We start from the raw sequence: 72,089 nt of genomic DNA on the forward strand, positions 1-72,089 counted from the left end.
GCTCTGCACTTCAAATTCACGTCAATTTCAAAGTTTATACACTTAATATATTTAATATAATACTTATTTTTTTGTTATAACAAACTGGAACACGAAATGTACTAGCTTATTACCTATACAGAAAGGCGATTTATACACATTCACTCAGCAATTTGACATGCCTGGCGCATCAAGACATTCTCTGTCTGGATAACATGACTGTCGCCCTCAATACGTCTGGGCGCAAATTTAAATAACAATACGCTATTTACATATGAATGCGGCTTCATGCTAATGTCTAGTGCCGCTTCCAGGCGGCCAGGCCTATTCCGTGGTCTGACGCTTTTCTCAAAAGGTAGTCAACAAGGATAATAAAGAGAAAGGGAGCCATAGGCCTTTTATCGCCTTGCAGTTATTCCTGTTGTTACATTGAATGGTTCAGACACGGTTCAGATATGCTTCCGTCAACCATAACTGCACTGCTCACGGAGTTACTATCAAGGGGGTGACACTAAATTCACGGTTGTTCTATTAGCAACGCAAAATCTATGAAAAATTCAGCTGGTTTACTAGCTAGAAAGTGAGGCCAGTTATCGATCCGTTATAGCTCGTTATGAATAATTCATGTTCGACCCCTTGGATCATGTTAATTGAGTTTGGCTAATAACAACGTTGTTAGTTTTGCGAACTTTGCCTGTTCAATGAGAGTATAGCACGCCCCCAATACATCTGGGCACAAACCAGGCGAAAACGATCCAGTTTAATGAAATGGCGGACGGGTATTCCCATCAGGCACCAGTGATATGTTTTTTCAAAGAAAGTCTACTAATTTGATATGAAATGACATTTTGCAGTAGCAAAGTCAAAATTAAGACTTGCTGTCAATAATATGAAGGAAATATGTGACAGAGGCAAGGTGGGAAATACAAGTAGTATTTAAGTTATAATAACCTTTGATACCCGACCTGACCTTCCATCATGGCGCCATGATTCGTTTTATGTATTTCTATTATGCTCTCAAGTAAAATAAAATACCAATCTGCGCTGAGCAGACAATGTTACTTGGCTCCCAGCATGATTTATTGATTTTATACGGAGGTAAAGAAATGCACAGTGTATGTGCATGACGTGCAAGCATACTCCAAATATTTACGGTAAATCTGAATAGTGGTCACATGGTGACATATCATGTGTTCGGGAAATCACGTGGCAACATTTTAAGATTTCAGGCTTGTTTACTAGTTAATTGCCATTTGTACTCTTTATTATTTATCTTTGTTAATTAACATATATTTTAAATGCTGATAAATCGTGGTTGGCTGCCCATGATATCTGTTAGATTCAATGTTTTATGAATATAATTCTACCACGCAGAGGGGTCACGCAGCAGAATTTCACATCACCTGACTTAGCTAGATTTCGAAGCTCTGCTCTTCAAATTCATGTAACTTTCAAAGTTTATACATTTAATATATTTAATATGATACTAATTTTTTGTTATAACCAACTGGTACACGAAATATACTAGCTTATTACCTATACAGAAAGGTGATTATCAGCCTTCACTCAGTAAATTGACATGCCCGGCATATGCAGCCATTCTCCGTCTGGATTACATGACTGTCGCCCTCAATACGTCTGGGCGCAAATTTAAATAACAATACGCTATTTAGGGGTGGTGCAATAATTATGTGTACCCCGGGGTGAATTATAGGGGGGCAAAGATTTTTGGCAGGCCAAAAGGGGGGCAAGCATTTTTGGCAGGTCAAAAGGGGGTCAAGCGATTTTTGGCAGGTCGAAAGGGGGGCAAGCAATTTTTGGCACAGATATTTTGGGCACTGTTTCTATATTACGCCCTAAAAGGCGTAGGAAAACGTTAGGAACACGTTCAAATATGCAAAATTTCCTGCTCGCTGCGCTCGCACTATATGATAAGACAATTTAAGGTTTTAAATTCGGGTTCCCCAAAATCTTGCATGTGTAAGTGGGGGGGGCAAAGATTTTTGGCACATCAAAGGGGGGGCAAAGGTTTTTGGCATGTCGAAAGGGGGGCAAAGATTTTTGGCACGGCCAGAGGGGGGGGCAAGCGATTTTGGCAGACCATTTTGAGAATTCACCCCCGGGGGTACACATAATTATTGCACCACCCCTTACATATCAATGCGGCCTCATGCTAATTAAAGCTGCCCCATCCAGGAGTTCATCTATGTTACTATGTGGCACCAATGTGCAGGCATGAGAATGATCATCCATGAAAAAACCTGTTAAATTTGAAAACGCCTGAAAGCGCGTGAAATGAGGAGTTATGAAGCTAAAAAGGCCAAAAAGGTGCTGAAATCAGAAAGTGCGGAAATTTGGACCACAAAAAAGTAGGAAATCCTGCAAAAGCAGGAAATTTCTCATGCCTGAAAGTGCTTGGACGCAATATTGAGAACATTACCCATGTTACCGGTACTAGATCATAAGGGAAATTGGCATCATCATTTCGATACTGTTTTACTAAGCTTTTTAGAGCGTTTCATTTAAAAGCGCCCTATGAATGTGTGCTAAAAATGCTTCGCTTCCACAGCTTGCCAAAAATCACTTCCCCCTCCCCTTTTCGGCTGGCCAAAAATATTTTGCGCCGCCCCTCCCCCATTTTACCCTCAAACAGGGCTCATAATTATTGCACATACCTTATTAAAGAGATTAAAAAATAATTAGGGCTATTTTAAAATAAACAAAAAACAACAGGGGTTGAAAATGATACCACAAATAGAGTTAAGTTCTGATTTTTTTAAATTGAAAAAAAATCCCAGTATTTTTACATGTGTCAAAATCACTTATCCCTCCCGGGCCTTTCTATCTGGGAAAAATTGTGTAGCGTCATACGAGACACATGGGCATGTACCGTACCGCCCCACCCCAATCGATTTGAAAATTTACAAAATTAGGGAAAATGCCAAAAAACGGCTATCATTATAGGCCAAATTTTTGGAAAATGTGATTATTTTTGACCAAAGAAAATTATTTTGAGAAGGGAGAACTTTTGGAGGATAGAAAAATGTTTTCTCTATATTCACAGGATTTTAAAGTTTTCAAATTAACAAAATGTACGCCATGCTATGCGAAGAAATGTTTTGTAATGGGGGGGTATTTTTTAAAACCCTATTAGCCTAGTACATATATTGTTTAGTTTGAAAAAGCCGAAATTAAATGATGGACATGTATTTTAATACTGTAGAACCCCGTCTACAAGCATATAGAGTGCTTCTGATGAAAGCTACATTAATCCAGGCACCAGTAGCCTATGGAGTTACGGATCCAAGCATATGCAAACAAGTATTATTTTAAGACCAATTTATTGTATTGGTATATATTTACGCTTGCTTCGAATTAATTTAGCTTTCATAAAAAAACATTATATATGTTTGTAGACGGGGTTTTACGGTATATTATTGCATTAAACATATAATGTTGGGTGTCCAAAGTATATAGATGCAATTAGCGAAAGGGAGATCCCCCTCCCCCGAAGTGAGAAACTATGTACCCCTACAGTGTTCAGGTTTTCAAAGTTCAAACAAGCAAGCAGTATACCGTATATAGCGAAAAGGGGGATTTGTTTATAAAAAAAAAGTGTGAGGCAGGCCCCCGATGGAAAAAGTGCAAGGGACTCTGTGCTTCCCCCCCCACCGTATGATCACCCCTACCCTTGAACTTCACGTGTTCGGCAGGACCCCTCAACCCTTCGGGCCACTTTTTTTTTTTTCTACCTTCTCCACCACCCGCTTGCTACGATATATATTACCGGTATTGCATTTATGTTGGGTGTCCAAAGTAGATGCAATTAGCGAAAATAGAGTCGGATGAATGAGCCCCCCCCCTCCCCCCCCCCGAAGTGAGAAACTATACCCCTACAGTGTTCGGGTTTTCAAAGTTCAAACAAGCAAGCAGTAGCGAAAAGGGGGATTTGTTTTTATAAAAAAAGTGGGAGGGAGGCCCTCCCCGATGGAAAAGTGCAAGGGACTCTCTGCTCCCACCCCCCCCCACCACCACCACCATAACACACCCCTATGTACCCTTCCAGGGCCGGATTTACCTTTTGGGGGCCCTGGGCCAGGCCAAATTTTGGAGGCCCCAAACGTACCGTGAGGTGAGGAAGACATGTGCACGCAAGATTTTACTAGGACATTTGCGCGTGAAAAAATTTCAATGTTAGACTATTTTAGCCCATATTGAAGCTGAACATTGCTATATAACTCGCGAAGCACGCAAAATTTTCCAATTTTTGTACCCTATTTTGGCCCAAAACATGGTGTTTTTGGCTAAAATGGAAGATGCACACACAGGGCAATTTTGGGGGCCCCATCTGGCCCTATGGTAAATCCGGCCCTGGCCTTGAACTTCACGTGCCTGCTCGGCAGGACCGCTCAACCCTCCGGGCCACTTTCGCAATCATGGCGCTATGTCCGCAGATTTGCGTAGCGCCATGATTGCGAATGTATTTTATTATTGTAATTCACTTTTGAATGTAATGTCCGACCGTGATGTCGTAAAACTATGGAATGGGAGAAAAGAGAAGAGAGGATAGAGAGAGGAATAAAAGGACTCTAACTAGTCTAAGAATTATGGTAAAACTTCGCCTGATGGTGTGATTTCATAGTTTTATTAAGAAGATAAGCCGGCAGAGAACGTAACATGTCATGTGGTAATGTTATCAATGCGCGATTAATTGCAATATGCGCTCAAACTAGTACGCGGCGTGGCGCGCTATGTCCGCAGATTTGCGTAGCGCCATGATTGCGAATGTATTTTATTATTGTAATTCACTTTTGAATGTAATGTCCGACCGTGATGTCGTAAAACTATGGAATGGAATGGGAGAAAAGAGAAGAGAGGATAGAGAGAGGAATAAAAGGACTCTAACTAGTCTAAGAATTATGGTAAAACTTCGCCTGATGGTGTGATTTCATAGTTTTATTAAGAAGATAAGCCGGCAGTGAACGTAACATAGTGCTAGAGAACGTAACATGGTGGCAGCGGAAAAAGTAAATCTACAGGTACGCCATTTCCAAGAAATAGCCTAAGAAAGACTCAAAGAAATCACCAAGAAAACATCAACGAAGTTTTCGAAGAAAGAAACTGGAAAATTACCAAAGAAAACATCAACGAAGTTTTCGAAGAAAGAAACTGGAAAATTACCAAAGAAAACATCAACAAAGTTTTAGAAGAAAGAAACTGGAAAATTACCAAAGAAAACATCAACAAAGTTTTCGAAGAACGATACTTGAAAATCGACAAAGAAGGTATCAAAGTCGATAAAGAAGCTTAAAGACTAGTTCAGCTTTGAAGAAGAAACCTTCAGTGAGCTAGCCATAAGAAGAAAGAAGAGGACGCAGAACTGATTAACTGTTGTATTGGAAGCCCGGATTGGAAGAAAGAAGAGAGCGTCACAGTACCAGATAGGTTCGCTACAGAAGAAAGAAGAGAAGAAAACAGATAGCTTCGTGACTGTATCATCATCAATTCCGTTCAAATACCAGAATTGTGAGATTTGATGCATTTTCATCGTTGGAATATATTGCTGATTTGTGTTCTTCTGGAAAAAGACGGGTGAATCGTGTTTTCATGACAGTGGCAGTGTTGTCTACATGATCTACGCATCGGTGTGGCAGATTGATGTGGAAAATGGATTACGAGAGGCTGTCTTCAGGTTCTAGCCTGCTTGGATTCCTTGCTAAATGACCAGACATTTGGTATGATATTTTGACTGTTGGCCTTTTTACTTGAAGACAATCAAGAGATGTTTATATTTTCACAGATGAAAATGATAAGTACGGTAATATATTATAAAATTTAAACGAGGATTGTGCGATAGTGAAGCAAGTATTATAAATATTGCAAATGTACGTGCACAAATGAAAGGTACGTACAACGAAATGTGTATGCACATATCAAAATTAAATGTTGTATACATCATGCGTAGTAGAAATGTAGGCCTAAGCTTACATAATGCACGTCAATCTTTGTGGCATTCAAAAATGTTTTGTTGTGTAAAGCATAATTGCGTTTAAAAACAAAGTTAAACAGCAATGAAACATTATATTGTTTTAATTTAGTATTATCATGCACATGGACAAATGTGTGCATTATTTCACATGCAAAAACTCCAGCCAGAGTACAAAAATGTGTGTAAGATTTTTATTGGATTGTTGTAATAAGCGACGAGCGTTTGGGATTGCAGCAGTAGTGCGCAAGTCAATCGAGTCGACATTTCTTTTAAAATTGAAATGAAGGGATAAAGTATTATTATATGGTCTTCAAAAAACTGTTGTGTTTAAAATAAGATTTTATCACAAAATGTGCGTATTGATCAGGATTTCATGATGAATTTAAATTTCTGGACAAGCGTTTGGTATTGCAGCTATAGTGCGCAATTAGTCAAGCGACATTTCATATAAACATGGACATGTATAACTTAATTCATTATGTTTTGGAGAGATGGAAACTTGTGTGAGATTATCATTGGAGAAGAAATTTATCACATAAATTTTATTTGTATTTATGGCAAATGTACGTTTGGAGAATATTTTATAAAATGAATTAAAACGTGCATTAAAAACAAATGTATGCATGAAATTATATTTATGCACACAAGAAGATGTAAATTTAACGCGATTTAAATGTGCATTTTTGAGATGATTGACACAATCATATAGGAGTTCGGGGAGTGTCATGTGGTAATGTTATCAATGCGCGATTAATTGCAATATGCGCTCAAACTAGTACGCGGCGTGGCGCGCTATGTCCGCAGATTTGCGTAGCGCCATGATTGCGAATGTATTTTATTATTGTAATTCACTTTTGAATGTAATGTCCGACCGTGATGTCGTAAAACTATGGAATGGGAGAAAAGAGAAGAGAGGATAGAGAGAGGAATAAAAGGACTCTAACTAGTCTAAGAATTATGGTAAAACTTCGCCTGATGGTGTGATTTCATAGTTTTATTAAGAAGATAAGCCGGCAGTGAACGTAACATGGTGGCAGCGAACGTAACATCCACCCTCTCGGGCTCTCCACCACCCGCTTGCTACGATCCTGTGCATGTGCCCCATTTCTATGATGATTTATTCCATCGGCCAAAAATACCCTAATCTCATCTTTGTTCAGCCCTCATAATGCTAACTATTATTGCAAATGTGAATATGACGGTAGCCCCCTGTAATTGTTGGAGAAGTCATATGACAATATCCACGTGACATGTTGGGAGGCATATGGTGGTTTCCCTTTCTTCCTTTCATTGCATTTTATTATTGCGATTTACATTCAGCTATCGGAGCTCTAGTTCTATGGTACCAAAGTCACCAAGCGAAAATCATGCAATAAACTTCGTTTGCTCTCATGAAACTGTGTACAGAATGCTGTAAACATTGCTTGATTGACATGATTGATGAGTTGTGTAAGTATGCTATTTCAGTGCACTGCCATTGCCATAATGAGTGAATATGTAACTTTAAGCATGTTTTAAAAACTGAGTGCATGGGTAGAGCATGAGAGTGTGAGTAACTTCAACTCAGTAAGCTTATCAAATGAACATGGACATGGCATGGTGAATTATTGAATAGAATCAGAATCAGTATCTTGATTGATATTGACCTCTCAATCACATAGCTAGGTATAATCAATGTAAACAATACATGTAAGTACACAACACAAATTATACATAAAATCACAAGATAATATTTACAGTTTACCATAATCAAATGCTATAGTATAGTTAAGGCCAAGGGGAATTGAAGTAGTAGATTTGCGTCCAGAACTTTTTGAAATCATGTGCGGCCGTTTTTCATTATTCATTATTCATTATTTTTTTTCCTACTGGGAAGCTTCTCGGAAATAGCACATGGTACCCATGACACGCCCCCTTCCTATACATGACAGCACATGTCAAGTTTAATCGTATCAATTACAGCCCGAGGCATTTATTTTGTATCTCATCAATCCTTCAAAAATTACCATCAAATGATATCATGATTGCAATGTAGGTTTACTCCAGACATGTAAGAGTTCATATATCGCTAAACGTTTTGCAAAAAATTACAAATACAGAAAAAAGATTTTTAATAGTAGGCCTACTGTTTTTATTTTCTGAGACTAAATCTCAAAATAGTCCAATCACATCGCGGGAGCGAAATTCCATTCATAAATGGTCAGGTTCATGAATATTTAATGAGCAGCGATAAATGAGGTCATCGTGCTCGTAAAAGACGACGGGGGATCATCAAAATTCGAATGCAGTGATAAGTGATGCTTGGTGGTGCCTGTCGGCTATCAAGACTCCTTTATTTCTAAATTTCTACCGCGTGTTCGTTTGTGATATCGCCGGCGGGTGAATACGTTTTAACACGTTATTCGAAGTGGATATCGCAGCCGGCATGTACAATGTAAACACGTCACACATGGAGCAGATCTTGTACATGTATGTACAATGTACTGCTGTTGTCCCGGGGTGCAGAGGCCACCGGAGGATTCACTGTGACTTTTGATGACTGCAAAAATGCGTTTGAAGCCCGGTACCCCAGGTCAACATAAAAAGTGGTAACCATGTGTGTTCTAAATTTCGCGGAAAAGGGGTATTTTGTTGACTGAAATCGCGGACCCGCGAAATCGCGAAAAAAGGGGGGTATTCTGAGCATTGTCTCCGCGAAATTTAAAAAAAAAAAAAGGGTATTTCACAGGTTCGTTCGATCGATGTCTTCAGCCCGAGTCTTCAGCCTCCATCCTCTGGCATTTCATTGATTCCGCCCTCAATCGTCACAGCGAGAGCGTCAGAAGGCAGCTTTTTACTATTGGCACGGCGGTTTCCGATATAGTTGTCTAGTGGGTGTTGCCGTATGCTCCCGCACGTTTTAAAGAGAGCTGAATGAGCGACGCGAACATCGATGGTGTCAGATGTAACCGTTTTGGCTGCTGTATACACTTTTCCATGTGGTGAATTGAAAACATTGCGGGAAACATTGGCAGTGATTGGAGCGAATTCTACGACCGACCGAAAGTGATATTTTTCCTTGGTTTTTAATTCTGTTCGAATTCTGATGCATGTAAGTTTTATTTTGTATCGTTGTTTCTCTTCCCTGTTGCACTTGAAGTTTGGCGTGCGCCGGTTCGTTCGTGAAGTAAATAAATCAAAGTAAGCTTACCGGGGCATTTGACATGTGTCAAACTAACAAAGCTGCATTTTGTACTTAATATATTAAAATATTTGGAGTCATTGAAAAGGGTGTCTGGAAATCTTCTCATTGAAAACCTTGAAAAAGGGGGTATTTTTTACCCTGATTTTGTCAGTGATTTGGCAAAAAAAGGGGGGAAAATCCCCGGTAAAATCAATGAAAAATCAGTGAAAAGGGTGGTTTTGAAAAAAGGAAGTTAGGAAGAACACACATGGTTACCACTTTTTATGTTGACCTGGGGTACCGGGGTTTGAAGGCCATTTCTTGCTGCAATACGTATTAATTTTTTATATTTTTATGTTTTACACAAATAATGAAAGTTTACTGAAATAATAAGTTTTTCATGCGGGAGGTTTTGGAGCATGCGGGCGGTGGACGCAAATCTACTTCTTTAATTCCCATGGCCTAACATGGTTATTATTACTCGAGAACTCTAGCTTCGAATTTGCACACGATAGTTACGCATTCGAAGCTAGAGTGCTTTGCTATGGTTTTTCGGTCGGACAGCGGGGCAATTTTTTGCACCGGAGGTTATTTATTCTGGTAATGTTGAAATTTGGATGAAAGTTATTTCGATGAGTCAACTGTATCTTTTGAGCAAGATTTGCCTATTTTGGGCAGTCTAAAATTTTGCTGAAGTGTAATTTTAACAACATTTTTGATGCAATCGCCTGTCGTGATCGGCTGTGTTTACTTCTGAACTTCCATTGCTTTACACGGTGTCATGCTTCAGCGAATCCGACTACATTTTGAATGCTACGGTCTCTAGCCTAGAATCTGAAGCTATCGGTGAGCAAATTCTTGGCTAGACTTCTCGAGCAAAGTTAATAGTAATACGAGCACACACTATGATTGTGTCTATAGTTATACTAAAGTATGTATGCTAATTTGTCGGTCGGACATCCGGGCACGAACCAGCTGACAATAGCACTGGAGTGAAAACAACATTCGCATTCACTGAACTTTGGAGTGTATCACAAGCTATCACACTATTGTGCCCGGTTCGACTCTCTGCAAATAAAAATATGTGATAAGTTGTTTTCACTCCAATGCATGAATGGAAGTGACGTGGCCCCGACCGAGAAAATAAGGAATGCAATATATTATTTTTAAAACATACGGTATATTTAAATGTCATGAGACATCCGTGTAGCAAAAGCACCATCATGACCATAACATATTCAAGAACTAGAGAAATACAATCATATTCCTCTGCACTCATAATTAGAAGGAAAATATCATTATCACTGAGCTTATCATTATATCAATGTCAATATCATAAATTTCCTTTTATTATAATAAGTGTAGGCCTAAGCTTTATTGTATAAAATGATAGTAAAATCATGAAATAATATGATGATTTTAATATCAATATCAATCATGGAAGCTTATCTTTATTCGTGCTATTAATATATTTTTTATAATACATGTAGCTAACTCATGAGCTTATTTTTATACAAGTCAATTCAGAAACCTCAATGCAACGTAGCTCGAGTTAGGTGCGGGATTGTAACTTTTTTTTTATTTTTAGATAATTTGGATAATTTGTGTGTTGTAGCTATTTTTGTGGATCATAATATCTCATATTATCTAAAATATCTGATATTTGTATATTAGGGACTTAGCAAATTTTTTGTGCAATTTTTTACTTAGTAATTGATGGATATTAAGATATTATCGGCTATTTAGCTATTATCTAAATTAGCCAAAATATCTGCTAATTTGGATATTAGCTACAATATCCGATATTTCAGATATTTGTATATTAGGAACTTATAAAATTTTAATTGAATTTTTTTACTTAGTAAGTGATGGATATTAGGATATTATCAGCTATTTTAGCTATTATCTAAATTAGCCAAAATATCTGCTAATTTGGATATTAGCTACAATATCCGCTATATCAGATATTTGTATATTAGGAACTTATAAAATTTTAATTGAATTTTTTTTACTTAGTAAGTGATGGATATTAAGATATTATCAGCTATTTAGCTATTATCTAAATTAGGCAAAATATCTGCTAATTTGGATATTAGCTACAATATCCGCTATATCAGATATTTGTATATGGTCATTTTCACGGTAAAGGGTGTAACTTTGGATTTTTAACATTTTGATCCGTAGTTTTCTAATAAAGCCACAGAATTCCATGATTTTTGGCCACATAAGTCATCTAGTTAGCAGCTACCTTGGGTAGCATAATCATCTTCGGGAGTTACTGCGTTCAGTTTTAGCAGGCTTAAATGTACCTAATATTGCCATTTTGAAAAACTGTAAAAACAGTAACATTTTGTAAAACCCTGTGTTTTCTTCAGTTAGTTCATGGATAATTTTTCTTATCCTGAAAGTACGGTCATATGTTCAGTAAACACTGCCTCATCAGATTAAAGTGTGAACAGCCCTGTATTTTTGAGAACCGGACTTGATATTTGTCGTTTCGAGGCTTCATTTTCCGTTAACAATTGTTAACAAACTTTGTGGGTATAGCTTTGGTTCATAATTCTTGGTTATTTCTTCACTTCTTCTTGATTCATAACAGTTGATATCTTAACTTGAAATGGGTAACAAAAATTAGTTGATTTGCAAGCTTTTAAAATTTTTATAAAATCTTGACTTCAAAGAGCCGATTTTCCGTTAACTTTTTTTTGAAGCCTCCGAAACAAACTGTTCAGCAAGCTTGGGCAAATATAAATAAAAGAGCTCATCCAATCTATTTATCAAAATGTAGCAAAGTAGATCCTCAAGTCACTTGTTTTTAAATCATGGAGATATATATCACCGTTTGAAAATGGGACCCAATACAAACTTTCCGTTAACAATTGAAGCCTCCGAAACAAATGAAGCCTCCGAAACAACAGTAAACTTAATTATCATCTATGCATATCTAAATTGGTATGTTCCATATTGATATCTGCATTGTAATTGTTGCATGATATGTGCAGAATGTCATAAATTTAAAAAAAAATTGATATTATGGTTAATGCTTGAAAAATATACTGATATCCAAGAAAGCCCGTTTGGAGGCTTCACATGCAAATAACACCATACTTAACAAATGGGTGAAAAATTATCATGTTATAAATCTGCAATATCTGCCGCATAGAATCATTGATTCAATACACACAAGAAAATAACAGCTTAGATGATCCCAACAGTGTTGTTTTCAAAAACTACTTCTGCCATGTTTAACCATTGTAAACATGAAGCCTCGAAACAAAAAAAATGACTTGCTGTGATAATTTAATTTTTGTCACAACTGAAATTCAATACTTAGAAGCAAAGCATGAAAATTGGTAATTGTGATATTTTTTACCTATTTTTTCATGTCAACTTGTAGTAGTTAGCCAAATATTTTACTTTTATGATCACCTGTGTTGTTAACTGAAGCCTCCAAACACAAATCGCTTGAATTGCCAATTCTAAAAGATAACTCCAATTTCTGTGAAACTTGGCTGGGAGGTTCCTTTCATCAAGTAGTATTTGTACATGAAGTTAGACATTTAAATTATTTTAGGAACCCAATTAAAACTTAAAAAATATGTTTAAGGTTGGGAAATTTCCATTGCAAATGACCCTTGATGTTAAAAATTTTCAAAATTGCAATTACAAACATAGCAAAACATGGTATAAAATTTAACTTATATCTGTTGACTTACTTTGGAATGGGATTTCACATGTATTCCAGCTTTCATGTCATAATTTTCTGAGCTTATGTAAAATACATTTTTTTTAGTTTTTAACCCAAATGTTATGGAAATGTCAATTTTTTTATCAGAAATCAAAAGGTTTAAGCCTTGAAACACTATTTTACTGGAATTTAAGTTGCTTCTATGCATGATTACAGTAAACAGAAACATATTTAAGTGGTTTGAAATTTTGACCCTAAAAATCAAAAGTTACACCCTTTACCGTGAAAATGACCATATATTAGGAACTTATAAAATTATAATTGAAATTTTTTGACTTAGTAAGTGATGGATATTAAGATATTAGCAGCTATTTAGCTATTATCTAAATTAGCCAAAATATCCGGTAATTTGGATATTAGCTACAATATCCGCTATATCAGATATTTGTATATTAGGAACTTATAAAATTTGAATTGAAATTTTTTGACTTAGTAAGTGATGGATATTAAGATATTAGCAGCTATTAAGATATTATCTAAATTAGCCAAAATATCTGCTAATTTGGATATTAGCTAAAATATCCGCTATATCAGATATTTGTATAATAGGAACTTATAAAATTGTTATTGAAATTTTTTGACTTACTAAGTGATGGATATTAAGATATTAGCGGCTATTTAGCTATTATCTAAATTAGCCAAAATATCTGCTAATTTGGATATTAGCTAAAATATCCGCTATATCAGATATTTGCATATTAGGAACTTATAAAATTGTTATTGAAATTTTTTGACTTAGTAAGTGATGGATATTAAGATATTAGCAGCTATTTAGCTATTATCTAAATTAGCCAAAATATCTGCTAATTTGGATATTAGCTACAATATCCGCTATATCCGCTATTTGTATATTAGGAACTTATAAAATTTGAATTGAAATTTTTTGACTTACTAAGTGATGGATATTAAGATATTAGCGGCTATTTAGCTATTATCTAAATTAGCCAAAATATCTGCTAATTTGGATATTAGCTAAAATATCCGCTATATCAGATATTTGTATATTAGGGACTTACAAAAAAAAAATTGAAATTTTTGTACTTAGTAAGTGATGGATATTAAGCTATTAGCGGCTATTTAGCTATTATCTAAATTAGCCAAAATATCTGCTAATTTGGATATTAGCTAAAATATCCGCTATATCAGATATTTGGATATTATATTGAATTTTTTTACTTAGTAAGTGATGGATATTAAGATATTATCAGATATTTAGCTATTATCTAAAATAGCCAAAATATCTGCTAATTAATATTAGCTCAAGAACGACGCATATATCATGCATGTTGTGTTATTTAGTTCATAAAAGATGTGAAATTAATATGCCTGAGAATCATTTAATGAACAGCCTAGAATGATGGATCATGCATGTTGTCTTCTAGTTCATAATAGTATAATCCTAAACGATGGATATAGTTGAAAAAAGACTTTTAAAGAACGACGCATATTGTATGTGAATGTATTAATGTAAACACCTCAAAAGAAATAAGTCCCCCTCTGAACATGTCGTCATAACATCGTAAGGTTTCGTTTTGTACCAACAAAACTAACTTTGAAATAATTATATGACTGTTTACTAAGTGCTGTGTGAAAATGAGAGATTTCCATGACTTCAGGGCTGAATGAGCCTAAATTGAAGACAAAAAGTGCCCTTTCCAAAAGTCACAAAGTAGGCCTATGCTTGTAACGGCAAGGCGTATTGGGACAAGGAACTGACCATCTTATTCTTACAACTCACTGTGCTGAACTCTGCACCAAGGGAATTTGCATGGCTGAATGATCAAGAATCGATACACATTACAGTAAATGTTCACTTGGTGAGGATTTTAAACTGCACTCAAACACATGGGGTTTTCCATTAGTAACAAGCCATGAATCAACTTTTGTGACAAGCATAGGCCTACTTTGTGACTTTTGAAAAGGGCAGTTTTGCCTTCAATTTAGGCTCATTCAGCCCTGAAGTCATGGAAATCTCTCATTTCACACAGCACTTAGTAAACAGTCATATTATTATTTCAAAGTTAGTTTTGTTGGTACAAAATGAAACCTTACGATGTTGTGACGACATATTCAGAGGGGGACTTATTTCTTTTGAGGTGTTTAGTTATATATACATATACATGTACATGTAGTTGTATGATGATTTCTCATGATGTGTTTTAGTTCATAATCCTAAACGATGGATATAGTTGTAAAATACTTTTAAAGAACGACGCATATTATAGTATACATTAAAGTTGCATATGCATCAAGTTTCCTAAATCATGTATACTGCTGTAAAATCATACTGCAGTTACTGTCCGTATTCCTATACACAATACACAGTGCTCTTACCATTGACGCGTGACCTCTACAAATAGCCTACGTTAAAAGTATGGGGATTTGCCTAGTTAACGTCGCTGTGTGAAAAATAACCGGCCAATATTAAAAGTACTCTTCTAAAGTTCTAGAAAATATAGTTTTGTAACATGTCCTAAAATTTTTAGCTAATTTAGATGTTTGGAAATATGGATATGTAAACGACAGATAACACCAAAAATATGAAGAAATTATTTCCAAACCGTGTTAAGTCTGCAAACCACCATGCTTCTCATTTTCAAGAACGCTGGTTAACAATAAGCACGTATTGTCTCATTTAGTAAACAAAGACCACACAGAATTGTTCTCTAGCGCTCGCTTTATAATCGTTCACCCAACTGAAACTATAATCCGGTAGCATTGCTCCATTATGCGTGTAAAGCAGAAACATATGTTGTGTGTATTTAACCAGATTTAATCAGTTGAGCTGTTTTCAATGAGTGTTATCTTGGTTTAATAGCTTTTAATGGGGTTTAAGTCCTACAAAGGTCGAGGTGAATTCTACTGTAGACATGACTGCATCATGTATTGTAAAGAACGGCGCATACACCTGTACACTAGTGAAATTGCATATTGAACAATATTATGAACAGCCTACATCATGCATGTTGTGTTTTAGTTCATAATGCTACACGATGGATATAGTTGGTAAAGAATTATAAAGAACGATGCATACATCATGCATGTTGTGTCAGTTCATAAAAGATGTGAAATTAATATGCCTGAGAACCATTTAATGAACAGCCTAGAATGGATAATGCATGTTGTCTTCTAGTTCATAGTATAATCCTAAACGATGGATATAGTTGGAAAAAGACTTTTAAAAACGGCGCATATTGTATGTGAATGTATTAATGTAGTTATATATACATATAGGCCTACATGTAGTTGTATGATGATTTCTCATGATGTGTTTTAGTTCATAATCCTAAGCGATGGATATAGTTGTAAAAACTTTTAAAGAACGGCGCATATTATAGTATACATTAAAGTTGCATATGCATCAAGTTTCCTAAATCATGTATACTGCTGTAAAATATTGTAAAAACGCGCATACACCTGTACACTAGTGAAATTGCATATTGAACAATATTATGAACAGCCTACATCATGCATGTTGTGTTTTAGTTCATAATGCTACACGATGGATATAGTTGGTAAAGAATTATAAAGAACGACGCATACATCATGCATCATGCATGTTGTGTTAGTTCATAAAAGATGTGAAATTAATATGCCTGAGAACCATTTAATGAACAGCCTAGAATGGATAATGCATGTTGTCTTCTAGTTCATAAAAGTATAACCCTAAACGATAGATATAGTTGGAAAAGAATTTTAAAGAACGACGCATACATCATGCATGTTGTGTTAGTTCATAAAAGATGTGAAATTAATATGCCTGAGAACTATTTAATGAACAGCCTAGAATGGATCATGCATGTTGTCTTCTAGTTCATAATAGTATAATCCTAAACGATGGATATAGTTGGAAAAGACTTTGAAAGAACGATGCATACTATATTGTACATTAAAGTTGCATATGCATCAAGTTTCCTAAAGCATGTATAGTTGGAAAAAGACTTTTAAAGAACGGCGCATATTGTATTTTACATGTCAGTGTATTTATGGTGATGATGATAATATTGTACATTAAAGTTGCAAAAACTATGAGAGAAAGATGTATCATTTGAAGACTCATATTTGTAAACATAAATATGCAAATTATCCTAATTAGCCATAATAATATCCAAAATATCTAAAATATCCAAATGATCCAAAATAGCCCTAATAATATCCAAATTATCTAAAATATCCAAATATCTGAAATATTCAAATTATCCTAATGACCCATAATAATATGAAAAATATCAGAAATATGCAAATTATCCTAATTAGCCTTAATAATATCCAAAATATCTAAAATATCCAAAATAGCCCTAATAATATCCAAATTATCTAAAATATCCAAATATATATCTGAAATATCCAAATTATCCTAATTAGCCATAATAATATCCAAAATATCTCAAATATCCAAAATAGCCCTAATAATATCCAAATTATCTAAAATATCCAAATATCTGAAATATCCAAATTATCCTAATGACCCATAATAATATGAAAAATATCAAAAATATGCAAATTATCCTAATTAGCCATAATAATATCCAAAATATCTCAAATATCCAAAATAGCCCTAATAATATCCAAATTATCTAAAATATCCAAATATCTGAAATATCCAAATTATCCTTTAATGACCCATAATATGAAAAATATCAGAAATATCCAAATTATCCTAATTAGCCATAATAATATCTAAAATATCCAAATTATCCAAAATAGCCCTAATAATATATCCAAATTATCTAAAATATCCAAATAGCTGAAATATCCAAATTATCCTAATGACCCATAATATGAAAAATATCAGAAATATCCAAATTATCCTAATTAGCCATAATAATATCCAAAATATCTCAAATATCCAAAATAGCCCTAATAATATCCAAATTATCTAAAATATCCAAATTATCCTAATGACCCATAATAATATGAAAAATATCAGAAATATCCAAATTATCCTAATTAGCCATAATAATATCCAAAATATCTAAAATATCTAAATTATCCAAAATAGCCCTAATAATATCCAAATTATCTAAAATATCCAAATAGCTGAAATATCCAAATTATCATAATGACCCATAATAATATGAAAAATATCAGAAATATCCAAATTATCCTAATTAGCCATAATAATATCCAAAATATCTAAAATATCCAAATTATCCAAAAAAGCCCTAATAATATCCATAATAATATGAAAAATATCAGAAATATCCAAATTATTCCTAATTAGCCATAATAATATCCAAAATATCTAAAATATCCAAATTATCCAAAATAGCCCTAATAATATCCAAATTATCTAAAATATCCAAATAGCTGAAATATCCAAATTATCCTAATGACCCATAATAATATGAAAAATATCAGAAATATCCAAATTATCCTAATTAGACATAATAATATCCAAAATATCTAAAATATCCAAATTATCCAAAATAGCCCTAATAATATCCAAATTATCTAAAATATCTGAAATATCCAAATTATCCTAATGACCCATAATAATATGAAAAATATCAGAAATATCCAAATTATCCTAATTAGCCATAATAATATCTAAAATATCCAAATTATCCAAAATAGCCCTAATAATATCCAAATTATCTAAAATATCCAAATAGCTGAAATATCCAAATTATCATGACCCATAATATGAAAAATATCAGAAATATCCAAATTATCCTTATTAGCCATAATAATATCCAAAATATCTAAAATATCCAAATTATCCAAAATAGCCCTAATAATATCCAAATTATCTAAAATATCCAAATAGCTGAAATATCCAAATTATCCTAATGACCCATAATAATATGAGAAATATCCAAATTATCCTAATTAGCCATAATAATATCCAAAATATCCAAATTATCCAAAATAGCCCTAATAATATCCATAATAATATGAAAAATATCAGAAATATCCAAATTATCCTAATTAGCCATAATAATATCCAAATTATCCTAAATAGCCCTAATAATATACAAAATATCTAAAATATCAAAATTATCCTAAATAGCCATAATAATATCCAAAATATCTAAAATATCCTAATATCTAAAATATCCAAATTATCCTAATTAGCCACAATAATATCCAAAATATCCAAATTATCCAAAATAGCCCTAATAATAGCCAAATTATCTAAAATATCCAAATATCTGAAATATCCAAATTATCCTCATGACCCATACTAATATGAAAAATATAACAAATATCCAAATTATCCTAATTAGCCATAATAATATCCAAAATATCTAAAATATCTTAATTAGCCATAATATCTAAAATATCCAAATATCTGACATATATAAATATCCATAATATCCTTGATAATATCCAAATTATCTAAAATATCCAAATATCCAAAATATCAGTAGGTGCAACTATTATCCAAATTATCCATAATATCCTTTAATAATATCCAAATATCTTAATAGCTAATAGCTGAAGCTAATTGGATATTTGTCAGGATATTTTAGATAGTTACAATCCCGCACCTTAATGCGTAGCTCAAGCCTCGAGATACTCTACGGCAGGGCTCCGCCAAATAGCGTAGCCTTGCAGCCACATGTGCGCGCCGTGGCTTCCCAGTGGCATTTGGCGCCGTTTAGATTTAAAAATAAATAAATAAACAATGCGATTCCCATGTTATCCTTGTAAAGACAGGCTAAAATAGTACAAAATGTTGCACCAAATGGCGTCATTTGCACCTCAAATTAAAAAAAAATCGATAGCTTCACAGGGGGGAAACCCCCCTCTGACTCCCCCCGCGAATTCGCAGCCATTGAGTGGCGCTTTGTAGTTTTTTTTAAATTTCATGTGGCGCTTCAACAAATCTATTTGAGGAAGCCTGCTCTACGGTATCTAAAATACAGGTTTACATTTTATTATCTTACATTATCTTGCTGCATTTCAGCTAGAGTGCCATAGGTAGAAAACTTGTTTTTTTTAATGAGAACAATATACAAACATATAATCTCTTCATGACTTCAGTGACATGATCTCGATGGCTATTATTTCTGTATGTATACACCATCATCACCATGTCCTGCAGTGAAGTGAGAGAGAATTGAATAGATGCGTGTTCGTCACAACAGAAATTAGAAATTAGCATCTCATGAATGCGCAACCAATTAGATCATATAGAAAACCCACTTTTAAACAGGATTGGCTCGTGTCTGATGCAACTAGCTGCTGAGTGCTGGATCTAGCGGAATTCAAACCCAGCTCAAATAAAGTTCGCAACGCAAACTCAGGCGGCATAGGACACGCATAACACGGACGTCTGAGGCTGGCGAAGATACAGGGCTGACAGCCCCATTCACAATACACGGTTAGCGATTATAAATGGACAATTAACATACTTGCAGTGGGGTACTTTGCAGAACCCCAAGCGGTTTTAGAGTAAGATAATTTTGCTTTGACACCACATAACAAATTTAGAATTGTTTGTGAAGATTTCATGATTATGTGTTAATCCAATGGCGGCGTCAAAAATAGCGATATCGCATCCACCATCATCTGGCAAACTTAAAAAAAACGGGCAATAGCAGACATGTCATTATGGGTTAGGGCTCTCAACTAACGGGTAATTATGTACTCGGGTACCCGATTGAATTTTCGGGCGGGAATCCGGGTACCCGAAAATACGAAAAAAAAAAATCAAAAAAAAAAATATATATTTTTTTCTTCTTTTTCTTTCTAAGTTTTCGGCGACTTTGGAGAACCACTGGACCTATTCTGAAATGCTAAGATCATTAGGATCATTCACAGTTAATTTGAAAAAAAAATTGAAAAAATTACGACAAAATTACAGTTTGTTATTCTTAATATGTAAACCACAAACTTATGTTTACCTCTTCATCTATCACATATTATAAATGCATTGGTTTTCCATGCATTTATAATATGTAATATATGAAGAGGTAAATATTAGTTTTGTGGTTTACATAGCAAGGTTAACAAACTGTAATTTTTCGTTTTTTTTCAAATTTTTTCAAATTACCAGTAAGTGATCCTAGCACTTCAGAATAGGTCCAGTGGTTCTCTAAAGTCGCCGAAAACTTTGAAAAAAAATTATTAAAAAAAAAAAAAAATTCGGACCCGGGTAGGCCAAGAACGGGCGGGAACTCGGGTACCCGGGAATTGGTGAGAGCCTTATTATGGGTATGACATTTTCGTACATGGTGCTGCCCTATTGTGCAGAGCTACATGCACTACGGTACATGGGTTCCCTGTACTAGCTCATATCTGACAGTCATGCCTATGATCATGTGGATTTGATCGAGAAATCTATCTTCTAGCTCCACTATCTGTCTATCACGACGACACAATAGTTACTGTACACGTGCAAAAGATAGAGAGCCCAAGTACAGCACTTTCTGTTGAGGGGAGCGTGGCCTGAGCGGTTAAGGTGTTGGACTGTGAAACCCAGTGTCCCAGGTTCAAAATCTGAATACAATGTAGGTCTGCTTGAGCTTGTACTCTACTTGCTTAGTGCTTCGGAGGTCATGTGTATATAAAACACAGTCACATAAAACCGAGATCTCGAGTTTCATCAAAACTCAAAGCATCTTTCACAGGTATTTTAGTACATCATTGGGTATTACAATCATGCAAAAAGAAGAAACTCAAGAAAAATTGAGGGCGTCGCTGATCGCATCACAAATGATGGTACTCAGTAACATCTCGCGCATGTTGGTTTTTAGACAGATTAATTCTTGCCATTATTAGCACTGATGTACTCTTGTGTAGATTACGACAATGCACTTCTTTTAGGATCTAACCACGCAGACCTTGCCAAACTTCATTGTTTACAAAACTGGGCTGTTAAACTCATTCACAGTGCCAACAAATGTGATCATGCCACATCATACCTGAAACAGTTGCATTCATTAATTGCCTCTCTAGGAAAGCATCCAATTTAAAAATTTTGGTTATTGTTTTTTTAGTGTATAAGTTACATTGCTCCGTCATATCTTGTCAACATGTACGGACGCACACAAATTTTGTGGGATGTGCATTTCTCGACCAGGTTTTATATAGTTGTGCGTCGATCTGATGCAGAGTTTTTGAAGGCTCGCGGGAGCCTTGCTTCAAACTTGATTACTTGACATCGTTTCGTACTGGCTTAATTGTGCTCATCTGCTGTAGTACACGCTATATTCATCCATGGAAGCTCCAATCAGCTGTATGCTGATAGATCATTTTATCATTTTTTACAGCGTCAACTCTCATGCATTTGGCGTGAGTTTTGGACACTTTCTCACACCTATAAAATTTCACATGTTGTCCACATATTTAGTGAAATACCAGACCCATAATGCCCATAAAATACTCGTAAGACCCAGTTTAGCATTAGTTAGATAAATTTGAGGATACTACTCCCCCTCAATCTTGAACATCCTGACAAAAACAATTGGAGTCCACAATTAACTTTTCTTTAGTCAATTTGGGAAAATATTGCCTGTCAGTGGGACGATTACAATTCTCACTCTACGTATTAATTTAAGCAATTCTGCAAAGTTGACAGCCCTGGGATATCAAGCAGTAGTCAAACTTGGTTTGTATGTAAACGGATGATGACAATAATAACTCAAATGCCTCCTTTGGGTTGGTTGGATCACATTGTTTTTGATTGTTGTGTGGGAATTTTCAAGTTTGATATTCAAAACACAGTATTATATAAATAGTATTATAACCCACCTAAGCAAACAGAAATTCAGAATGTATTTGATATAGTGTAAGTAAATATTTATACAACCACCAACTGGACATGTAGTTTCGGTTTAAAGATGTATGTACATTTCAAGGTGAAAGAGTGTCATGAACTGTAAAATCAGTGTATGTGTGCCACAATGTTGGCAAGGTTAAGGGCGCATTACTCCAAATCACTACGCAAAAGGTGCAACTGGAGAAGATTAGGTGTCTTCTGTATCTAATTTTTTGATGCGAATGGAATGATCTGATAAGGCTGATAGCATTTTGATCACTGACTAATTAAGTTTTAAAAATTGATATTACATGTACCGGTACGAGAAAAGTATTCCGCGAGAATACGAGTAAGCTGTTTCCAGGTTTGTTTGACATGGCCAGGTTTTGTTGGCATTCAGTAAAAAGCTGAATGTAAATGTATGAAGATATATCAGATAGCTGAAGCTCAAATGAAAATTTGGTTTTTATGCAGTAATATCAAAGTAAATTAAAAATATTGTCACACTGAGTAATGGCTTAATGAAAAAGTTTATTTTTACATGCTTTTCAATAGGCGGTGTGCACCCTTAAAACACATAGCCTTTTATACTTGCTCCTGAAGTCATTCAACTCTTTCAGTGTACTTTGAAACTAATATTTTTTAATTGTAATGAGCAAGTACATGTATATATCATCTAGACCGTGGCTCTAAAGGTGGCCCAAAGTCCAGATCCGGCCTGCACACTTGGTGGTTGGATTGGACTTTGAGCAGCTCTTTTGGCACACATTTTTAAAATGTCAATCAGCGTGTTTATACTGATGAGCACCTTGCATTACCGCGCTTTCACCTTCACCCACATTTTAATCATTTCACCTTAATCGGGTCGTTTCTACTGCCAAATTGCAGGGTAGCAATTCACTACCTATATTTAGTGGGGAAGGCGTATGTCCAGAAAATAGTTTTTGTGACCGTCAAGGTCAAATTTTGAATGCTCGCACTGTATTGTAGTAGGCTAACTTCCGGTATCACCCGCAAAATCGTCACCTGAACTGTTTCTACTGCAAATATTACCACCAATATATTAACTACTTCAGAAGGTGGTTGACAGATTCACTCGCATCACCGCGCATTCACAAACAATTTTCTCCAAAAATGAGCATTTTGGCCCAAATTTGACCTCATAGTTTTTGCCATTCTAAATATGTGCCCATCCACCACAAACTGGTCGTAAAGTCGGCATTTTCCATTTTGAGATAAATCAAAAACAGTATATGGATTTCTATGTAAAATATATTTGGAATTTGACCTTTGATGAACCATAACTTCACTTTCAAATGTCCGATGAAGCTGGTTCAGGTGTCATTTTAAAGCTGAAAGTGAATTTTTTCAAAATCTGCAATAAACAGAAAGTGACCTAGAGCCGACTTTACTACCACTTTGTGGTGGATGGTCACATACATGTATATGTATTTTTATATACTTTAAATCAACAATTTGGCAGTTATGAGGCCAGAAAGTTTTAATAATTCCAAGACCACCATTCAATGTAAGTGTTCAGACATCCAGACTAAAATATATGCAAAACACACAAAAAGTGTTCCTTACAAATTGCAAACTTCACTGACCCTCAGTGAAATACTGTGCAAGAGTCCTCAGTGTTTTCTACAAGCATTACCCACAAGGCTCTTTGATCTGAAATTGTGAAAGAGCTTATTATTATTACTTTTTGCCTACCCCCCCTGGCCCCCACACATGTGTGGGGCTTATGTTATCATCCAAATGGTTGTTTGTTTCATTCTTTGTTTCTTTCTCTGTTTGGCTGTCCGGCGGAAGCAAATTCATTAATCCACTTTGCAGCTCCAGCACAATAACTTCAGGATCAACTTCATGGTGATAGGATATGGTGGCCTGATGTGCTGTATAGTTTTGTGTCATGTTATTTGCATATTTTATGAATATTAATGAGCTTATTTGTATAATTTGCCTACATTTTCATTAATCCACTCTGCAGCTGAAACACAATAACTGATCAACTTCAAATTTGGTATGTGGATTGGATATGGTGGTCTGATGTCCTGTATAGTTTGTATCATGTTATTTGCAAATTTATGAATTTTAATAAGCTTATTTGCATATTGCATATTATTTGTATAATTTACAAATCTCTGTTATTACATACCTCTGTGTGGGGACCACCTTAATTACGAACTGCGTAATTCTAGTCTGAACCTTGATTTACTATTGTGTTTTTACAGGTCATCAACAGACCTAGGATATGGATGATGTTAGAGTGGCACTACGGGATGGAGCTGCTAACTACTGTTCACTGAGCGCATGGAAGAGAAGATTCCCCTTGTCCATATGGCTCCCGAAGTATAAAGCAAGCTACTTATTATCAGATATTATTGCAGGATTTACAGTAGGACTGACGGTGATACCGCAAGCTTTGGCTTATGCCAGCATCGCTAAACTACATATTCAGGTAAAGCAGGGCTCAACAGGGGCAAAGGGTAATTTTCACAAACAAAATCCAAAAATATTTGAGTACAAACACTGCTAGGTCATGCTTCTCTCTGACCTACCTTAAATCCTATACCATTTATCATCCTCATGTGGCAGTGACGTCAGTGCGCGTATCATTGGGTACAGCTTCAAATCGCTAGTGTTCGTACACACCAACAAGCTTAAATAATAAATATGCCACATAGATGCATACACGATACAGCTGCCTCGGCGCGTTGATGTCACTGCCACATCAGGGTGGAAAATGGTATACTTCCGGTTGCTTCTATTGTCAAAATGTGGCTTTTTAAAAATTAATTTGTTTTGAATTCCCAGTATGGATTGTATTCTGCCTTCATGGGCTGCTTTGTCTACTTCTTCCTGGGTACCTCAAAAGACGTCTCGGTTGGACCAACAGCCATCATGTCTCTTCTTGTTTCCATGTACGGTGAGAAGGATCCTAACGACAAGGAGCTTCACTTACCGGAGTATGCAGTCCTGATGGCATTCATCTGTGGATGTATACAATTTGCTTTGGGGTTTTTTCATTTAGGTAAGTACTTACATTGGTCTTGGAAGCAGAGGAGGGAAAACAGTGGGTTATTCCAGTTGAAATCCATACCCCCTATGGAGTGTAAATTTCAAATGGAGTCACCCATTCCATTCGGGTAACCTTCATTTGAAAGGTCATGTCTTCCATAGGGGGTGTACGGATTGGATTTCAACTGGAATAGCATGTACAGTGAGATTAAAAAGAAGAGCCTTAACTTCAATATTGTCATTCACAGGCCAAAATAGTGAATTATAGATTAATAAATGCGTATCACTTAGCTTGTTGAGAGTAAATTGTACAAAATAATGCACATGTACTGAGATGTACTCGTGCGTCTAATGCACTCGCCCCATGAGCCCCGAACATACAGTACAAGTGCATTATTTTGTACAATATCTCGAGCAACAAGTGATACGCATTTATTAACCTATTTCATACACAAGAAAAAACAAACATGATTTTTGCTATATTTATAACAAAATTGTCACTAAAAATATTGGAAAATACGAGCAAATATAAATGCACAACCCGCAAGATAGAAAAATGAATCAATCCTAGGCGATGCGAACGTGTGCGAAAGCACTGCGCGTAGCACACGAAGTGCGCGCCCGTGCAATTATACAATTTTCATGCACTCCGCGTATTTTTCTAACAGCTTTTCTGATTAGCTATATGTGATTCCAAGAATGTAGGAACTTCCATTAGTACGCTCAACTTTTTTAAACACTGGCAATTGTGTCATTATTGGGTATTTTAAATGTGAAAACAACATCTAAAGATATGAGAGCTTCTCTATTTCAACTGATAGGGCCTAACAAAAATAATGTTTTGTTTAATTGTAACATGCTGAAAAAAATGAGAGTTGGTGAGTAGGGAAAAAAAAATTTGTGGAAAAGTTTTGTATCTGTTCTAAAACAAAAATCATATGTCGTGGAAAAATAAAAGCTACCTGAATGTTTTTCTGGTATTAACATGTAAATATATACATTTATATATTGTACATATTATATGGAAATAAATAGAAACTATAAGTTTTACTATACTTTGTAGATGGTTGATTACACTCCAGAAAACGAAAGATTTCCCCTAGATGTGCCAACTGCTCATTGCTATAAACTGCCCTCACCGTTACCATACACCTTTGCCATTAATCTTAAATAACTCTGTCTTTCCTTGAGAGCTTTACCCTATATAAGTGTACTATTCATTGGTTCACCTCAAGTTCGGTGACGTCAATGTTTTTTGCAATTGCGCTGCCAGCGTGTCAACATGCCACCCTTGTACGTGTGCGTGTACGCTCTATGCAATAAACATTAGGTGCTTGATACTGTGACCAGCGAAATACGCACCTACGACTACGTCACTACCGAATTTGAGGTGAACCAATGTATATCCCTGACTTACACATCCTCACAATTTTTGTCATGCAACTTTCAGGTGCTCTGACAGGGTTTATATCTAGTGCTGTAATAGCAGGTTTTACCTCCGCATCAGCTATCACCATAGCGATGGGTCAAGTTAAACACATCTTGGGTCAGTCTTTCCATGGAGACACATTCCTAGATGATATTATCCTCACCTTTAAGCACATCAAAGAAGTCAAGTAAGTAAATGTAATACTCTACAGGTGTTTTTATGGACTTGGCTGCACTTATAAATGTGTACCCATTGTGCTTTATGTACAACATGACCATAGTGATGTGCTCCATCCACATGCAGCTCAAACCAATCTCATTGGCATAGTGCAAACAGCACTGATCTCATCAAAGTTCAGATAATTATAACTCCATGGGCAAAATTTGGGATTTTTTTCAAAATATTGTTACAAGTCGGAAACACTCAAGGTCAAAATTTGGAAACACTCAAGGTCAAAATTTGAACTTGAGAAACAAAAGATAGAAATGGAAAAAGAAGAAAAAGCATAAAAGCTGCAAATGGAAGCACATTTGAAAGAAAAAAGAAATCAAGGCACAATGCAAGTTTCAACAAGAGAAGACAAACTAGGTGAAAAATACTCATCAGGTTTCTCCTCAAAGTTAGACTTTGATGTCAATCAATCAAATTTATTTGTAGATAATTATTTTCAACACTTTCGAAATGGCCTAAAGACTAGACCGGGGCATAGTTACTTTTGCGGGCATAAAACTATGCCCACGCTTTTAACCAATCAGATGGTGGGAATTTTTAGATGAGGTGTATAATGAACACTGTTTTATTGGACTTGTTGATACTAATTACTTATGTTAAAATCTTGTGTATTTTCCTTTCAGTGGTTGGGATGTGTTATTAGGTGTCTCCAGCATGGTGATTTTATATTTACTGCAGGTAAGAAATGTGCTATTCCAGTTGAAATCCATACACCCCCTGTGGAAGACATGACCTTAATCTCCCACACAGGGAGTGTGAATTTCAAATGGGGTTAGCTGGATGGGTGACTCCATTTGAAATCTGTGTCTTGTCTGCTGTATGCATTTTAACTGGAAAAGCCCAACATAGCGAACCTTAATTTTGACATAGCAAAGATTCAATGTATCAAACCTTGGACATAGAGAACCTTATTTTTGACATACCAAAGTTTCGACATATCAAACCTTGGACATAGAGAACCTTATTTTTGACATACCAAAGTTTTGATGAATCAAACCTTAGACATAGAGGACTTTATTTTTGACAAAGCAAAGTTTTGATGTATCAAATCTTGGACATAGCGAACCTTATTTTTGACATGCCAAAGTTGTGATGTATCAAACCTTGGACATAGCGAACTTTATTTTTGACATGCCACAGTTTTGATGTATCAAACCTTGGACATAGAGGACCTTATTTTTGACATAAGAAAGTTTTGTTGTATCAAACCTTGGACATAGAGGACCTTATTTTTGACATAAAGTTTTGATGTATCAAACCTTGGACATAGCGAACCTTATTTTTGACATGCCAAAGTTGTGATGTATCAAACCTTGGACATAGCGAACTTTATTTTTGACATGCCACAGTTTTGATGTATCAAACCTTGGACATAGAGAACCTTATTTTTGACATACCAAAGTTTTGTTGTATCAAACCTTGGACATAGAGGACCTTATTTTTGACATAAAGTTTTGATGTATCAAACCTTGGACATAGCGAACCTTATTTTTGACATGCCAAAGTTGTGATGTATCAAACCTTGGACATAGCGAACTTTATTTTGACATGCCACAGTTTTGATGTATCAAACCTTGGACATAGAGGACCTTATTTTGACATAAGAAAGTTTTGTTGTATCAAACCTTGGACATAGAGGACCTTATGTTTGACATAAAGTTTTGATGTATCAAACCTTGGACATAGCGAACCTTATTTTTGACATGCCACAGTTGTGATGTATCAAACCTTGGACATAGCGAACTTTATTTTTGACATGCCACAGTTTTGATGTATCAAACCTTGGACATAGAGGACCTTATTTTTGACATAAGAAAGTTTTGTTGTATCAAACCTTGGACATAGAGGACCTTATTTTTGACATAAAGTTTTGATGTATCAAACCTTGGACATAGAGGTCCCTATTTTTGACATAGTAAAGTTTCAACATATCAAACCTTAGACAAAGTGTATATAATTTTTGACACAAAGTTTCAACATATCAAACCTTGGACATAGCGAACCTTATTTTTGACATACCAAAGTTTTGATGTATCACACCATGGACATAGCGAACCTTATTTTTGACACACCAAGGTTTTGATGTATCACACCATGGACATAGCGAACCTTATTTTTGACATACCAAAGTTTCAACATATCAAACATTGGACATAGAGGACCTTATTTTTGACATATCAAACCTTGGACATAGAATAGCAAAGTTTTGACATACATGTATCAAACCTTGGACATATCGTATCTTATTTTTGACATACCAAAGTTGTGACATATCGAACCTTGGACATAGCTAACCTTATTTTTGACATACCAAAGTTTCGATGTATCAAACCTTGGACATAGCGTACCTTATTTTTGACACACCAAGGTTTTGATGTATCACACCATGGACATAGCGTACCTTATTTTGGACATACCAAGGTTTCGACACATCAAACATTGGACATAGAGGACCTTATTTTTGACATAGCAAAGTTTTGACATATCAAATCTTGAACATAGCGAACCTTTGATATAGCAGACTGTTAATTTACCATACGGATATGCCTCCTTCAAGGAAAAGAATCATTAATTAGATATAATTTAGCATGAAACAATTATAGAAATTTGAACCCCTGACCTATTAATCGAGCTTGAATATTTCTTGAATGTCCAGTGTGCTATTTTGTTTCTAAACTGAATGTTTTAATTTTGTTTTAATATAGAAAGTGAAAAATGATGCTGTAAAATGGGAGAAAGATGAGGATTACACACCGACCACATCAAAGCTACTAGCATGGAAATTCTTGTGGTTTGTTGGCACAAGTAAGGAAATTATACTGTGACCCTGATGGGCTATTCCAGTTGAAATCCATACACCCCGTATGGAAGACATGACCTTTATCTCCCATACAGGGGGGTGTAGATTTCAAATGGAGTCACCCATTCAGGGAACCCCATCTAAGCCTTTCCAGGGACCAATAAATCATTATCTTTTTTTGCGCTGTGGGAAATGGCGCAATATAAAAGCCCAGTGTATGTATATCTTATGGTCTAATTTTGAGTTTGTTTCTAAATATACATTGATATACTTTAAAGCGCACCTTGAACTTAATTTAAAGCAGCGTGCTTTCCAAACCATAATTGTACGTAGTGCATGTAATTATGAGGGTTCATCAAGGGTCCAAATAACATGAGAAATTGGCTATTCCAGTTGAATACACACACTCCCTATGGAAGACATGATCTTAATCTTCCACATATATTGGGAGTGTGAATTTCAAATGTTACGTGAATGGTTACACCCCCCTGTGTGGGAGATTAAGGTCATGTTTCCATGGGGGTGTATGGATTTCAATTGGAATAACCCATTTTTGAGCAGACAACACAGAATGGGTGACTCCATTTGAAAATATTACTACCTGCGTAGGAGATGAACCTCAATTAAACAATCATAGTGCAAAATTTGACCTCAAGTTGCACAGTATGAGTTTTTGTACCCAAATTTTCAGAGGTCAATCAATGAATATACAAATGTATTGGGGTCAAAGAAGTGTGCCCTGATAGATGAGCTTGTTGTGGATCCTAGTGAAAAATTGTGCATAATTGGCTTACAACATGCATAATCATAAATTTGGTGAATGTAATCATCTTTCTCTGCTTTCTCATTTAAACCACACATAGGTAAGAATGCAGTAATAGTGATTATGACAGCCATTATAGCTTGGACGTTAGAATACACACATAAGTCAGGCAAAATCGCACTGACCGGTAATGTTACAGAAGGTATACCAATGTTTGAGCCACCAGAGTTTGGAATTCCAGATGTATTCCAAGTAAGTAGAATGCAGTAATAGTGATTATGACAGCCATTATAGCATGGACATTAGAATACACACATAAGTCAGGTAAAATTGCACTGACCGGTAATGTTACAGAAGGAATACCACCGGGGGGAGGGGGCACTTAACACAAATGAACATAATAGGTATGTACCCAGGAAAGACCGCCCTTTTTGAATTTAGAAGCTCCGAACGACCCCCTTTATTTGACTAAAATAGAGCTCCAAAAGACCCTTGATTTTGATCATTTCAGCTCTAAGACCCCAAAATTGCTCATTCCTCATATTTCTGGGGTTTTTTTCAGGCGATTTTCAACCAGAAAGAAAGACCCTTGATTTTGTCTGTTCGCAGCTCCAAAAGTCCCCATTTTACTTGTTTGCAGCTCCAAAAGACCCCCTTTTACCGGTGTGCCGTCAGCTCCCAAAGACCCACCACCTCAAAATTCTGGGGGAACATACTCACCAAAATTTTTTGATGTGCCAATGTTTGAGCCACCAGAGTTTAGACTTCCAGATGTATTCCAAGTAAGTAGATACTATTTAGATGGAAGGTGTGTGATGAAGTACATGAGGTCAGGGTTGACTTGGGGAGTTGTAAGTCAACAGAGCCCTTGGGTGCCCCAAAAAATTAAAAATTTGAAGCCTGCCAACCTTCATATGAAAATTTTGAGCTTTGATATTGAAGATATACATGAAGTTTCATAAAAGACATGAAAATGACACATAGACAGACATTTTTAACGATATTTTTTTTATTGTTTCAGGTGTTGAATGTAGGCATAGTGATCATTCCACTGATAGGATACTTAGAAGCAATATCTATTGGAAAATCATTTGGTATGTAGTAACATTTTTGTATGGTTTCTGAGTCATGAGTTATGACTTGACCCAGAAGCACTCAGGCCCGGGACTCAAGGCATGAGAATGTTCAGGCTTTTGCCAGAATTCAGGCAGTTTTGTTGTCCAAATTTACACATTATTATTTCTTTTGAGCCTTTTAAGGCCAAATTCAAACACTTTTTGAGGCAGTTTTCAAAAAAGCCATTCTCATGGTGGAGCACTGGTGGTGTTTCTAGAAGGTGAAGTGTTTCTAGAATTCTTCTGGTTCGGATGGTCATAAAATGCGACTAATGATTGAAAAAATGTCTATTTCACAGGAAGATTTTATGGGAGAACGAGTTGGCATAATGGTTCTTTCTCATCTTGCACCACTGCACTGAGTCCCAGGTTCAAGCCCTGGTCGTGCCCAAGAACTGTATATTGGTTTATCCCGATCCATGCTCGCTCTTGCGGGGTTTTGCTGGGATCTCCTGTTTCCTCCCCATTTCAAAGTCGGTGATTAGTTCTTTGTTATCAAAAACTTCCTTCACCCAATCGAATTGGGGAGCTGCACAGATAATTGGTGAATCTCAGTTTGGATAGGTTTGCACCAGTTTCGGCTGCAACCGGCCTAGTTGATGCGATCTGATTTTGATGATTCATCAGTGGCAGCAAAATAACAACACTTTGAATCCTCTGGAAAAATGTGCTATATAGATCCAAAATGTATTTATTTATGACCATCTATTAAAGCCAGAACAATTCCAAACTTTGTTTTGTTGTATTTCCTAATTTCTGTTTTCTCACCAGGGAGGCAAAATAACTACAAAGTGGAACCAAATCAAGAATTAATCGCCTTGGGTAAGTCATCTGCAAATATGCAGCAGACATGCCTACTACTGGAAAAGTTGACATTTGTCATGTTTTGCTAATTATGTTATCACCTGTTTTGAAATTCCTGATTCCAAGCTTTGTTACAATACATTGACCTATAAAAAAAGGAATATCTTTGTGATCAACAGATATTTTAAACAGTTCTCTCATCAACGAATATTTGACTTACTTGATATTTCATCCCACATCCATGGGATTTCATCAGAAAGTGAGGCGGAGCGTTAAAACACCTAGTCATGTGACCCACAGGGCAACCCATGGTCACATGCCTTGATGATCGGCTTTGTGCACCGCTATTTTTTGCGGGAGCTGCTTGGAACATGAACATGAAAATTGCCACTTTTTCAGTAGTATTAGTTTTCAGAATTTTGTACTGAAATCATTGAAACAATACTGAAAATACTATTTTTTTATGAAAATATTGATTTTTTTATGGTGGAAAATACTTATTCGAATTCTTAAATTTTTTTTTTTAAACATTGGTGGTTATACTTATATAGTTATATATTAACTTCAAATTGAGTGTATTTCAAATAATTGCATGAGCAAGCATGAGACTCTTAATTGTGACTTTTCAACATTGAATTTGTTGAAAATTTGTTGACATCTGAGTGTATATTTTGGCAACATGTCGACATTGAAAATACCTAACAATGATAGCCCTCAGAGAAGATACTTTACCCTTCCCAGAGTCCTTTGCAACAAAATGCATCAAATAACACTCCCATTACTTTGTACAGGTTATTCAAGAAATAAACATATTTTGCAAGATCTGGATGAGCTCTGTTCATTGAGGTACTAGATAGCAAGTCAGTACAGAAAATTGAAATGGAAGAAATGCATTGTGGGAAGTCTCAGATATCTTTGGACAGCCACAGTAACCACAAGACTTATTTCCTTCTATTACAGGTATCTGCAATGTAGCTGGTTCCTTTGTTTCATCATATCCAGTAACAGGTAGTTTTTCAAGGTAAGGCATGAAACTTGGTGGATGCAGTCAACATTTGCAGTCACATTTTTGGAAGGTCATTTTGGGGTCACCAGGGGTTATCTGAGGTCAAATGAGTAAAAACTGTTGGATAGGCATGAAACCTGGTGGGTACAGTCACTAATTAATTATAGCCAAAACCTTATTCAGACAACACTATTCTTGACATTGGCTTATGTATTTTGATACATTTTGATCAGTTTCGGTCCATTTGGACCCATTTCTAATCCAATTCCACCAGATTCGATTCATGTCGCTAAATAGTAATTCCCTAAATTGATTGATGTATTCTTGTATGCTCTGCAAATGAGATAGCTACCAACCAACCAGATGTACCCATTGAATGTGATCTGTCACATTGCAAAATCGACTCCAAGAACAATTACTTTCACTGTCACCAAAAAGCGCAGAGCCATAGCGCCATTGGTGCTCTTGTTGAATGATAAAATAATCGTAGTTACAAAGAAAAATCGCCAAACAAATAAGGTGTAACCAGAGGTGTATTTTTCAGGTAAAATCAGGACTAAAATGCAGTTGTTTTAATCTTGTGGAAATTTCTGGATTTTGTGATTATTATATGGGGTTATGAAATCCAGAAATTATTATTTCTAACATTTCTGGAATTCTGGTAAGGCAAGGCATTTCACCACAAAAAGGGCAAACTTTTTTTTTTCAAAGGAGGTGATACCACTTCAAACCCCCTGCCTATTGTATCTATTACTATATCATATATGTCTGTGATTTCAGAACTGCCATTAACTCCCAGTGTGGAGTGAAGACTCCAGCAGGTGGTCTGATTACAGGTGGTCTGGTATTACTGTCTCTTCAGTTCCTTACTCCAGCCGTCTATTACATTCCCAACACTACAAATCTGTTACTATATTTTGTGTGTCTGTAATTTCAGAACTGCAATTAACTCCCAGTGTGGAGTGAAGACTCCAGCAGGTGGCCTCATTACAGGTGGTCTGGTATTACTGTCTCTTCAGTTCCTTACTCCAGCCTTCTATTACATTCCTAAAGCATCGCTGGCTGCCGTCATTATTATGGCTGTCATCAAGATGGTTAACTATAGGATATTTATTGCACTATGGAAAGTTCGCAGTAAGTTGTTTGTTTGCTAGTGAAGTTAAAAAAGCGTCACCTTAAGGGGTACTACACCCCTGCCCAATTTTGTGCCTATTTTTGCCTTTTTCTCAAAAATTATAAAGTATCGGTGACAAGTAAGATATTTATATTATTGGGGCAAGGACTACATCTACTGCACTGGAAATTTTTATTTCAGACAACAGTTGTGGAGTTACAGTCAAAAATGAGGGAAAACCAATATCTGATTAATAAATCAATAACTACTTGCCTTCAGTTGCTGAATTTTTAGTGCAGTAGCTGTAGTCCTTGCCCCTATAATATACATATCTTACTTGTTACCTATGCGCTATAATTTTTGAGAAAAATGCAAAAAATAGGCACAAAATTGGCCAGGGGTGTAGTACCCCCTTAAGGCCATAGTATATGATCTTCTTATTGGATTTGGTAAGGACAAGGAAATACCAAGATCTGATGGAAAGATTAAGAGCTACACCAACTTAACGTGGTGGAACAAGTAAAATACATACTAGACGGTACACAGAGTGGGACAAATACAGCAAATGTAGGCATAAGAAGTGGGCAAAGTTTGATAGCCAAAAATTACCAGTGCCAAGGCCCACAGAAGTGTTAAACCTGTAGAAACAACATGGATCAATGGGAATACAAAAGTGCACTAGAACATGCGCATACACATATACGATAAATCAACAACCAATGTAGGCACAAAAACAAGCAAAGTTCGATGGCCCAAAATTGCCAATTCCAGAGCCTACATAAGTGTCAGGAAAACAGTACAAAAGTACACTGGAAGTGATGAAAATCACTGCACGTAGCAGGCAAACAAAACCAAACAGACAAAAAAAAACCTGATGTTTTGAGCAGATAAACTGCTCTTCGTCAGGGACAGACAACAAAATATAAAATATATTGTAGTATTTATTGATAATTGATGTGTTTTGTGTCCTCATCCGTTGGATTCATCATTACCCACTTTCTAAGATCCGATTCTTGTCTCTCTTGACTAAAAAAAGTTCCCTGACTTATTCTTTTCCAGAGTTGTTTTCTACAATAGTAAACATTGTGTTATGAGATTTTGTTCATTGAGAGGTTTCTAGCAATAGGTATTGATGTTTCCTCATATCGTGACAGAGAGAATGGTATAATAAACCTCAAAGCTGTGGCCAGGGTAAAACCTCATTGTCTTTCCTTTATCAATAAAATTATTTTGGGCGAGGCTTCAAACATGATGTTTGAAGTAAAATATTAAACTTTAGGTCAAAAGCAGCAGTTACAAAACTAATAATGGAGGCAAATATAAGGGGCAGAAAAGGTATAAGAAAATATGGTAAATGTTCTGTCAAATTCTGGACATACTTACTGGAGATCTATCGGAGATACAGTCTATAATGACAAATATCAATAGAAAGCATAACAATTTATGAAGGAAATGTGTACTTTTGAGGGACAAAAGATTAAGTAACTCTGGCATGTGATACATCATTTTAAATCTGGTAACAGCTCATAAATTTTGTTTCTGGTTTTGAGGGAACAGGTCACATATATGGCACGATCTGGTTCATGGAGGCTTTTCTTGAAATAGTTTGTATGTTAGAAGGTGCAAATCTAACCATAGGGCATGCTGTTTTACATAAACAGTTCATATTTCACAAAATAAAAGTTTCCACTTAGAGTATTCTAGGATGTAAGAATTTTGATGAGCAATAGCATGCTTTGTTGCCGATAAAAAAAACACTAAAAAAAGCGCAGTGATTTATAGTGCGCTACGCACAGGCACAACGCCTAGACATTGATCCACAAGCCTCAGCACACTTTACAGGTTGTTGCTGACCACTACGGCCCCACATCATTCCACAAACCATTAAACAACAATTCAGGGACTTTGCTGCTTCAAGAGCTGAACGCACACCCTAGACATTCCACAAATAACCTTCGCAACTAGGATCAGCTCGCCGAGTTTCGTACGGGTTACAACAGGACAAATTAGCAGTGAGTTCCTTGTCCAAGGGAATTTCAAGCTAACTCAATTTTTCCACGAGAGCGTACTAGGCACCGCCAGGGTTCGAACCTGCAACCTCTCGCACCATAGTCGAATGCCTTTTCGATTGAGCTAACTTGACTGCTAACTGATAAGTGTTTTTGATGATAGCAACTAGTTTTCAATAATGCCTATTATGGCCTCCTGAGCGGGTCAGATCATATCACAAATATTGTTATGAATTCAACAAATGGCCAAATCTTTATTTGGCTTTTGGTAAATTCATGTTACGAATGTTTTATTTTTGAATTGGAGAACAAGGGATCAATGCTTTACCTATAGAGAGCAGCATATCAGTTTTTTAACGATTATCATCATTGACCGTACTGTGATGCACCATTAGCTAACCCTGTATGCCGCCCTATTTTGATTACGGTACTTATTACGGTGTTATCATCTAATCTTAGTTAAAAAATTGATATGCTTCCATTTAATTATGTCAAGCATGACCTTTTAATCCGACGGATTCGGCCGTCTGCTGAATTCATGACGATATGCTAACAAGTTTGTTTCTTTTGTGTTTTTTCTCAATCTATTTCAGAATTAGACCTACTAGTGCTAATTATAACCTTCATAATGTGTCTGTGTATAGGCGTAGCGTACGGTACTTTAATTGGAATAGGCGTAGATATAATGATATTACTGTATCCCATAGCACGGCCAAGAATAAGACATGTGGATCCGTCGGCAAGGCAGCATTATGACATTACTCCTAAAGCACAGGTAATATAATTACTGTATAATGAGTGTGATGGCTGAAATATGTGGTGTAATCAGGCAAAATCAGTCTGAAGTCAGACATACCGTATTTCGTCAAATAGTCGCCCCCCCCCCCTCAAATAAACGCCCCCACTACTTTTTTCAACCAAGATGTTTCGAAAATGCTGATATTTTCATGCTATCTTGTGTAGCATGTGTTAAGCTTACCAAGTTGCCCACATGGTCGATAATAGCGTCAATAATTGGCGAAAATCTGGATCAGAAACCCGGAAGTGAACCAGAAGTCAGTGTTTTTAGCGTGAGTTTTAAGTTTACCTAATGATTTTAACGGGAATTATCGTTCTAAAATTGACCTTGAACGAATGCCCCCCTTGAGAAAATGTTACGCCCCCGGGGGCGTTTATTTGACGAAATACAGTATTCAATTTTCAGTTTCTTAGGTCCGATTTCTTGAAGCTTGGCTAGTGGTCAGGCTTCCTAAGCCAACAGGCTAGCCCTACCAATGTGGATCCATTTTATTTTATTTATCTTTCTAGGTGATGTACGGTGTGAAATTGTAAGCACTAGTATGACTAATTGGGTTTAAGCCTGATAGCTTAGGAAGCCTGACCACTAGTCGGCCCTTATAGGATTGTTAGCAGCATATGCAAAGCTACATTTTGCAGAAATCCCATTGAATTTGAACAACCAGTTCAAAAGATATGAGCAATTTTAAGAGTTTCCAAAACAATTGGAAGCAAGCTTCAAAATAAGCAGGCACCCAGGAGCCATTTACCCAATGGTCATAACATTTTGGCTCCTGGTCCACACCAAAATCATATGAACCAAGCTCTACATTTTGTTAAAAATAGAGCCTGGTAGTTAAAGCAGGTTTTGTATTATGTGTAATTAGCTCTTTAAAAATGTCTCCTGGTTCACTAGATAATCACAGGACCAGGACTTTGTCCAAATGTGTGGGTCCTGGTCCAGATTTGCTTATTTTGAGGCTTGATTGGAAACAAAAGGAAGTACTTCCTTTGTTTGGCTATATCTCAAAATCAATATTTCCGACCTGCGACTGATTTTGCTTGATCACATCACATATAATCATGTGTGGTTAAAGATGGGTTATGCAATATTTTACACCGAGTAATTTCTATCAATAATTTATTAGGCACATTTAAAGGGCTGCGCAATAATAATTATGAGTCCCCCCATCAAACTTTCTAAACAGCATGCCAAAAAAATTGCCTTTCCCCCTCTCAGCCTACCAAACAATGCTGCCTCCCATTCAGGCTGCCAAAAATTTCTTCCTCCCCTTTCCTCTCTTTCCCCCTGCCTTTTGGCTTGCCAAACGATTCTTGCCCTCACCCTAATTTTACCCTCCCCCATGCTCATAATTATTGTACAGTCCACAAGGGAATTGTTATCTGTTTTTATATCACTCATGCATTTAGTTCATTTCAAGAAAATTTACATTTTGTCAACCCACAACACCCAATTTTGCTGTTTGGCCTATTCCAGTTGAAATCCATACACCCCTTATGGAAGACATGACCTTAATCTCCCACACAGGGGGTATAGATTTCAAATGAAGTAACCCATTCATGACTCTAACCTCATCTGAAATCTACACCCCCTGTGTGGAAGATTAAGGTCATGGCTTCCATAGGGTGTATGGATTTCAACTGGAATAGCACATTCAGCGGCGGAATGATTTTGAAGTGGGGGGTCACTCAGGGTGATGTAAATAATGGCCGTGAAGCGTCGCGTTTGCGCGATGCAGGGGGTGTCTGAGGGGGGATGTGCTTTTGCAATCTGAAGGCCCAATTGAAGCCATTTGGTGGACCATTCTGGCACTATTGTTGTGTACAATTTTAGTTTGAAGATCCGAAAATGGGTTAAATGAAGGCCCAATTTGAAGCCATTCGTGGATAAGTTTTCACTATAATTGTATAAATTATTGCTTTTAGTGTTGGGTGTCCTAATACAGGGGAGTTGGAAAATTTTGCAAAATGAAGGTCCAATTGAAGCCATTTCGTGCATCATTTTTACACTTTCTTTGAGCATGTTAAGGGTCTAGAATAGAGATTTGATTATTTATGTTCACCCAGACATGTTACATACACTTTCAGTACATATCATTAGATTTATAAAGTTTACTTCAAGGACTGTTAAATATCAAAAATGTCAAATTTTAATAATTTGTCATAAAATTTGTATTATATCGCTAATTAAAAAAAAAAAATCAAAATTATTTGATATCAGAAGGACATTCCTCGTATTCAGAATGCAATTCGATAGGTCTGGTGTACTCTCAGCTCCGACAAAAAATATGTGAAAACGTAATATCCCATTCCTCAAGGACCCAAGTTCATTCCAACTTCCTTTATCCAGACTTCATTAATACAGATCTCTCTGTTGAACAAATTTTAATCTTTCCCCAGAGCAGCCAGGGCACACAAATGTTGAAAAAAAACTGGTGCATCTGGCGGTTCAAATCTAATACCTATAGATTTATATCTTCTGCTGTTCTCCAGCGTGCCTCTGTGGCTCAATAGATAAACAAACAGCAAAATATAAAAAGGAAGGGAAAATTTGGAAATTATTTTCCCTTCCTTTTTCAATTTTTTTCCTTCCTTTTTATATTTTGCTGTTTGTTTATCTTTTGACTTGAATGGCTGACCATAGATTTGGGTTTGGCCTTTTATCCTTTTTGACCTGGTTGGCCTTTTATACTTGCACATGTTTGTTTTCCTCACCTAATTGATTTTTCCCTTGTATTTATGTTTTTCTTATTATTATTGTAATTTCTTTTCATTCTATACTTGTCACTTTCTTTTGCTGTCTTTCTCATTTGCAGTGCTAGTTACTAGTGCTACCTGTTTTTACCTTGTAAAAGGGATGTTTTTATGCTCCTGAAACAATAATAAGTATTGTTGGGTGAGGCAGCTAAAAAGAATGATCTTCATTGTCTAAATCAATATATTGTTGAAAAATAACACCTTGATGTTTTGCAAAAGTTCACCTTACAAATCATACTTTAAAAACTTACTTGATTTATTGTTGTTAATGAATTTATGTACCTTTTACAAAGGTGATGTGGTTTCAGCTCTCTTTACAGCATAACTCAAGAACCACAGGACCTACAAAAGTATATCTGTGATATTTGAATCCTTCTACCCGGGGTACTCAGTACAAATGACCATACGGGACGTGCATGCAAACATGGGTAGCATTTTCAGCCTTCTGGTATATCAATGGCCCCTTTTTCAAAGCCTATTTTGGTATATGAATGGGTCCTTTTTTCAAAATTTTCTCAATTTTTTCGGAAAACAGCCCAATTTTTCCTTAATCTAGCTAAAATTTTCCCAAAATTTTGGGAAAATTTGTAAAAACTAAGACAATTTTCGTAAATTCGGCCGAAAATTTTGACTTTTGGTATATCAATGGGTCCAAATTTCTTGAAAAATTGGTATATTTATGGGTCTACTTCCAAAATCTCAGCGGCACGTCCCTACCAAAACCAAACTTGAGTACCCCCCGGGCCTTCTACATGCTCTCAATGCAATTTTTGCCCAAGCTCACTACTATTCGCATGATGATGTGAACGACCAAATCGCAACAGTTGAAAATAGTTACTAATCTTAATCGTAGTGATTTTTTTTGTTGTACATAGCATTCGACGGAAAGTAGTCCACTGCTATCAAACCTTCAGCAAGTGCCATACCATCAAGTAAGCTATCAGCATTTGTGTTCAACATTACGTCGCTTCTGCAAGCTCGCTTTCTTCATTCTTCTATCAACTTCACCATGACACATTCATTGGGCTGTACCATTTAAAATCCACACTACCCCTGTGGAATGTTTTTGAAATATCTTCCACAGGGGAGTATGAATTTCAGGTGGATTAGCACATTAGGCTGCTCCATTTGAATTTCATACATCCTTTAAGAAAGATTCAATATTAATCTTCTACTAAGGGAGAGTGAGTTTCAAATGGAGCTGCTAATGTGTTAATTCCATTTGAAATTCATATTCCCCCTGTGGAACATATTTCCGAAATCTTCCACAGGGGTAGTGTGGATTTTAAATGGAAAAGCCCAATCACAGATCATTTGAGCTATTCCATTTGAAATCTATCATCACAGAGGGAGGACGTTTTTCAAATGAAATTGATTGCCTATAGGGAGTAATTGTTTTGAAACCTAGTATACTCCTGTGACTTTATATAAAAACTGTATTTTCATATGTTGTTATTTCATGCCTGCATGTCCACTCGCCAAATTCGTGAAAATAAAACACAAGATACAGCATGGAATTACCAGTAGGGAGATCTCCTACAACTTGCTTTATAGACGAGCTTAAAGCTATTCATCTTTCTTAAATTCCTTGGTTGCCTGGTAAATACCTTGAAAAAGGGATTATCTATCAGCAGAAATGAAGTAGATTGTTTCTCTGGCTGTATTGTACACTTGACTTATGAACTTCATCTGTAATGCGCTAAATTAACATGGCAACATTGATCAATTGCAAATTCTTCAAATTGAATGTAAAAAATATTAATATAATAAGACTATTCTCTTTCAAATTTGCTGTTTGAGTAAAATTAATCTGTATTAATTTGTACTTTTTATGTTTTAATCTTGATTTCAACTTTAACCTTTAGCATTGTAAATCGTTTAACCCATGTTTTAGTATAAACCTATTGTACCGTATTCATTCCAATAAGCGCCCATGCCCCAATAAGCGCCCACCTAGGGTATTTTCAATTTGCTAATGGATACCATTAATGTTGAAGTGACAGAGAGACATCGATACAGTGAAATAGCTGGAGGTCTACAATCCTGTGTAAACTTGCAATACATTTTCTGCATCAGAAAAACTATTAAAACATCTCAGAGCCCTTTATAACATATGTGTACATCCATATCAAAAGGATGCACTTGTCGGCTGCTACATGTGTCTCATTTCAGATAATAGCTAGGAATAAATACCAGACTCATATCAAGTGTAGGTCACTTCAAATCATCCCCAAGTCAAATTGTACAAGGAATATTCTCTGTATTCAAAAACCATGTGACTTGGGATGATTTGGAGACCTCCACTTATGAAATGAGTCTGGTATTTATTCCTAGCTATTATGTGAAATGAGGCACATGTAGCAGCCGACAAGTGCATCGTTTTGATATGGATGTACACATATGTAAAATTGTCTCTAATAAACGCCCCTTACGAAAAAATTACGGAAACCAGGTATAAAATAAGCGCCCACCCAAAATGACTTTGTTAAGCACCCTGGGCACTTATTGGAATGAATACGGTAACTTTAATGCTTTGCGCCTGGCCATGAAAAGTGTCAAGTTATGAGATACATGTATTTCTCAAAATATCAAAAGCTATCTCAAGAACCACTGAACCAATATAGTGCTTGTTTGTACTCATTTTAATGCATTTTCATTCTGATTCTAAATATGGTCATTCAGATGTACAATTATGAAATTTTTGAATTAAAAAAAACAAATTGGAACTTGGAGTCTTAGGTCGACACCCGCGTGTAGAGAGTTTAGTTATAAATTCGGAATTAAAGCCATATTATAACATTTGCTGAGGAGAACACCCTCAATATTTTTCAAAATTCTGTTTTTTACACAATTGTAATGTACTTTATTATTAACATACCCTGCAAAAATCAACACTTTAGGTGCTGTAGTTTTGTCAAAATCTGAGATTTTGAATAAAGCGCAGGAATCATCGTTTAATTATTACGATGGAAATATTAGTCGAACGCGTACACAATATTCATTACACAATTTGTACGTACATGGCGTGCGGGATGGATACACACATCAAAGGACCGTGCCGTAGTACGACAGAAGGAGTGATGTCTTGGCGACATCGGCGCTGACAGTAAATTCCAATTTTCTTTGCTTTACCTCACTTGTTCGGCTCAACAAAATTAAAAGAAGAAATAAAAGCTAACATTTTATGGACAAGAAATAGTAATCTATATTTTATGGAAATGTTACAATATGGCTTTAATCTCTACAGATGTTGCTCATTAATTTCAGACTTTTTTTCCATATCCAAGAAAGTTGGCACCTCTGGGAATTGATGAATCCAGGACCTCATGTACTAAAGACAATACCCTAACCATTATAGGTCATGCTTCCCATTTGCATGTTACACTTGCTTGCTCTGTAGAATACATGACTCTATTCTTATTAATTATGTTGTTTTCAATTGCACATCATTGGTTGACTACCAATGTACGATGATTATATCTTATACAATATATCACTATTATGCATTCAATTAACTTAGACACAAGCACTCTAGCTCCTTAAAAGGTTTTAATTCTTTTACATCAGGTCATTGGGATGGGCATCATGGCAGGAGCCATATTTATCCAGTTGTAGCCAGTTAAAGGGTGTGGTCTCCAATCTTTTCAAGTTCTGTTCCATTCCATTTTTGTAAAATGCATAACCTACTCCAGAAGTGCCCCTGCACGGTGGGCACATTTTTTGTTCAACAATTAAAGAGCTTATTTCCAAATCATGTTATAGTCCACAAACCCATGTATCTGATTTCCCTGTGTGATATTGCAATGGGTGGTGACAGCTATTATAATTACAGGTATTATAATTTCAGTTGGATGCATCATTACAAAGCAAACGCATAGTAACAAAACTGTGTGAGACCTTTGTTTCTCAACTGAGAACAATAGTCTGCATATTGTTATGGTAAATAATAGCTTGTTGATGTTACAACTCATTGTTGCTAATGTCAAACTTGTCAAAGTAATTGTGATTGTATCACACAAGTAAATGAGACACATAGGGTTGTGGACAGAACACGGTTTGGAAATAAGCTCTTCAATTGTTATTTCAGCAGTTGATCATGTTCAGTGGGAAAATGACCCTAGAATGAACTTTCTGTATCAATTGGGCATCATATACGCTGGCGAAGTTACGTAATTAATCCGATTAACTACTATAGCAATAGGTCAAAACAATTTTGAAAGTATCGCGCTGCCTAATCACCTGTGTATGTCTGCAATCATAGATTGAATACAATACTGGTTTTTTCAAAGATAGTAATCTGACAGGTGCAAGTGATCAACATGATATGGTTCAATGCAGAGGTACCGCATGAACGTATCAGTGCAGCGCGGTATATTCAAAGATTGTTTTAACCTATTGCTATGGTAGTTAATCTGATTATTACGTAACTTCGCCAGCGTATTGATGAATTGACTTACGGTTAAAAGTCAATCAGCTGTAAAATTTGAAGTAGCTTCATGTGCGTGACGCACCACAAATACAGGCTGATATCAAGCAATAAATCCCACCGTTAAGTCTTTATAAATGTGACCCTGAAAGTTGTGCCTCATACATCAATTATACGAAGGAGAAAGGAAAATTTTGTGATACGTTGCACAAGTTTGGGCCACAAAATTTTTTGGACACTGCCTATATGGCTAGCAGCACCCAGAGCATTAAATGATTCTATTTGATTTTTGTTTCTGCAGATCTACAGGGATTCAGTACTAGTGTTTGAAGTAGACCGTAGCATGCGTTTCCCAGCTAGTGAATACATAGTGGAGAGTCTATACCAGTTATCATTAGGAGTACCGCATCCTAAACCAGTTATCTTAGATTTCACACATGTGACTGGCGTGGATTATACAATGATAGAGGTAAATATCATTATTATGCAGCTATCAGTTGCAGTCCCTACCCCCCAGACCCCGGGCTAATGGCCAAACTATTAGGGTGCACACCAGTAAATAGCCCCCATTGACTTTCTGTACAAACAGGGTCCAGGAAAACATCATTTTCTTGGCTCCTGAGCGACTCAGTCCTTTAAAACTTACCCTTTCTGCGAGTCAAAGGTCAAATAACGTCATCCATTGTAGAAATTATATACGAAGTCCAGCATTTTTTTCCAGAAAAATGCCGACTAGATTACCCTATAGCCCATACAGCTTACACCACCTCACGAATAGCTTGGTGTTTCTGAAATGTAACACATTTTGAAAGTTTAGCCAAATCGTCATAAAAAGTCGGATCCTGCTCATTTTTCACAGAAATTCTATTTCCCAGGCCGAAATGAGGATTAAATATGAATCAGGGCCTAATTGTTGGGTTTTAGGCCTTTTCTAATGTATTTAATTAAGTCGTATTGCACGTTTCCTTGTTTGAAACACTGATTTTTTTCTCCCAGGGTGTAGGGGACTTGTATTTACTGGTGTTAACTCATTACAAACATGTAACAGTCCCGGCTAAGTTATGGCAGAGTGGGGCAATATTTTTTTGTACATCCCAGGCAAGTCCCTGCCCCCTAACCAGGCCTGGATAAACTTGGTAACTCGGCGGCCAGGAAATTTGGGTAGCTCGCGGGAAATATATGTTTTTGTATGGTAGGACATCCTGTTTCTCATACCACAAAGACCTATCAAAGGGAGTTGCTGACCAAGTCCCATATTTGCTAAAAATAGCAGCAGAGAAACCAAAACCAGAAACAGAAAAGTATTGTTATACATAACCAATATTTTGAAATGATCCTGGATCATTGTGGATGAAAATTATATTCCCACCTTTGGAACAACTCATTGTCCAAACAAATTGGGTCTATTCTAGTTGAAATCCATATACCCCCAATGGAAGACATGCATGACCTTAATCTCTCATGCAGGGTGTGTAGAATGCAAATGGAGTCACCCATTCATGTAACCCCATTTAAATTTACACTCCCTGTGTGGGAGATTAAGGTCATGTATTCCATAGGGGTGTATGGATTCAACTGGAATAACCCATACAATACATAATATATATACAGTATGCAGAGAATTAAAACGATTCAAAACTTAACTTTTCTTTTCAGAGTTTACATGATGCTTTAGAAGATTTTGGCAAGGCAGGCATAAAGCTAGTCTTTTGCTCAGTAAAAGTAAGTGCAAAATTGCAGTAACTTGTATTAATCGACAGGGGTCGACCTTTACTTTGTGTTTTCTACTGGCCATCCGGGCCAGTGAAAGTACTACATAGTGTTACTGACCCAACAATAAATTTACTGCATGGTCCAGCTATAAATCAGCACCAATTCCCAACCCTATTCACTACCATGAAAAGGCCAGTGTAGCATGTTCGTAAATTCACTGTGTGCTTATTGGCATGTAAGGCGTGGTGGATACGGTAGGCCACTGGTAATAATGTTTACGACAAACGGCAGCTTGGTTTGGTAGTGATATTTATTTCATCGTGCAGATAACATATAAATACAAAGTACATCAAATCATAGAGCGACGTGTTGTGTTTGTTCGCCATAACATTTTGTAATTTGTTTTTCATTTTCAGGATGAAATCAAAGATCAATTTCTAGCATACGACCTCAAGAGTCTTGTTGTATATAGCAGCTATGAAAGTGCCATCCAGGGTCTTGCGGAAGAAAGTAAGTACCGGTTTCCATACATTCTCATTAGTATCACCCTGAATTGGGCTATTCTAGTTGAAATCCATACACATATGGACGGCATAACCTTAATCTCCCACACAGAGGGAGTGTGAATTTCAAATGAAGTCCACCATTCAGGTAACCCTATTTGAAATTCACACTCCTTGTGTGGAAGATTAAGGGTATGGATTTCAACTGGAATAGCGCATTAGACATTAGAAGGTAGTTTAGGGGCAGATGTTCTAGGTGTGCATCATTTTTGCCTGGTATGGTATGCTTATCAGTGGCATACATGTACCGGGCACTTATTTTTAAAGGACAAGTGTAAACTTCTATATTCAGAATATCTTATCGGAACGATTTTACAAGAATTGTGCAAAAATTATACATTTTACGCTAATTTTAATCTTCAGTGATGTCAAATGGGACAAAAAATAAGATGGTAGTTTTTGTTTCCTTCTGTCTGGTTGTTGGGTTGGTCTACATGCCCAGTCTAATATGCTACTTTGTCTGCCTACCTGCACAGAACTCGATTGCTTCTGGCTAAAATCCCATGCCCAATTTGGATGAGACTCGTAACAAAGAGTACTAGAATGTATTATTAACTTTTCACAAGTATTGGGTCAAAGGTCATAGGCCATTCTGACCAGGATTAATTTTAGTTGATTTAGAAGGTGCCATTTTCATTTCAATTGAACTTACAAAATCTGTCCAAAATGTTGCCTTAATTTGGTGATAAATTAAAAAAGTTTCACTGATTACAGAGAATACTATAAGCATAATTGTGCCCAACAGATCTGAAGGCACTGCTACCAAAGCAAATTGTAGTTAGAAGAACTACCCACTCCAGCTTGACAATGCCATGCCCTTACAGTGCCAGTTTATAGAACCATTTTTACTGGCAGTGGCAGGACATTCATCCACACTGTGGAATAGCCTACCAGATGGAGTAGTCGGAGACATATCTGACAGCAGCGCAAAATTCCTTCAAGAGCAGAGAGCATAAAGCATCTTATTTCACATATTTGATGCTTTACTATTTACTGTACCCCTTCATTCTTGTTGTTCCTAAGCTGCTATGAACCACTGCTTGGCCCATGTGGTTGTCTTATATAATGTCTGGGGTGCCTATATGTCACTCCTCATGGGCTATTGTTCACTCTAGCATTTTATATCACATATATGACACGATCTGCTCCATGGGGGCCAAATGGGGTATTTTTGAAAATTGAGTTACTATAATTATTACCTTCTTTTGTATTTTATTGTTTTACTCCATATTTTTGCCTTTATTTCAGTTTCAAATTTGCCGCCTTTGCCCCCCTGGACCAGATCATGTCACATATAAAAAACTTGTTTGTAATGTCTGTTTTTTTTGCTTTTTTTATAGATGCAATTGATGAGGCAGCAGCTCATTTGAACACATAACAGTAAGCTATGTGGATGTATGTATCTATCGTTGATGTGCAATGGAATGATTGCTGCAGTTGAGTGATATTCCAACAGATCTTCCCTCCAGTAATGAGGCAGTGGATTTGGATGTCTTATGTTATGTTGTAGTACAGTCCTACCTCTTTTATCCGGCCTTGATGGGACCAATGATTGGCCTGAAAAGTAAAAGTCTGGATGAGTGAATTATGTATCTGCATTGAATATCTAAAGTGTTGAAATTTGGATTTATTACAAAAAATTGTGACCAGCTCCAACAAAACCCAGAACAAGTTGCCAGACATATTTTTTGAGTTATAGGCCTTTAAAGATGACATTCCCATCAAAGTTTGGAGTTCTTAATTTCATGGTATTTGACTGTGGGACTAAGTTAACCTTTATTAAAAAAAGGTTTATTTAATCAATAAATAATAGTTGTGTAAGGCAGGAAACTAATTGGCCCATTACTATAGAACAGCGATTTGGCAAAAATATCAAGGTATCATTTGCAAAATTATGCATATCTTGAAAAGTATTGATGCTATTAATATAATTGTGGTGTCATTTTAAAGCTTATCGTCTAGTGCTTAAACATTTTTTTATTCAAATCATGAAATTGCAAAAATGCGACTTGTTCCTGGTTTTGTCAGAGCGGGTCACAGTTACTTCATATGGGATGATAACGCTGAAAAGATGGTATTTCAGTGTACGAATAAGTAATAAGAAAGAGGCACCACAGAATTAAAATTGTATTAATTACAGCATTATAAATGATTCTTTTAATGTCAGTTGTATATTTTCTGAGTACAATATTAATGAAATTTTGTGATTGTGAAAAGAATCAAGGTTTTTTATTCTTGAATATTTTCTAGTTTTATATATATATATGTGGCTGAACAACCTACAAGAATAAAATGGTTGGAATATTGTTCTGTGAGAGGTGTATTAGGCCACCAAAATGGTGGATCTATTTAACCATGATTGTATCACTTTTTGATCTGATCATTTCATATCACTATATAATAGTCCATTTGAGAATGATGTCAGTGCATGCCCCAGTGTGTGTAGTATTAAATCATAGATATTGACTTAAACAAATGGCGTGTTTATACACGTGATCGAAAGTGGTACATCTGTCTGTACATGCATGAAGTAACTCAAAGTAGTGATGTCACTCTCTCAAGGAAACCAAATGGACTCTCCACCACTAGAAGTAGAAAGATCATGGTAATTACACTAAGCTCTAGATCCAGTTTAGAAGAGCCCCGCAGGGCTGGTAAGATGGTTTTCAAAGAATCAGTGTTTGTCATAAAATATGATATTTGTCTCCTGTAACAACACAGCTCATAGAGTGTCCTACCAATTACGGTAGTATGTGTTTCTACAGATACAATCATTTTGGTAGTATAATATGCCTTGCTATATTAAACTGTATTAATACTCTCATCACTTGCAGAAAAGAGCGAACATATAGCACACATGCTCATGCGCGGAATTCACTCTCTGCACAAGTGACCAAGTATAAAATTCAGCTTTACAATAGCGAGATTTGGCTTGTATTGTTAGGGCCAGTTTCTCAAAGCTAGGCTATAGAAGGCTGTGTAAGATCATTTCAACATCAATGATAAACAAATACTAAAAGGACATGTAGAGGTGAGTAGCCATAAAGCCACTTTATTTCTGCCCTTTGTCTGATAATGGCATGTTTATATACCCATACCCTCTAATTTTCCAAAAGAGTGTTAACCTCATCATCCATGTTGGTTATCACCCATGCTGGTCCATGCAGTGGTGTTAGTTTCCTCACATGAAATGTGAGTACTCAGTACTTACTGTTGAATGTTCCACTGTAACACAAACAAAAACTGATCCTGGCTGCGATGGTCAATTGTGGTATGTTTAAGGTGTGTGCTCCTAAGCTGCAAGTCCCAGAGTTAAATGGTTTATGGAATGATGTGGGGTCCACAGTCATGACAGTGGTAGTGACCGTATCATCCGTATGCCTTGTGGGTTTTGCATTTTACAATATAAAATGTTGGACTACATACAGTTTGTCCACTCTGAAGTACAAAGTGACAACGCGCGTGTATACAGCACCAGTGTCCGAAATAAGGAAAATATGGAGGTTGTCCCGAGGACAACTAAAGCATGAAAAACATTTTGGTTGTCCCCAAAAATATATATGTCATGTTTTTGAGTGCAAAGAATCCAAATAGTGGTTGTCCAGGGGATAAGTACATAGCTCAATATGGTTGTCCCCAGTGATTTTTGGACAAGAGGACAAGAGGATAAGTGCTTATTTCGAACACTGTACAGCACGTTAACAGTGTGTAGTGCACCGTCTCTGCTGCAGGTATGCGTACCTTCAAAGTCGGCATAATGTGTGCGTCCGCATCTGTACTTTGTACTTCAGAGTAGACTATAGCCTTCCCTGTAGCCGAGCTCTGAGAAACTAGCTGTGAAATCCATCCTTTTTAAACATATTCATTTTATATCTTTTTAATACTTGTTTACTATAACTATTGTGTGTGTGTTTTAAGCATAATATATATTAATGGACACCATTGCAGGTGATAAGAAATGGCCTATAGTTAAAACAAGGGTGGTTGGGCTGTTTCAGTTGAAATCCATACACCTATATGGAATACATGACCATAATTTGCCACACAGAGAGTGTAGATTTCAAATGGGGTCAGTCACCCAGTAACCCCCCATTTGAAATACACACTCCCTGTGTGGAAGATTATGGTCATAACATGGATTTCAACTAAAATAGCCTAATTAAATTGGTATGTACATTAAGATTGAGGATGATACACTCATCATTATATACTGGCTGGTCATCCCAGTGTGGGATTTAATTTTCCACAAATCTGTTCAAATCAGGACAAAATATATTTTTAAAAGTAAGATTAAGACTATTATGTGTATGAAATATGATTTATATAAAAACACAAAATTCCAAAAAGAACCGGGCTCTTTCTATGTGGTTAGTGACAAAATTTCCTATTCAAATTCCTAAGACATATCTCTGGATTACTCATATGGTTATATTGGAAAAATATTATGTGACGTGGTATGTCAACACCAGATGGATTTGGGTATTGAATTTTTAGAGGTCAAAGGTCAATATTGTTAAAATGGAAAATCTGATTGATTTTTCATTACTTGAGACATTCTTGAGACCTTCATTCAAAAGTGGTGTTAAAAATTGACTGTTGGCTCCTAAAAATTCCATGCTCAGATCCACCCGGTTGTGTCATTCATGTCTTAAGATTTAAAATCTACAGGCCCTTGTTAATTTGTAATTTGTATGGGTCTGATTTAAAGTCAAGCTTATCATCATCTGGACATACATTATTTTCTTGTCCATGACTACATTATCATATCTTGACAGAGGCTGAAACAGATGTCACCCCTTTTACCAAGAGAATCGTTTTTGATATCTCCTATTTGCTCAGTACTTATTTAATGATTTATAATAATATGCAAAATACAAAAAATTAAAAAGATCAGATTTTCACAAATTTAAATCAGGTTGTTAATTTAAATCAGAAGTGACTTAAAGGAGGATTTCGTGATCCTAGCATCCTCTTTTTATGACATTTTTCAGTAGATATCCACGAGAAAAGCTTATTTCCAAAATTTCAGTTGATTCGATTTTTGCGTTTGCGAGTTATGCATGATTATGTGTATTACACTGCTCCATAGACAATGCGTTGTAATTTCGTTCTGGTGCACCAGAACGAAATTCAAATTTCACGATATCTTTGCTAAACGAATTAATCTGCAAGAAATATTTGGTACATAAACATTATGTAGCCAGAGGTATCCAGTGGTGTAAAAATCTCAACTTTTTTGGGAAAAGTGGGGGATGAGGCTGTGGATCACGAAATGCCCCTTTAATACAAGATGACAATTTCAATTTTGCAATAAAAATCAAACCAAAAAATTGAAAATGTAGAATTCTGAACGAATCATGTGAAAATTAGTGGTAAATCAAGGCTGTTAAAATCATGATTTAAACCAAACAACTGTATAAACAGAGACACAATGGGACCAAATGCAGCTTGGTAGCTTTGCTACATGTGCGCAGTGACATAGCGTGAGTCATCATATTGGGGGAGGCACCGAGGGGCACCTGGTATGATTAGCCATTTTTCGGCAATTTTCCTGTGGGGTTTTCTAAATTTTCCAAGTCTTGGGGGGCATGTGCCCCACCCTGTGCCCCTATGATGCTATACCACTGCATCATAAATACTAATCAAAGACTGTGTTAATGATATGGCTCCAAAGCCTCTGCAATATCAACAATTGTATGAGGGAATAGTTGATAGAAGTGGAGTGATCTGTCTGCATGGGTTAAGCCCCGCCCGCAATCGGCATGTGGAATTTAAGCGAACCCGGGACCTCCGATTGCAGTTACAAGTGTTTCTCCTGACCGTCTATGCAGATAGGGTGAAGAAAGGGAGTTCACTTTATTAAATGAAATATGACATTCTGCAATTTAATTATCATTGGGTTAGGTCTAATATGTAATGCGATCAAGCAAAATCAGTCGGAACTCGGAAATATTGATTGTGAGATATAGCCAAACAAAGGGAATATTTCCTTTTGTTTCTTGTTGTTTTGGAAACTCTTTAATTGCTCATATCTTTGGAACTGATTGTTCAATTTCAATGGGATTTTCTGCAAAATCCAGCTTTGTAAATGCTTTTTACGTATAGGATAATGGCCAAGGATTAGAACGTGAGTGGCTAAGAATGGCCGTGGGCCGGAGGCCCTAGGCCATTCTTAGCCACTCACGTTCTAATCCGCGGCCATTAACCGACTTTAATATACACTTATGACGTCGCGCTATTGTTTTACCGCTCCATTATTTTCCACGAATGGAGTGTTATTGAAATTTGATGCTCTTTACAAATTGATCAATTGCTCACACTGAATACACTATCAAATACACTAATAGAATGATCGTACTAGGTGCGGGTGAAAAATACACGGACTCAGCTTTATGTAAAATTTCTATAGAATTACCCATCATATCACGATCCAGGTGTTTAGTTTAAATCATCCGTAACCACGTTCTTGAATTATAAAGATCTAAAATGTTTGTTACCCAAATTGAATAAACGTAGATTCGTAAAATCATTAAAGTGATTAGAAGTACAATCAATAGTTCTTTATGCCCACTTCTAATGTGTTAACTATTGACATGATTGAAGTAGTTGCGTTTAGGTCTGTATTTTGCATAATAAAGAAAATTGGCAAACTGGTCATAGGTTAATATGAAATAGTTAAATGCAGATCATTGCAGTTTTGTACTTCAAGAAAGGTAGACCTGCCGCTATCATGAGCAATGATATTCTTCTCTATGAATCGAGTGTTCGATTTTGGACAACCTTGCAATTATGGACACTATTTATTTATCTTGGATACTAGTAATTATAATTTGTGATGGAATCATTCCGAGGATATATATCGTTGATTCGCAGCAAGGACCTAAATCAGGTATGATTCTACTTTAAGCCGAAGTAAGGTACGAAAATTTTAAATGTGTAAACTTTGTTTTATTTGGTTGGCCTTATTGCAACCCATTTTACCTAGGCCTATTATGTCCCTGAACTTCGGCGGCAAAAAAACAACAACAAACTTCGCCGCTTCCTACGCGAAATAAAAGCTCAACTTCCAGTCCCCTCCCGAAATCAACTGGAGCGTCCCTAACATTATAATATTTAATTATCGGATAGGCCTACTGATCGATGTAAGTAAATATTCAAACATGCCAAAATACTATCAGATGAAACATCAGATGTACTAAAGTGAAATAAAAAATTATACCGAAAATAGACCTACTGTGGCTTTTATCATTATTAAACATGCCCAAAGCAAACGATTTAAAAATAAACAGATACATAGGCCTAAATACATGATACATAATGTGTATTATGTAGCAATGTTGCCCAAAATGTAACAAATTAAACGTTGGTCCCAAGCCACTGAAAACGTATAAAAATATAAAGAACAAAAAAAATGATATAAAAACACTAAGCGTAGAAAGAAAGGTCCAAATAATTTAAAGTTACGGGCTTACTAAGTTAAGCCTAAATAAGCATTTTCCACCAAAGTGAGGGTAAAAACACATCTTGCATAATAAGTAGGCCTTTATACAACTTTTAACCTGCCCGTTTTGATCTTGGCTTACTTTTCACAGATTGCATTGTAAATTTATGTTTAAGGGCTCGGATAGCGACGTTTTCACGTGTAGGCCTATATAATATATTTGAGGGACCTGAGAGCAAATCAGACACATCGAATTGGATTTTGAACACGAGGAATGTCCTTCTGATATCAAATAATTCTGATTTTTATTAAATTCGCGATATATACATTACACATTTTATGGCAAATTATTAAAAATTGTAAATTGTAAAAAAGTAAATTGTATAAATCTAACGATATGCACCTAAAGATTATGAAGTTGGGATGAACAGCTGTCCATCATATGAAAATTTTGACCTTCATTATTACAGATTTTTTTCCTCAAAACACTAAAAATGTAGGTCTTTTTGGAAAAAATGTTTATGTTCAATAAGAAAGGTCAAAATTTTCAATTCGGCTTTTCATCCCAGCTAGGCCTACATAGGCCTACAGTTTCATTACATATCATTTATTAGATTTATAAAGTTTACTTCGAGGACTGTTAAATTAAAAAATATGACATTTTAATAATTTGCCATAAAATTTGTATTATATCACGAATTTCACAAAATCAAAATTATTATTTTTTTTTTTATATCAGAAGGACAATCCTCGTATTCAGCATGTAATTCGATATGTCTGATGTGCTCTCATGTCCCATAACAATAATGTGCAAATGTTGCTATCCGCTTCCTTAATTTATTGTATTAATGAAAATCATAGTTTTGTTGTTTTTCGTATCATTGTTTTGCATGAATGAAATGATGATAACAATACTGCACTTTACGCAAATACATGCTTTTCGAAAGTGCAATTGTTATTAACACTACATTCGTAAATGCCAGTACTTTTTCCCTGAAAAGTATTTGCTTTTCAGAAAAAGAAAGGCATTTACGAATGGCGTGTTATTGTAATCATCGCTCCATTCGTGGAAAATAATGGAGCGGTAAAACAATAGCGCGACGTCATAGGTGTGTATTAATATCCAATAAGAAACTGAAAATTTAATACTTCCGAGTTCCGATTGATTTTGCTTGATCGCATCACATATTTCCCTTGTTTTTGCAATCTGATTTATATTATGTTCAAGTATATTTAGGTAAAATTTTGTAAAAAAAATATGAAAGCTTTAAATAAACCTACCAAAGCATTTCTAAATTTTCAGATGTTTATTTTATGTGATTTTACACCTTGCAAAGACCTGTTGCACTGCCTGATTTGGCGCAGTTTACAGCGTAAACCTGAAGTCGGTTTCTGTTTGCTAATTGAATCATGTCATCGTCATATCAACACCTCATTCGCCCAACACTATCAGTGGCGTTGATTTCTTTTTGACATTGAGGAATAGGGTTGGAAAAAATTTCTTGAAGTATAGTGAATCAAGCACCTTTTCGGGACAGAATAAGTTAATGGTACAAATGTGTGCGCAAAACTTTGCCACATTGAAGCTAAATTGATGAAATATGGTGCAAAAGTGGAATAAATTCTTGCAGTGCTGAAAAATTTGCACTTTTGGGGCTAAAATTGCCAAATATGAGGTAAATTTGTTCAGAAACCCACATACAGGCGTCAACATTGGGGGATGATTGTATGGACCATCCCCCCTGGCAAAATATTGGGGGGATCCCCCCCCCCCGTAATCTGCACCTATGAACAATATGGTTAGCACCTTGTGACGCAGGCATGACCTACCTATTTTTATGTGATTGGTCAGCCAGTGCTAAAGGTGTTTGCAAAATAGTGTAGTGCATAAGGCCTAAAAAAATTGTTTGATTGGCGTAACCCCAACGACCCTAAAAATAGGCATGAACCTAGACTTTTTTCTAATTTTTTTTGCAAAAAAAAATTAAAAATTTAACAATAATAAAATTTAATAAAAAAGAAACAAAAATGGTCCAATGCCTTTATCTTATGCAATTTACCGCTTAAAATGTGTGTAAAAAACCCGGGGTAAATAAATAAATAAAAAAAAACCAAAAATTGCCGACCGACCTACCCTAATTTTTTTTATGTTACGCCAATCAAACAATTTTTTATAATGCCCTCGTTGTATTGAATTTGAGCCATTCCATGTCAACTCCAGGGATGTGCACCGCAGCACCTCTTCAATTTTTTTTCTTTTTCTGTGTGGTGGTAGATATTAATGAGAAAGTAAAATCCTGAAAATTTGAGCTTCATACTCCATTTTGTTTTCCCGTGGCATCAATTTGAAATTTAGGGGGTCAGCGTAAAATGTGTCGCAAACGAAAAGACGATGTTTGAAGTCCATAAATGTATAAAGGAACCTAACAACTTTGAAAAGTATGTATCCTGGGGTACTTTTTTGTGTAGAATTCAAATCTGGCATCAGAAAACTTGTGACCCCCCGAAGTTGGTCCTGGATGGACGAAGTTGCATTTTGAGGGCCCTATATCTTTTAAAGTAAAGGAGTCACAAGTTTTCTGATGCCACGGGAAAACTTGTGACCCCCCGAAGTTGGTCCTGGATGGACGAAGTTGCATTTTGAGGGCCCTATATCTTTTAAAGTAAAGGAGTCACAAGTTTTCTGATACCAGATTAGAATTCTACACAAAAAAGTACCCCAGGATACATACTTTTCAAAGTTGTTGGGGGGTTTCCTTTATACATCTATGGAACTCAAACATCGTCTGTCGCAAAAAATTTTACGCTGACCCCCCTAAATTTCAAATTGATGCCACGGGAAAACGAAATAGAGTATGAAGCTCAAATTTGCAGGATTTTACTTTCTCATTAATATCTACCACTACACAGAAAAAGAAAAAAATTGAAGAGGTGCTGCGGTGCACATCCCTGGAGTTGACATGGAATGGCTCATTTGCAAGTTTATAGGTAGCCTGAGTCCCTCGGCCCTGATTTCGAAACTAGTAAACATGGCTGAACAAAATGGCCGTTTCTCAATCGCGTATAAGCAGTTAAAGGACTGGTGGATCAAGTATATAGTTTATATGAGCTAGATGGGTGCATTTGAATAAGGAGATGGTGGTTGGGGGCCTAAGCATGGGGGCTTTTAAAATCCCTGGGCCTCGATGAACTGGCAGTTATACAGGATTCTAAGGAGAGGGTCAAGATTTTTCCCTCTGACACTGCATTTACCTCCACCTTGGCCCCAATTCTAGTCTGATTTCCAAAAGTTAAGTTATTCAACTAGTTGGAAATGAATTCAGTCAACTCACCACAGACATCGACAAAATGACAAGTCTAGATGACAGTAGTATTTATTGACAACGTTTAATAATCGTTATCGTCATCAAAATCATTAAACTAACATTAGTACTAGGGCTTATTGTACATTTTAAGATACTTGAGAAATGTGCCTTACTAAGTTACTTTATGTTTACCCCCCACCCCCGGTTGAAGGTTCTGAAATAATGTTTTATCCGTTTTGATCACTATGTTCAGTTTTGATCACTGGAATATCTTTATTAAGGGGGTACCACACCCCTGGCCAATTTTGAGCCTATTTTTGCATTTTTCTCAAAAATTATAGCGCATTGGTGACAAGTTAGATATGTATATTATAGGGGCAAGGACTACAACTACTGCACTGAAAATTTCATTTCAGCACAGACAACAGTTGTGGAGTTACAGTCAAAAATGAGGGAAAACCAATATTTGATCAATAAATCAATAACTACTTGTCTTGAGTAACTGAAATTCCAGTGTAGTAACTGGATTCCTTGCCCTATAATATGTATAATTTTTGTTACCAGTGTTTTATTAGTTTTTGAGAAAACTGCAAAAATAGTCATAAATTTATCAAGGGGTGTAGTACCCCCTTAATTTGACAGAAATTGTGCGGCATAGTTGACTAAAATCCTAGTACTTAAAGCTTGTGGTGCTGAGATGTTGTCTCGGATCAATGTTGATTCATAACGCTCAGTGCTATACATTATTTTGGAAATTTAATGACAGAAAGACCTGGCGTACGTACATTCCACCCAACCACACACCCACCCACCCCTCATCCCTCCACACATACACCCACCCCACCCCACCCACCCCACACGCTAAAGCATTATTCACATTGTTAACTTCAGTTTTCCCGAGTTGCACAATTTATCATATGGCTATGTTGAATAACAGGAAACCGATTGTAGTACACTTGATGTTTCTGTCAGGAAAAAGAAAAAAAAGAAAGCAGGAAGTCACTAGGAAACTGTAAGCAAAAGTAGACCTTCGAGTCGAGTAATTTACTGCATGTGAAACAGTTTCTACAAACATTTATATTGATGAAACAACACTTGCTTTGATCAATTAACTTGGTATGAATATGTAACAACTAAATTGTATCTTCCCTTTTAAAGGGAACTCTTGTTATACTTACATTTATTTAGGGCAGAAATCGGGCAAACGGAAGAACCGGTCGTAGTCTTGAATTCCTTTAGTGAAATCCTCGTAATGAGATTGGTGAGTGAATCTCACTGAAAAGAAATAGAAATGTTTCCATCTTTAGTCCTGTACAGTAAGCCACAGTACCCTTTTAAATATATTAACCACGACAGCCATCATCATGTCCGTGTAGGTACATTGAGTTGGCCTAACAAAATAATCAGTATATTAGACCCTTTTCAGTGGAATTTCAATTTCCATGAGAACAGCGATGATACTTCAGTGACTAAAACCGCCAAGCACCCATTAAGGTGCGGGATTGTAACTATCTAAAATATCCTGACAAATATCCAATTAGCTTCAGCTATTAGCTATTAAGATATTTGGATATTATTAAAGGATATTATGGATAATTTGGATAATAGTTGCACCTACTGATATTTTGGATATTTGGATATTTTAGATAATTTGGATATTATCAAGGATATTATGGATATTTATATATTTCAGATATTTGGATATTTTAGATATTATGGCTAATTAAGATATTTTAGATATTTTGGATATTATTATGGCTAATTAGGATAATTTGGATATTTGTTATATTTTTCATATTATTATGGGTCATGAGGATAATTTGGATATTTCAGATATTTAGATATTTTAGATAATTTGGCTATTATTAGGGCTATTTTGGAAAATTTGGATATTTTGGATATTATTGTGGCTAATTAGGATAATTTGGATATTTCAGATATTAGGATATTTTAGATATTTTGGATATTATTATGGCTATTTAGGATAATTTTGATATTTTAGATATTTTGTATATTATTAGGGCTATTTAGGATAATTTGGATATTTTGGATATTAGTATGGCTAATTAGGATAATTTGGATATTTCTGATATTTTTCATATTATTATGGATATTTTTAGGGCTATTTTGGATAATTTGGATATTTTTCATATTATTATGGGTCATTAGGATAATTTGGATATTTCAGCTATTTGGATATTTTAGATAATTTGGATATTATTAGGGCTATTTTGGATAATTTGGATATTTTAGATATTATTATGGCTAATTAGGATAATTTGGATATTTCTGATATTTTTCATATTATTATGGGTCATTAGGATAATTTGGATATTTCAGATATTTTTAGATAATTTGGATAGGCCCTATTATTAGGGCTATTTTGGATAATTTGGATATTTTGGATATTATTATGCCTAATTAGGATATTTCTGATATTTTTCATATTATTATGGGTCATTAGGATAATTTGGATATTTCAGCTATTTGGATATTTTAGATAATTTGGATATTATTAGGGCTATTTTGGATAATTTGGATATTACTATGCTTATTAGGATAATTTGGATATTTCTGATATTTTTCATATTGTTATGGATATTATTAGGGCTATTTTGGATAATTTGGATATTTTAGATATTTTGGATATTATTATGGCTAATTAGGATAATTTGGATATTTCTGATATTTTTCATATTATTATGGGTCATTATGATAATTTGGATATTTCAGCTATTTGGATATTTTAGATAATTTGGATATTATTAGGGCTATTTTGGATAATTTAGATATTTTAGATATTTTGGATATTATTGTGGCTAATTAGGATAATTTGGATATTTCTGATATTTTTCATATTATTATGGGTCATTAGGATAATTTGGATATTTTAGATAATTTGGATATTATTAGGGCTATTTTGGATAATTTGGATATTTTAGATATTTTGGATATTATTATGGCTAATTAGGATAATTTGGATATTTCTGATATTTTTCATATTATGGGTCATTAGGATAATTTGGATATTTCAGCTATTTGGATATTTTAGATAATTTGGATATTATTAGGGCTATTTTGGATATTTGAGATATTTTGGATATTATTATGGCTAATTAGGATAATTTGGATATTTCAGATATTTGGATATTTTAGATAATTTGGATATTATTAGGGCTATTTTGGATATTTTAGATATTTTGGATATTATTATGGCTAATTAGGATAATTTGCATATTTCTGATATTTTTCATATTATTATTGGTCATTAGGATAATTTGGATATTTCAGATATTTGGATATTTTAGATAATTTGGATATTATTAGGGCTATTTTGGATATTTGAGATATTTTGGATATTATTAGGCCTATGGCTAATTAGGATAATTTGGATATTTCAGATATTTGGATATTTTAGATAATTTGGATATTATTAGGGCTATTTTGGATATTTGAGATATTTTGGATATTATTATGGCTAATTAGGATAATTTGGATATTTCAGATATTTGGATATTTTAGATAATTTGGATATTATTAGGGCTATTTTGGATATTTTGGATATTATTATGGCTAATTAGGATAATTTGCATATTTCTGATATTTTTCATATTATTATTGGTCATTAGGATAATTTGGATATTTCAGATATTTGGATATTTTAGATAATTTGGATATTATTAGGGCTATTTTGGATAATTTGGATATTTTAGATATTTTGGATATTATTATGGCTAATTAGGATAATTTGCATATTTATGATCTGAGGGCTAATTAGGATAATTTGGATATTTTTCAGATATTATTATGGCTATGCCTACCTATTTCACAACGTTTACAAATATGAGTCTTCAAATGATACATCTTTCTCTCATAGTTTTTGCAACTTTAATGTACAATATTATCATCACCATAATACACTGACATGTAAAATACAATATGCGTCGTTCTTTAAAAGTCTTTTCCAACTATATCTATCGTTTAGGGTTATACTTTTATGAACTAGAAGACAACATGCATTATCCATTCTAGGCTGTTCATTAAATGGTTCTCAGGCATATTAATTTCACATCTTTTATGAACTAACACAACATGCATGATGTATGCGTCGTTCTTTATAATTCTTTACCAACTATATCCATCGTGTAGCATTATGAACTAAAACACAACATGATGTAGGCTGTTCATAATATGCAATTTCACTAGTGTATAGGTGTATGCGTCGTTCTTTACAATATTTTACAGCAGTATACATGATTTAGGAAACTTGATGCATATGCAACTTTAATGTATACTATAATATGCGTCGTTCTTTAAAAGTTTTTTACAACTATATCCATCGTTTAGGATTATGAACTAAAACACATTGTGAGAAATCATCATACAACTACATGTATATGTATATATAACTACATTAATACATTCACATACAATATGCGTCGTTCTTTAAAAGTCTTTTCCAACTATATCCATCGTTTGAACTAGAAGACAACATGCATTATCCATTCTAGGCTGTTCATTAAATGGTTCTCAGGCATATTAATTTCACATCTTTTATGAACTAACACAACATGCATGATGTATGTGTCGTTCTTTATAATTCTTTACCAACTATATCCATCGTGTAGCATTATGAACTAAAACACAACATGCATGATGTAGGCTGTTCATAATATTGTTCAATATGCAATTTCACTAGTGTACAGGTGTATATGCGTCGTTCTTTACAATACATGATGCAGTCATGTCTACAGTAGAATTCACCTCGACCTTTGTAGGACTTAAACCCCATTAAAAGCTATTAAACCAAGATAACACTCATTGAAAACAGCTCAACTGATTAAATCATATCTTCTCTGGTTAAAAAACACAACATATGTTTCTGCTTTACATGTACAATGGAGCAATGCGCTGGGATTATAGTTTCAGTTGGGTGAACGATTATAAAGCGAGCGCTAGAGAACAATTCTGTGTGGTCTTTGTTTACGAAATGAGACAATACGTGCTTATTGTTAACCAGCGTTCTTGAAAATGAGAAGCATGGTGGTTTGCAGACTTAACACGGTTTGAAAATAATTTCTTCATATTTTTGGTGTTATCTGTCGTTTACATATCCTTCCTAAAACACCCAAGTATGCATATTTCCAAACATCTAAATTAGCTAAAAATTTAGGACATGTTACAAAACTATATTTTCTAGAATTTTAGAAGAGTACTTTTAATACTGGCCGGTTATTTTTCACACAGCGACATTAACTAGGCAATGTACTATTACCTATAACATACACTAAAACACCAAAGTACGCATATTTCCAAACATCTAAATTAGCTAAAAATTTAGGACATGTTACAAAACTATATTTTCTAGAACTGTGGAAGAGTACTTTTAATATTGGCCGGTTATTTTTCACACAGCGACGTTAACTAGGCAAATCCCCATACTTTTAACGTAGGCTATTTGTAGAGGTCACGCGTCAATGGTAAGAGCACTGTGTATTGTGTATAGGAAAACGGACAGTAACTGCAGTATGATGTTACAGCAGTAGGCCTATACATGATTTATGAAACTTGATCATATGCAACTTTAATGTATACTATAATATGCGTCGTTCTTTAAAAGTCTTTTACAACTATATCCATCGTCTAGGATTATGAACTAAAACACATCATGAGAAATCATCATACAACTACATGTACAGCCTGTCTCAAAAAAAATTGTGCAAGTGAAAAGCGCCCTCTCTGGCAATTAGAAAATACCGTTGTGAAATAATGTTTATATCAACGTCAAGGGTGTAGTCTTAGCTCTCAGATGCCGTTTGTTCTGTTCAATTTGCTTGTTTTAATCTCGAGATATGTTTAGTTAAAGACGAAAGGGTAAAATCACAATTGTGCCACTTTTACTATGGAAGAGGGCTTTACATGTAACAGTGATAGCATCAAGTTTATCAAGAGTTCCTTCATGAAATCAAAAGAATACACAATACACAATACAAAGAGTTTTTTACTGTTTTTACTGTTTTATCATGATGCAGGAATGATGATTCTCTTTTTCCACTTGAAAGAGATTAAAAGATAAATAAATATTTCACATTCTGTTGTAAAAATGGATTTCACATTCTGCTGTTTTACATGTGCATGTCAATGATTTTATCATGGTAAATACTGTTCTCTTAGTCATCAGTGGCGGATTTAAGCTGTCAGCAAGTCAGCAAGTGCTGACAAGGCCCCCTTGTTATTTTGGCCAAAGGGCCCCCCTGCTTTTTTTTTGTTGCTTTTTTAAATTGTTTTCTACAAGGTTCAAAGGTGCGGTTGGTAGAATAGTACTGAAAAGGTTATATATATGCCCGTGCATGCAAGAGGACATTCTATTTATGCCAGTAGGCCTATTTATGATTCTTAAAAAGTTACATTTTGCCCGTTTTAGACCCAGCAAGAGGTCAAAGATCAAGGGCCCCAGGGGCCAAATTTAATATTCGGGAATACAATTTCTCACAATACAAGTAGGTCATCTAGTATGGGCCCAGGGCCCCCAATGTTAGATGTTAGATATAAGGGTATCATCAAAGCTGGCTCTAAAACTACAAAGGACCCCGTATGTGGACGGCGGCCTAAAGGTCTTTCCTCTTAATTTGGCCAATTTTGGCCCAGCAGATATCCAAGATCAAGAGTTCCCGGGGGCCCAAATGTCAATACAAAGGACCATTCGTTTCTCAATTACTATTTATGGGTACATGAGATCTCCAAATGTCAACTATTATTGGCCCACTTGGCCCTTTGTTTTAAGTTTAACATCTGCGGCTCTCTGCCCCAGGGCCTAAATGTTTAAAAAAAGTAATTTAAAGCAAAATATAACAGTTCATGGTTCTGAGTTGGTACACCCAGCACTTGGGCAGTGTACCTTTCATGGGTACATGAGCCCCATAATGTCAAATATTATGGGCTACAGGACCCAGATGGGCCCAGGGCCCCCAAAATTGCCCTGTGCATCTTCCTTTTTAGACCTAAACACCATGTTTTGGGCCAAAATAGGGTAAAATTTTGCCCGCGCAAAGCGCACTGGCCCTATAAATGCAAAATTCACTGGGCTAAAACAGACTAAGGTGCATAGGCGATTAGGCGTAGATCCGGTGGGGTATATTGGGGATGGGGGATAAATCCCGCTTGTGCACCATGTTTTAACAGTTTAGTTTCAAAATGGCAAAATTTTTCGCGCGCATTTGTACCATAAAATTGTTTTCTCGCCAAAATGTCCTGGATTTCAGAATTTTTCCAACCCCATCCCCCTAATGTCAAAATTCACGCGTACATGTACTAACGTATTAGCTTCCTATTCCCTGAGGTCAGATTTATTATGATATTAAAACTGATTCTGGTCCTTAATCTGGGATTTTGCTTGCTTGACTATCAAGCAAAAACAGAAAAGGAAATATTCCTTGTTCTTTAGTAGGCCCCTACCTACCGTTTAAACTCTCACAAATCTTATAAACCCTGATTTGGGTATAGAATATTGTGAATTTGGAAATTTTCGCGCGCTTCGCGAGAAATTTACCAAATGTACATCAACTTTTACTTCAAATAGTATGAAAAGAAATGTATATTTGCGCACTACGCGCACATATCTCATAACATTGCACCGAACTAATGCTCACTGTCCATTTTTTTCTTGCCCTCCTCCCAAAAAAAAAAAAAAAGGAACGCTCCGAGTCAACTCTTTACTATTGGGCCCCCCGGGATATTTTGCTGACAGGGCCCTTTTCCTTAAATCCGCCTCTGTTAGTCACTTAAGGGATCCAAAATGAGCGTTTATTGCGTTTCGACAGTATTTTTTGTGGGACATGAGAGCACCTCAGACCTATCGAATTGCATTCTGAATACGAAGCATGTCTTTCTGATATCAAATAATTTTCATTTTTTAAAATCACAATATAATACAAATTTTATGACAAATTATAAAAATTTGATATTTTTCAAATTTTGATATATAACAGTCCTCGAAGTAAATTATATAAATCTAATGATATATTCTTAAAGTGTATGTAGCAGGGAGGAAAAGCCGACGGTCAATTGAAAATTTTGACCTTTCATATTGAAGATATGGATTTTTTCCCAAAAGACCTAATTTTTTTGGTGTTTTGGGAAAAAATCCATATCTTCAATACGAAAGGTCAAAATTTTCAATTGATCGTCGGCTTTTCATCCCACCTACATACACTTTAAGTATAAATCATCAGATTTATAAAGTTTACTTCAAGTACTGTTAAATATCAAAAATATCAATTTTAATGATTTGCCATAAAATGTGTATTTAATTGCGAATTTCAAAAAATCAAAATTATTTGATATCAGAATGACATTCTTCATATTCAGAATGCAATTCGATATGTCTGATGTGCTCTAATGTCCCAAAATAAATACTGTCCAAACGTTCATAGCCTACTCTCTAAATTTCTAAGATTTAAAAATAAGTCTAAGAGACTTGTTAAAATGACAAAACTTTTGAAAGACTTAAAATTCAAATCTTTGTTAGAGTACAATTTAAATCCATTAGATTTGAATTTTAAGTCTTTTCAAAGTTTTGTCCTTTTAATAAGTCCCTGGAATTTAGAGAGTACCCCAGCCCTTAAGACATGTTAAAAGACAAGCAAATATTGCGCACTTATACATGTTATAGGTTAATGAACGCATATTACTTGTTGGGAGAGATATTAGACAAAATAGTGCTGATGTTGATGCGTATAATGCGTGCGCCCCGAAAGGGGGAGTACATTAGACGCATCAACATCAGCTATCATTGATTTACAGCTCTCTTCCCTAGTAAAAGTGGCACAATTGTGATTTTACCCTTTCGTTGTTAAATAAACATATCTCGAAATTGGAACAAGCAAATTGAACAGAACAAACGGCATTTGAGAGCTAAGACTGCGCCCGTGACATTGATGTAAACATTATATCACAACAGTAATTTTGTAATTATCAATCAATCAATCAATTTATTTTCATCCATTCATTATACAACAATATAATTATGATACAATGAGATACAATAATGATGTATTTTATATACAATAATATAATGGAAAAAGCAACTATTTTTATGAAAAACGTCAATGAGATGGATGAGGACACTGCTAAACGCAGAGCGTGAGGTGCAGTGCCCTCGGCCTAAAGTTACAACATACAACATTTAACCAAAAATAAAATACGCTCGGTACAATTTTCACTCAAAATCGTGCACTGAGTGCCTATGGACGAGATAGTGAAAGCAAGCAGTTATGGCCACAAGGCTGTCCATGCACTGGGCACACAATTTGGAGTGAAATGATACATAATTGGAAAATATAAAACTGATGGTAAACTAAATAATGTACCAAAAAATTAGGGTGCCGACATAAAGCTGACCTGATAGCAAGAAATGAGAGACCGTTTTAAAGTAGTAATGAAACATGAATGTAATTACGATTCACTTGGCAAATATTTTCCAAGGAGATGTTTTTTCATGTGTTGTTTAAAACAGCTACCGAAGGTGCGCTTTTCAGGATTGGTGGTAAATTATTCCAAAGTAATGCACCTTGGATTCTGATGGTGTTATATGCAAGGCACGTGTTGGTTTGCTCAATATGGATATCACCTGCATGACGAGTGTTGTAGTTATGCACATCACTGTTGATAGTAAAATAATTTTGATCAAGTAGGTCGTTGGGAAGGAGACAATGATAAAATTGATACATAAAAATTACAATTTGAAGAATGTACAAATCATGAATTTTTAATGTTTTAAGTGTTGAAAAAAGTGGGTCAGAATGTGCTAACCAGAGTGAGTTAGTGCAGGTTCTGACGAGCTTCTTTTGCAACAGGAGAACAGAGTCACGGTGTGAATTATTATTATCAGCCCAGATAATTGCACAATAGTTTAAGTAAGGATAAACCAACGAGTTGTATAAGGTTGGCAAGGACTCAATTGGAAGAAATTGCTTAACTTTTCTGATGATGCCATTATATTTAGAGATGATATTACAGACGTGAGTGGTGTGGGACTTCCAGCTTAAATTATCATCAATTAGGATCCCTAAGAATTTAGTAGTATTAACTTGACCTAATTGTTTATTATCAATCTTAACTTTAATGTCAATGTTGGGATTCCGACTATATTTACTTTTAAATATCATGTAATTAGTTTTATTTACATTTAATGACAGCTTGTTTAATTTAAACCAGTTAGAAATTATTTCAAGATCTTTATTTAGCAGGGTTTCAAGGGTATTAGGATCTTTATTGGTACAAATTATATTAGTATCATCTGCGAATAAAATAAATTTAAGCTTAGAGGAGCAGTTGGGCAAATCATTTATGTAAAGGAGGAAAAGTAAGGGACCGAGGATCGAACCCTGTGGAACTCCACAATGGATGGTATTAGTGGTGGAATGTTTCCATTGAAGACAACAAATTGTTGTCTATCCTTTAAATAGTTTTTGATCCACAAATTGGAAGTTCCTCTAATGCCACAGTGGTAAAGTTTTTGAAGGAGAATGGAATGGTCAAGGGTGTCAAAAGCCTTGCTTAAATCAAGGAAGATACCTACTGTGCATAGTTTATTGTCAATTGCAGTGGTAATGGTGTCATACAGGTTATTAATAGCCATGTAAGTGGAATGATTTTTGCGAAAGCCAAATTGGTTCGGACTGAGAATTTTGTGATCAGTAATGAAGTCAAGGATCCGGTTATAAATGATCTTCTCGAGCAGTTTTGAGATAGATGGTAAAATAGAAATGGGACGATAATTGGTAAATTTATGTTTGTCACCAGATTTAAAAACCGGATTCACTTTGGCCGTTTTCAATTTTGATGGAACAATACCTGATGATAATTGCCAAAGAGGGCGCTTTTCACTTGCACAATTTTTTTTGAGACAGGCGGTATATGTATATATAACTACATTAATACATTCACATACAATATGCGTCGTTCTTTAAAAGTCTTTTTCAACTATATCCATCGTTTAGGATTATACTATTTAATATGAACTAGAAGACAACATGCATGATCCATCATTCTAGGCTGTTCATTAAATGGTTCTCAGGCATATTAATTTCACATCTTTTATGAACTAACACAACATGCATGATGTATGCGTCGTTCTTGAGCTAATATTAATTAGCAGATATTTTGGCTATTTTAGATAATAGCTAAATATCTGATAATATCTTAATATCCATCACTTACTAAGTAAAAAAATTCAATAATTTTTTTTTTATAAGTTCCTAATATCCAAATATCTGATATAGCAGATATTTCAGATAATATCTAAATTAGCAGATATTTTGGCTAATTTAGATAATTGCTAAATATCTGATAAAATCTTAATATCCATCACTTACTAAGTAAAAAATTTCAATAAAAATTTTTATAAGTTCCTAATATCCAAATATCTGATATATCGGATATTTGAGATAATATCTAAATTAGCAGATAGTTTGGCTAATTTAGATAATAGCTAAATATCTGATAATATCTTAATATCCATCACTTACTAAATAAAAAAAATGCAATAAAAAAAAATTTACAAGTTCCTAATATCCAAATATCTGATATAGCGGATATTTTAGCTAATATCCAAATTAGCAGATATTTTGGCTAATTTAGATAATAGCTAAATAGCTGATAATATCTTAATATCCATCACTTACTAAGTCAAAAAATTTCAATTATAATTTTATAAGTTCCTAATATACAAATATCTGATATAGCGGATATTTTAGCTAATATCCAAATTAGCAGATATTTTGGCTAATTTAGATAATAGCTAAATAGCCGCTAATAGCTTAATATCCATCACTTACTAAGTTCAAAAATTTCAATTTTTTTATAAGTCCCTAATATACAAATATCTGATATAGCGGATATTTTAGCTAATATCCAAATTAGCAGATATTTTGGCTAATTTAGATAATAGCTAAATAGCCGATAATATCTTAATATCCATCACTTACTACGTTAAAAAAATTTCAATAAAATTTTTTATAAGTTCCTAATATCCAAATATCTGATATATCGGATATTTGAGATAATATCTAAATTAGCAGATAGTTTGGCTAATTTAGATAATAGCTAAATATCTGATAATATCTTAATATCCATCACTTACTAAGTAAAAAAATGCAATAAAAAAATTTTTACAAGTTCCTAATATCCAAATATCTGATATAGCGGATATTTTAGCTAATATCCAAATTAGCAGATATTTTGGCTAATTTAGATAATAGCTATATAGCTGATAATATCTTAATATCCATCACTTACTAAGTCAAAAAATTTCAATTATAATTTTATAAGTTCCTAATATACAAATATCTGATATAGCGGATATTTTAGCTAATATCCAAATTAGCAGATATTTTGGCTAATTTAGATAATAGCTAAATAGCCGCTAATAGCTTAATATCCATCACTTACTAAGTACAAAAATTTCAATTTTTTTTTGTAAGTCCCTAATATACAAATATCTGATATAGCGGATATTTTAGCTAATATCCAAATTAGCAGATATTTTGGCTAATTTAGATAATAGCTAAATAGCCGATAATATCTTAATATCCATCACTTACTACGTTAAAAAAATTTCAATAAAATTTTTATAAGTTCCTAATATACAAATATCTGATATAGCGGATATTTTAGCTAATATCCAAATTAGCAGATATTTTGGCTAATTTACATAATAGCTAAATAGCCGATAATATCTTAATATCCATCACTTAGTAAGTCAAAAAATTTCAATAACAATTTTATAAGTTCCTAATATACAAATATCTGATATAGCGGATATTGTAGCTAATATCCAAATTAGCAGATATTTTGGCTAATTTAGATAATAGCTAAATAGCTGCTAATATCTTAATATCCATCACTTACTAAGTCAAACAATTTCAATTATAATTTTATAAGTTCCTAATATACAAATATCTGATATAGCGGATATTGTAGCTAATATCCAAATTAGCAGATATTTTGGCTAATTTAGATAATAGCTAAATAGCTGATAATATCTTAATATCCATCACTTACTAAGTAAAAAAAATTTCAATTAAAATTTTATAAGTTCCTAATATACAAATATCTGATATAGCGGATATTGTAGCTAATATCCAAATTAGCAGATATTTTGGCTAATTTAGATAATAGCTAAATAGCTGCTAATATCTTAATATCCATCACTTACTAAGTCAAACAATTTCAATTATAATTTTATAAGTTCCTAATATACAAATATCTGATATAGCGGATATTGTAGCTAATATCCAAATTAGCAGATATTTTGGCTAATTTAGATAATAGCTAAATAGCTGATAATATCTTAATATCCATCACTTACTAAGTTAAAAAAAATTCAATTAAAATTTTATAAGTTCCTAATATACAAATATCTGATATAGCGGATATTGTAGCTAATATCCAAATTAGCAGATATTTTGGCTAATTTAGATAATAGCTAAATAGCTGATAATATCTTAATATCCATCACTTACTAAGTAAAAAAATTCAATTAAAATTTTATAAGTTCCTAATATACAAATATCTGAAATATCGGATATTGTAGCTAATATCCAAATTAGCAGATATTTTGGCTAATTTAGATAATAGCTAAATAGCCGATAATATCTTAATATCCATCACTTACTAAGTAAAAATTTGCACAAAAAATTTGCTAAGTCCCTAATATACAAATATCAGATATTTTAGATAATATGAGATATTATGATCCACAAAAATAGCCAAATAGCCAAAAACAACCTTGTAACTATCTAAAATAGCAGATTTTTCACCCTATACTACAACACACAAATTATCCAAATTATCTATAAAAAAAAAAAGTTACAATCCCGCACCTAACTCGTGCAGGCCTATAATCATGATAATAGCGCCGTACCGATCTTTGCCCCGAAATTTGTATTTTTGTAAATTGGTTTCAGAGTTTTAAAGAGTGCGAAGAACTTTAAAAGTTTGTTATCGTTATCAACTGTTATCCAGGCTTCAAATTCAGGTTCAACTTAATGCCAATCTGCCATTAACTCCATTAATGTAGCCTACTTATAAATTTGGTACCGTAATCTCGTAGGGCCTACAGCACAACTTGTGTTGGACTTTTGAGCTATAAAATGACACCGGGAAATTGATGTTCCGTAACAAAAGCGCGCTAAGCGGAAAA

General features: G+C 35.1%; 2 protein-coding genes across 3 annotated transcripts in view; one reads left to right on the forward strand and one right to left on the reverse strand.

Moving 5' to 3' along the window:
* The first annotated feature begins 7,266 nt into the window (after positions 1–7,266).
* Positions 7,267–48,967, forward strand: LOC140165053 (sodium-independent sulfate anion transporter-like). Of its 2 annotated transcripts, XM_072188468.1 has the most exons (17): positions 7,267–7,417; positions 24,826–25,052; positions 25,409–25,625; positions 27,063–27,228; positions 27,896–27,950; positions 29,978–30,077; positions 30,936–31,087; positions 31,857–31,929; positions 32,722–32,772; positions 33,715–33,775; positions 34,698–34,894; positions 37,477–37,658; positions 41,314–41,370; positions 45,166–45,333; positions 46,521–46,586; positions 46,994–47,087; positions 48,481–48,967. In XM_072188468.1, the coding sequence occupies exons 2-17, from the start codon at positions 24,846–24,848 to the stop codon at positions 48,516–48,518; spliced, it is 1,884 nt and encodes a 627-aa protein (XP_072044569.1). In that variant the 5' UTR covers positions 7,267–7,417; positions 24,826–24,845; the 3' UTR covers positions 48,519–48,967. The 2 variants fall into 2 exon arrangements, with proteins under 2 accessions (XP_072044569.1, XP_072044570.1); XM_072188469.1 differs by lacking the exon at positions 41,314–41,370 and having other exon boundaries at positions 48,481–48,966.
* A 9,817-nt stretch (positions 48,968–58,784) lies between these two features.
* The window catches only part of LOC140165055 (development-specific protein LVN1.2-like), a 19,365-nt gene continuing 6,060 nt past the window's right edge, over positions 58,785–72,089 (reverse strand). The window contains exons 5-6 of the mRNA XM_072188472.1: positions 59,065–59,161; positions 58,785–58,851 (exon numbers count right to left, since the gene is read on the reverse strand). Coding sequence (XP_072044573.1) covers positions 59,067–59,161 — 95 coding nt within the window. The 3' untranslated portion in view covers positions 58,785–58,851; positions 59,065–59,066. The remainder of the gene's footprint in view (positions 58,852–59,064; positions 59,162–72,089) is intronic.

The sequence above is a fragment of the Amphiura filiformis genome, chromosome 11, assembly GCF_039555335.1.
Source record: "Amphiura filiformis chromosome 11, Afil_fr2py, whole genome shotgun sequence".
Lineage (NCBI taxonomy): Eukaryota > Metazoa > Echinodermata > Ophiuroidea > Amphilepidida > Amphiuridae > Amphiura > Amphiura filiformis.

Bases quoted from the DNA above. Each gene is read 5' to 3' on its own strand.
- LOC140165053 (XM_072188468.1), top strand. From the start codon at position 24,846: ATGGATGATGTTAGAGTGGCACTACGGGATGGAGCTGCTAACTACTGT. The intron at 27,229-27,895 runs GTAAGTAAATGT...TTTTCCTTTCAG, and splicing joins AAGCACATCAAAGAAGTCAA to TGGTTGGGATGTGTTATTAG. The intron at 32,773-33,714 runs GTAAGTCATCTG...CTTCTATTACAG, and splicing joins TCAAGAATTAATCGCCTTGG to GTATCTGCAATGTAGCTGGT.